General features: G+C 42.9%; 1 protein-coding gene across 1 annotated transcript; it reads left to right on the plus strand.

Moving 5' to 3' along the window:
- The first annotated feature begins 14,172 nt into the window (after positions 1-14,172).
- On the plus strand, positions 14,173-48,236 carry LOC126428149 (constitutive coactivator of peroxisome proliferator-activated receptor gamma-like). The gene is made up of 2 exons (XM_050090059.1): positions 14,173-14,334; positions 46,277-48,236. Exon 2 carries the CDS (start codon positions 46,299-46,301, stop codon positions 48,075-48,077), a length of 1,779 nt encoding a protein of 592 aa, XP_049946016.1. The 5' UTR covers positions 14,173-14,334; positions 46,277-46,298; the 3' UTR covers positions 48,078-48,236.
- Positions 48,237-72,089: the final 23,853 nt, after the last annotated feature.

The following is a 72,089-nucleotide window of genomic DNA, read 5'->3' on the forward strand; positions in this document are numbered from 1 at the left end:
GGATGAGTTCTGAGGGGCTGTATGGGTTTGACAGGTACTGATTCTTGTGCAACATGTCTTCAAAATATTTCACAAGACTGGAGAATTCAGATTGTTCGAAATGTTTCATCATTATGATGCCATGTTTTACTCTGTCTTGTGTAGCTTGAGACCAATATGCTGAGAGGAAGGCATGGTAAAATTCTCCATCACTGTGACAATCGTGAATGACCGATCGCATTCTTACAGCTGGTTCATTCTCTAAGTAGCCACACATAAATTCTAATCTGTGTTCTAATGACCAGTTGGGAGGAAAACAATGAGAGAATTGATGGAGCCACGCTTGTGGATGAATGTCGTTGGCAGAATTCTTAAATGTTTTGAATTTACGTGTAGTAATGAACAGCTTATAGTCAAAGTCCTCATGTCGGCGAGTCGCATATCGGTCATTGTTACGTCGTTTCGGCGGTTCCATTTCAAAATTCGGTGCACCTTGCCAATTTCTTTCATAACTTCCGAAATGCCCTGTGTTATTATTTTGCGGCTTTTCCGTATTTCTAAGTCCCTCGTCCTGTGTTGGAGCACGAGTGTCCTCTGAAATTTGTAATTATTGTATTACTTGTGCCAACTGATCTTGTACTTCCCGGATTTCTCTTTTGTACTGTATATTGATTTGATTTTGATTGAATTTCCTAATTTGTTCGCACTCTTCTGTGTCATTAAAGACTACCGGTTTTGTGTCATTCAGATTATCATCTACCTTCGTAGATAAATTAGTGAATTGATCCGAAAGTTCGGCTACTTTCTCTGATAATGAACTAATTTCCTCAGTGTGTTTTTCTGAACCAAGTTTCAGAGTGTCCATTTGTGTTGAAATCGAATCTACTGTGTCCTTAAAGTTTTCCTGAGTTTTTGCAAGTTGCGTAACCGAATTGGTAGATGCAACTGATTCAGATTTAGCTTGCAAGGTCTCATGATTTTCATGAACAGTAGTTTCCAGTTCTTTTATGGCTGCTTCGTGATTCTGTAGTGCATTTTCATGACGCGAAAAAATAGGTTGGAAATGCTCACAAATTTGTGTTTTTACGTCATTACAGACTTTTTGACATTTCGATTCAATGTTATGTAACTCAGTAGTTAAATCTTTACGCGTTTGTTCAAGAGTTTGTTCCCATGAGTCTAACTTTTGAAGCTGTTGCTGTGTTTGTCTATGATTTTGTTCCATTGTGTCTAACTTTTTAAGATTTTGTTCCACTGTGTCTAACTTTTTAAGATTTTGTCCCATTTGTCTCTGATTTTGTTCCATTTGTTGCATTAATTGCAATAATAATGTATTAGTGTCTGGAATCTGTTTCTCTACGCTTTTCGGCAGTGCATTTGCACCGGCAAAATTCACATTTTGACAAGCAGAAAATGTGTCTTGACTTATTTGAAAAAACGGTGATGACCTCAAACCTGAGTCTGCAGTGTTTGCAATATTGTGTTCTGTCATTCCCGATTCCTGAGACGAGTTGTTGCCGACCGATCGATCGATAACGCTTCCCTGTTCACTAACTGTTTCACTGCCTACGCCAATGTTTTCCGCCCGCTCCATTTCCCTATGCACAATTACCAAGTTACTACTTTGAACATTAGTTAATTCATTACTCTGTGGCGCTAACACACTGCTTTCATTTTCACTGTCATTTCTCAGTTTACTTTGGAGCCTCGTATTACGTTTTTCACACGCCATTATTGTCACAGTATTTCACACGACAACACAGAAAAACACAATTTGAAGATCAAAAATAAGAGAACACATTAAAATAGCACTGAAAATAATATCTAGTTAATTGCAGCTGCGAAATACTTGCTGCAAATCTACATGCATGTCACAACTGTTTTACTGTACAACAATGAAAGACTGCAACTACAAAGGAGATTCTTTCTACAGTTACGCGCTAGCAATAAACAAAATCTACACTAATTACACAAACTACAAGAAAAATCAGAAGATTCCAGTGAGGTATCCTCGGCTAAGGGTCGACATATGAAACGTCCCCTTTGAACAATTTATACACGACTGTGCTTAAACTGACACACAATATTTTTAGCGCAACGCAATCTGACTTTCAAAAATCCCTACAAAAGAATGGCCCTGACTAACATTAAACTATACCTTTCACAAATCACTAAATCACTTACCTCACAATAATCTTCGCTGCTCAAGCTACTGCAATACAGCGAGCGCCACTACTGCCAGCTAAATAAAAGATTCAAACTACTAAAGGCACTAACTACTGATAGGGATAGTTAGCAAATGAAAGATATTAATAGAGAACAAACAATGTATTTACCTTGATATCATCATATATAAATATAGCAGTTCATGACAAATTTCAAAACTCCGCCATCTCTCTCCCCACATCCACCACTGCTGGCGGCTCACCTCCAACTGCGCAACGCTACGCGCTGTTCACATCCAGCTGCCTAACACTACAATGGCGAGTATTACAACAATGCAAAGCAGCCACAGACTGCACACAGCACAGCCAGTGATTTTCATACAGAGGTGGCGTTACCAATAAAAAAACCTAAACAGCCTACTTACACACTGGCAGACGAGGTGTGATACCGGAATTTGATTGCAGTAGGCTACTTACGCGTCTGTCGTTTGAAACTGATAAACAATAGTTTATTCAAAATTACTGTTTATACACTACTGGCCATTAAAATTGCTACACAACGAAGATGACGTGCTACAGACGCGTAATTTAAGCGACAGGAAGAAGATGCTGTGATATGCCAATGATTAGCTTTTCAGAGCGTTCGCACAAGGTTGGCGCCGGTGGTGACACCTACAACGTGCTCACATGAGGAAAGTTTCCAACCGATTTCTCATACAAAAACAGCAGTTGACCGGCGTTGCCTGGTGAAACGTTTTTGTAATGCCTCGTGTAAGGAGGAGAAATGAGTACCATCACGTTTCCGACTTTGATAAAGGTCTTATTGTAGCCTCTCTCGACTGCGGTTTATCGTATCGCGATATCGCTGCTCGCGTTGGTCGAGATCCAATGACTGTTAGCAGAATATGAAATCGGTTGGTTCAGGAGGGTAATACGGATCGCCGTGCTGGATCCCAATGGCCTCGTATATCTAGCAGTCGAGATGACAGACATCTTATCCGCATGGCTGTAACGGATCGTACATCCACGTCTCGATCCCTGAGTCAACAGATGGGGACGTTTGCAAGACAACAACCATCTGCACTAACAGTTCGACGACATTTGCAGCAGCACGGACTATCAGCTGGGAGACCATGGCTGCGGTTACCCTTGATGCTGCATCACAGACAGGAGCACCTGCGATGGTGTACTCAACGACGAACCTGGGTGCACGAATGGCAAAACGTCACTTTTTCGGATGAATCCAAGTTCTGTTTGCAGCATCATGATGGTCGCATTCGTGGTTGGCGACATCGCGGTGAACGTACATTGGAAGCATGTATTCGTCATCGCCATACTGGCGTATCAGCCGGCGTTATGGTATGGGGTGCCATTGGTTACACGTCTCGATCACCTCTTGTTCACATTGACAGCACTTTGAACAGTTGACGTTACATTTGAGATGTGTTACGACCCGTGGCTCTACCCTGCATTCGATCCCTGCGAAATCCGACATTTCAGCAGGATAATGCACGACCCCATGTTGCAGGTCCTGTACGGGCCTTTCTGGATACAGAAAATGTTCGAATGCTGGTCTGGCTAGCACATTCTCCAGATCTACCAATTGAAAACGTCTGGTCAATGGTCGCCGAGCAACTGGCTCGTCACAATACGCAAGTCACTACTCCTGATGAACTGTGGTATCGTGTTGAAGCTGCATGGGCAGCTGTACCTGTACACGCCATGCAAGCTCTGTTTGACTCAATGCCCAGGCGTATCAACGCCGTTATTACGGCCAGAGGTGGTTGTTCTGGGTACTGATTTCTCAGGATCTCTGCACCCAAATTGCGTGGAAATGTAGTCACATGCCAGTTCCAATATAATATATTTGTCCGATGACTACCCGTTTATTATCTGCATTTCTTCTTGGTGTAGCAATTTTAATGGCCAGTAGTGTACATTTGTCCTATTTCTCCGGCTATGAACGCTACGCTAACAAAACAGTTCTTCTGTGGAAGCGAACCAGTTAGCGAGCCATTTCCGTACATTTTCATGCGAACTGAAGCGTTGTTGAGAGAGAGCGCGTCCCCAGTGTTGCAAATAGCTGATAATCGGACGGAGCCAAGTCTGGAGAATAAGCCGCACGTCCTAGTATTTACCAAGTGAACGCCTCGAGCGTTTCCCTGGCTCGTTTTGCTGTGTGTGATGGGACGTTATCGTGGAACAATATGACTTTGTTGCCTTCTTCCATATTCCGGCCGATTTCCCCATAAGTCTCGATTTATATCAATCATTTGCTGTTGGTAGCGATCAGTGTTAACGAGTTCATCGGGTTTTAGCAGCTCGTAATACATGACACCCTTCTGATCCCACGCAACACATTATCTTCTTTCCAAAGCGATTTCGTCTTACGATGTATGTCGATATTTTTCCTGAATTCACCCATGATTTATGACGCTTAGGATTGTCAAAACAATTCATTTTTCATCAGCTGTCGCTATTCGATGGGCAAACGACTTTCTTTTGCATTTGGCAAGCTGCATTTCTAAAGTTTTGTTTCGAACTGCTTGCTGTATTTCATTCAGTTCATGCGGAACCCGTTTCCACACTTTCTGCACCTTTCTCATATCTTTCAACCGAAGATAAACGGCCTTCTGCGTCATATTTAGTTGTTCCATGAGTTCCTGTTGACTATGAGTATCATCTCCATCCAGGCACGCCGGGAATTCGTTCTCTTCGAACTTTATCGGTGGTTTCCCGCGCTCGTCGTTTCTCTCGTCAAAACCTTTTTTCTTTCTTTCCTTTATTGTAATTTCCATTCCCCATCAGGGGCGGGCTGGCGGCAGCACAAGCGCTGCTCTTCAGCCAAGAGACATAAATAGACAGGACGCCATTTAAAAACAATATAAAGGACATAACATGGCGGAATACAGAAACAAAATAGGCGGAACAGACGCAAAGAAGACAGACAAAGCGGTGACCGTAAATTGGAGGCAAAAATCTAAAAATGTATGTTACACAAAAAAACCACACACGACATTGAAAGGCCCCCTGGCAAAGTACGGCTAGAGCATAAAAGTTCGTAGAACGAGTAAAACAGCCACATGACGGACGGCGTAGCAAGGTTCAAATGGTTCAAATGGCTCTGAGCACTATGCGACTTAACTTCGGAGGTCATCAGTCGCCTAGACCTTAGAAGTAATTAAACCTAACTAACCTAAGGACATCACACACGTCCACACCCGAGGCAGGATTCGAACCTGCTACCGTAGCGGTCGCTCGGTTCCAGACTGTAGCGCTAAGAACCGGGCGGCCACTCCGGCCGGCGCGTAGCAAGCAACTGTCATGGAGGATAAGCAGGTCGAGCACATAATTAAAACCCACATCACTACATGACACTGTAGAACGGCACCGAAACACAACACGAACGTAGCACACTGACATTAAAAATCTGGGAGGATCTGCAAACGCCGGGGGGGGGGGGGGGGGGGAGGCAAGGGAAATGGGAAGAAGGGGAAAAAATGTTCAAATGTGTGTGAAATCATAAGGGACTTAACTGTTAAGGTCATCAGTCCGTAAGCTTACACACTAGTTAACCTAAATTATCCTAAGGACAAACACACACACCCACGCCCGAGGCAGGACTCGAACCTCCGCCGGGACCAGCCGCACAGTCCATGACTGCAGCGTCTTGGACCGCTCGGCTAATCCCGCGCGGTGAAGAAGGGGAAAGGAGGCGAGGAGGAGGGGAGAGAAAGGTGGGCGAGCCGAAGGAGGGCTCGGAATGGGACAGGTAAGGAAAACAGCTGAGGACGGAGGGAAAGAGGAAAATCAGCTCTGGGTGAAGGAGGAGACTGGAAAAAGGTGGCCCTGAGGAGGGGGGGGGGGGGACAAGGCCAAGTTTGAGTTTGAAGGAAGTGTATATATCATGGCGAAGTTCATCATCTGGGAGAGGGAGGTGCTGGAAATGGCCCTGATGAAGGAGACGGGGGATGTGGAGGTGGGGAGAGGGAGGTATACACTGATAGAGGCGTGGCTACAGGTGGGGGGTGGAGAGGAAGGAGGAAACCAGGGGGTGGGGGTGATCAAGCCTGTGGACAGTGTAAAGGATGTGGAGATGTTGGAGGAAAAGGAGGAGGTGGGGGAAGGGGATGAGGTCATACAGGAGTCATGTGGGGGAAGGAAGGTGGATATGGAAGGCAGGGCAGAGCGCATGGCGTTCTAGGATGTGATGGGCCTTGTAACTGCGGTTGGGTGCGGAGATCCAGGCAACGCTGGCATAACATAGGACAGGTGAGGGGTTTGTAGGTCTGTAGGATGGTGGAAAGATGCAATCCCCATGTCCAGCCAGACAGGAGTTTCAGGAGGCAGAGGTGCGAATGGGATTTCTCCTGGATGGTCTGGAGGTGAGGGGTCCAGATGTGATGGTCGAGAGTGAGGCCAAGGTATCTCAGGTTGGGGATGAGCTGAATGGGACAACCATAAAGGGTGAGGTAGAAATCATGGAGACGGAAGGAGCGGGTGGTGCGGCCTATGGTGATTGCCTGGGTTTTGGAGGGGTTGAGATGAAGGAACCACTTGTTACACCAAGTGGTGAACTGGTCAAGGTGGGTTTGGAGGGGGCATTGGGATCGTTGAAGGGTAGGATAGATAGCCAGGAAGGTGGTGTCATCAGCATGCTGTAGAAGGTGGCTTGAGAGGAAGATGGACAAAATTGATAGGCAGGGAGTAGATTTGGAGTTTAAAGAGCAGATCAGTGAGCCATGGTAAAAATTGCTGTTTTGAAGAGCGTGCCGCAGCACGTAGTGTGAAGCAGTCGCCCTCCGTTTCCCGCGATGGCGCCGCTGTGGCAGTCGCAGCTTTGGTGTCGCCCTCTGGTGGGAAAAGGGCAAAGTTGCCTATTCACATGCATTTAAGGGCACTATGCGCTCGCCAGTGGGTCAGTCTAGGTCAGTCTCTCGTCCCCAGCTTGCTAGTCTGTCTCTCGTCCGCATTTGTTAGGCAGGTAGTGTGTGTTTGATTTTCGGAATGATAGTATGTCTGTCGTTCGGATCTACCTTAATGCTGGCAAAGTGAGAGTCCTTCCACTCCGCCAGTAAGAGAACTCAGCGAGTGGTCGCCCGGTCGGGGCTTACTTCCTGCATCTGAGTCTGAGCGTTAGGCCGCCAGTCTGCTCGAGTTTTCTCAGGCAATGGTCATTGGCGGTTGGATCCATCGGTTGACGGTCGCGCACTGAGACACAAGATGACTTGTCCGCCTTGAGCGTCGGCGCATGTGAGGTCGCCACGTGAGTCCAGTGGGCCGCGGCGTATAGCGAGGGGTAGTGACTTCGCGGTCGACACGAGAGCAACAGGAGTCAACCCACGACATCGGGCTGGCGGGGGCGAGCTGCGATGCCGTGAGACGGGAGATCGGGGCGCCTTCAGACGGTTCGGGAGAGCGATTTGGGGGTGCTGCGCCAGGTCTTCTCGAGAAATCGCAGTTTATTAGAAGTTAAGTGATTGGTGATATGTTGGTTGATTTACTCTTGTTAAATTCTACTTGATTTGTTGGTGAGGTCACCAGCCGCTCTGCTTGCGGGTCGTCCCACCACTCTTCCCCGTTTACCCACCCGCAGGAAGGTGGTTGTTTATAAATTGGGGGGACCGTTTTTCCCTTGTGGAGTAGGGGCGGGTTAGAGCAACCAGCGGTTCGGGTTGTTCGGATATCTCCCTATCAATCTACTGTACGTTAGTAGCTGCCCCTGTCATGTTTGTCGGATTTGGCGTGTAGCGGCCTAATACCTGAAATTTGATCTTTGGAAACTTTGATATTATTGCCAGTGATCTTGAGAGGCGGTATCTGTGTACTGTAGAGCATCTTAACTATTGTTTGGCCAACCTTGTAGAATTTTATATAAGATTGCATTTCATGGGCTTTTATTTAAATGATCATTTTAGTACATAAAGTTGCCACCGTTTCACCATAAGACTTTTCTTAGAAGTGAAAATCTAGTTGCACCTTCGGTGGCAAGGTTAATATTTTAATTGTTAGTGTTTTGTACCATTTCCATCCCTCGCACGGGGGGTACATAGTTTGTGTGCTTGTGTGAATTGTTAAAACTCTTAAAGTTATCTGGTGTGTTGCAGATTTGCACCAGTGTAGTCTTTCAGAGGCTGTTGTGAGCGGTCGTAATTACGGCTGCGTCAAAAGGGAGCGGCAAGGTTCTCTGCCCGAAAGCTCATACAGTCAAAACTTGTTTCTTTCTGCCTTTGAACAAATTGTAACTTTGATATTTGGAGAGTGCTTTCTGATTACAATTTTAAATCTGTTTCTTCTTAAAAAATGCTTTTAGGCTCTAATGAAGTGTATAAAATTCCCGTTTGTTTAAAGGAATTTGGTTATGATTTCATCAGTTACTCCTTGGCATCTACTTCCATGCTTATATAGTGTGATTAAATGTGTTAATGTTCTTGATGAACCGCTAGTAAATAAAATAAATTGTTAAGAATGTTCTTTGAAAATAAATCACGGTTCAACCGGGATGCCACACAAGGTCATTGGCATTTTGTAGGTCGAGGGAAACAAAAATGGCGGAGCGACGGGAGTTAAGCTGGAGGGAGAGAAGGTGATCGAGGTTAGGAAGTTGGTCTTCAGCGGAGAAGTAGTCGTTAAACTCACCACTTCTGAGGTTTTGAACCATTCGAAACGCTGTGTTTTGCCAAGAGCATGTTCGCCGAAGGCTTCGACAAGCGTTCGAAGCGATCCTGCAGCAGTTATCTTCAAACAATAGCAGGAAACCAATGCTGTACACAAATCGTATTTCGTAGGCACAAAACTCGACAGGTTTACGGGTTTGAAACAGATGGCGACGTGTGGAACTTGTGTTACTGTGTGTTGACGTTCGTCGTCAGCCGTTACAGGAAGCAGATGGCGCTGCAGACGCGGTCTCACGGGCCCTGACAACATGGGGGTGAGAATAGACGGAGACGCCGTGACGTCACAGCTGTGAAGCCATGTGAAGCCGAGGGTAGCCATCTCAATCCGACCAAAACATTGCTGCTGTAAGCTTGTGTGCATAGGCTTGTCGCTCGCTTTTGGAACGATTTTGCGATATTATGGTGACTTGTGTGGTGTTCGGATGTACGAATCGTTCTGATTGTGATGCGAAATCGAAGGGAATAACATTTCATGTTTAAGTTGTCTCGTTAAGTGTGATTTTACAACTTCATTGTGAATGAAAGTGTGCTACATCGGTACTTGTACTATAGCGTGTTTTTCTCCTGTATGATTTTAGATTTCCTAAAAATGAAAGTCGGAAAGCTCTGTGGGAGAATGCCGTGAGGAGGAAGAATTGGCGTGCGTCTAAATGGAGCACTATATGTTCTCAGCATTTCCGAGAAGAGGACATAGACCGAACTTCCCTTTCAACAGTAAGGCTGCATGAAAATGCTGTACCATCAGTTTTCCCTACATACCCAAAACATTTGCAAAAGGTATGTTAATTCAAAGAATTAAATTCTTAGTTTTCAAGTTCACGTTTCAGTATAATACGTACGTATCGTCGATAATCGAAGTGTTGAGTAACTCACTTTGTCTTCATCATGTACCAAATTAAAAGCTAACACTACATTAACTGGCGTAAAGTATAGGCCTAAACAGGACACTGTGTAGATTTGCCATTCTATGTACCGTATTTCAGTAAATATTGGTGGTAATGAACAGTGTTTCCCAGTAATGTAATGTAACTGAAATGTCCCAGTACGTATTACAAACAAGATGTATTTATGGGGCTTTGGAGGGAGGGTATAGCTAACTTAGTTTTCAGTTTCTATTGTTTAGTTTGTGATACACGTTTATTACTGAATTAACAAAATTGTATCGTTTACATTGAAGGCTAGCTATTCGTAATATTACATTAAAAACTATTTTTAATCAGAAGAAACGCGGAATTTCGCCTTTACGAGATTTTATTTTAAACAAAAACTTTGAAACAACCAATCTGATGACGTTAGATGCGTATATGGTGCAATCAGCGACTGTAATACACGCAGCGCTATAGCACACTGGCAATGTTTTGGTCAGTGTGTCATGGCAGCGAGCCACGCCCCCATGGCTTCAAAACGTAGTACGGCTGGGATACGTAGCGCCATCTCCCCTTATTCTTACCTCCATGCCTGACACTGAAGGCTAGCACCATCTGTAGGCAAATTCCGCCTTCATATGTCTACAGCTGGTACAAGGGAGGCGTCGTGCGTAGAAGAGGCTTGTTGCTGTTATTCGGGGACAACACGTTCTCAGAAGAGCCGGGCAACATATTACTTCCTCCCACATACGTCTCCCGACATATTCACAACGAAACATTTCGAGAACTTAGAGCTCATACTGGCGTTTACCCACACTCATTCTTCCCCTGCGCCAACCGCGAATGCAACAGAGGCGAGGAGAAAACAAACAGTGATACCAGAAGCACCCAACACCAAACACTAGCATGTCGCTTTCAGAGTACCAGATTATGGACGGCGGTTATCGCTGAAAGACCCCTTTTCCGGTTATAACGGTTTTATTCCACGGCAGTACAAACCGACTGTTAAAATCACTCAGAACAACCGCTTATCAAACAACCGATTTTCAGCTTTTTATTCCCATTATTTCCTGCAAACTAGCAAAGGCTTTTACTCTCTCACTTTCAAGATACATCGAATCCAAATGCTAAATTAAATAGGGAGACAGAATAGAACTTTTCCGGCCCACCGTTCGCTGCTTTTCTCGAAAAGTGATTAGTGGCTGAATACTACAAATAATCACCAGGATCCTCATATTGATTCTAATTTTTAGGAACTCTGTTCAAAAAACATGTAACTATTTGGGCATTACCAGGAATCTATGCTAAAGGGTGAAAACTGATGTTCAAGGACTCATCTGTCGTGTTCATTTGTCCGTCTCAAGGATTACGAGCAGATGTTGTTGTTACTGTGGCCTCCAGTTCAAAGACTGTTTTGATACAGGTCTCCATGCTACACTATCCTGTGCAAGCCTCTTCATCTCCGAATAACTACTGCAACCTACATCTATCTGAATCTGCTTAGTGTATTCATCTCTTGGTCTTCCTCTACGATTTTTACTCTCCACGCTTCCCTCCAGTACTGAATTGGTGATCCATTGACGCCTCAGAATGTGTCCTACCAACCGATCCCTTCTAGTCAAGTTGTGCCACAAATTTCTCTTCTCGCCAATTCTATTCAGTACCTCCGCATTAGTTACGTGATCTACCCATCTAATCTTCAGCATTAAAGGCATATTACGTAGACACAGGAAGCGGATCAGCTCCTTTCTATGTTTTCTGTACGACTATACTACGAATGAACTGTTCTAAAGTTTTTAATTTATCACTGTTACCACACTTTCCTACCTCTTGTACTCGTATTATTTAATAGACATGGCAAACAAACCTTAAATTAAATTCTTCATTTGTATGGCCATAGTATCCGTAGTTCCTTTATAATTCTTGAGGGCATTTTTGTCCTGTCATTGCAACTAAAAATATGCGCTATTTTTTCACCAGATGCTTTTCGCTTTATTGAGGTAAAGCATCATCAGTAGTCTGTAATAAAGTTATTTACGTTTTGATTTGCTTTTAGATCGAAAAGCAGTTCGTTAAGAATAGGTTGATTTGTACTTACGGTGATTTTTCGGTTGATTTCTCGCTGCACACCGTTGTTTTTCTGTGTTAGACACAATTTTGGTCTAATTTTTTTATGTTCTGCAGCACTATGCATTTCTCCAAAAATAAAAAAAATTCTTCCATTGCTATTCCTTCTCTATTATCACCCAGTACATAAATACATCGAAACATAATTAAATAGAATTACACACAAACAACAATCCAATTAAAAAATAAAAATTGTAGGTCAAAGACAAAGTAGTAAAGGGATTATGTTGGCGACACTACAAAACACAAACCACAACACATACATACAAGCATAAACAGAAACAGAATACAGTGGTGTGCGCAAAAGTGTGTTGTGAGAAATGCATAGTGCTGCAGAACTTCTAATAATTAGACCAAAATTATCTCTGTCTAGCGCAGAAAAACAACGATGTGCTAGCAGACGACAGTTCCCGAATAAGCGACAAATCGGCAGAAAAATCTCCGTAAGTAAAATCAGAACTAGAATGAAATTTTCACTCTACAGCGGAGTGTCCGCTGATATGAAACTTTCTGGCAGATTAAAACTGTGTGCCGGAACGAGACTCGAACTCGGGACCAGTGCCTTTCGCGGGCAAGTGCTCTACCGACTGAGCTACCCAAGCACGACTCACGCCCCGTCCTCACAGCTTTAATTCCGCCAGTACCTCGTCTCCTACCTTCCAAACTTTACAGAAGCTCTCCCGAGTTCGAGTCTCGTTCCGGCACACAGTTTTAATCTGCCAGGAAGTTTCAAAATCAGAACTGTTTTTCGATCTAAAAGCAAATCAAAATATAAATATCTTCATTACAGAACCACTCATGATGCCTTACCTCATTAAAGCGAAACGCACCTGGTGAAAAAATTACGAATTTTTGTAATTCAACGACAGGACAAAAATAGCCTCAAGAGAAAAAAAAAACCTTTAATTTTTTAAAGCAAATGAAGCATCGTGCTTCATTGGAACGTCACTTGGAAAAAATATTTCCAAGCTATTGTTGGTGCCATTCTGCTCAAGAACGAATGCCGACAGCGGGAAATTGCCTCATAGACTGGGTGGGGGCATGTTCTGCACATTGCACATGGCCACGTACGTTAAGCCACGACACATGTCAACAGGAACATTGTGATATTTTGGTGTTTTAATCTGTTATTACTAAATAATGGAAAACAACTGTTATAACAGACACAAAAGAAATGCAGAAAAATACCGGTTATTCAGAAGTAGAAAAACGGTATCGATTTTAACTGGTGGTTTTTTTCCATCCTTAGAACAGACGTCCAACGGCCTTGTCACAGTGTTACCACCGGTTCCCGTCAGATCACCGAAGTCAAGCGCTGTCGAGCGGGGCTAGCACTTGGATGGGTGACCATCCGGTCTGCCGAGCGCTATTTGCAAGCTGGGTGCTCTCAGCCCTTGTGAGGCAAACCTGAGGAGCTACTTGTTTGAGAAGTAGCGGCTCCGCCGGCCGGAGTGGCCGAGCGGTTCTAGGCGCTACAGTCTGGAACCGCGCGACAGCTACGGTCGCAGGTTCGAATCCTGCCTCGGGCATGGGTGTGTGTGATGTCCTTAGTTTAGTTAGGTTTAAGTGGTTCTCAGTTCTAGGGGACTGATGACCTCAGAAGTGTTAAGTCCCATAGTGCTCAGAGCCATTTGAACCATTTTGAAGTAGCGGCTCCGGTCTCGTAAACTGACATACGGCCGGGAGAGTGGTGTGCTGACCACATGCCCCTCCATTTGACGCCTGCGTGAGGATGACACGGCGATCGGTCGGTACCGTTGGGTCTTCCAAGGCCTGTTCGGCAGGAGAAGTACTGACATCGCGGTAGTAATTCTGAGAAACACTAAAGATTTTTGTACTTTGAGATATGTTTGTTTCATTCTTTTTGTAATAACGGTAATGGCCGCTCTCGAAATATGTTTAGAAGTGGGATTAACATTAGCTGCAAATATTGTGTCGATCGCTACTGCTGCCCTACTTGATTTCTTCCCAGACGTTAGCCGAGGGCCACGTAACGCCGACAATATGACGTCACCGCTAGCGTGTCTTGCTGCGCCGCCTGCACAGTGGGTGATACGGGCGGAGAAGCGGGTAGGGAATTCACCGTGCAGTGCTGCCAACCGCCGCCCAGTCCGCTCTACGATACAACCATGTTCGCTTTTTTAGAGTACGCGAGGAGAACGCGGACGACCTGCACACATTATTCTCTATGCTAATCTACTGCTCTTTTAGATTTGCGTTATGTTTACTACCGAAGTTAAGGAAGTGACTATTAGAGAAGATATCGATTGTGCTGGTGCGCGATATGCAGTATGTAGTGGCAACAGTGCAACCACTTCGTGTAACAAGACAGTTCACTCTTAGATAGCGCGGAGAACAGTCGACGATAGCCCAGGGGAAAGGATTCCAGGTGACGCCTCATTATCGCTGTAAACCTCCAAGAACGTACTTGTACCTAAGTACTTGAAGTTTCATACAGACATCGGAAACCAACAAAACAAGTGCGCGGTGACGAATCGGAACCAGTCGCTTCTGTATTAGGTAAGCGTGACATCGCTCATTTTATGTTAACATGTGCGATTACATGTGAGCTTTCCTATTTAGCTGTTGCAGTAGATAAACAGATTGCAAAATAGTAGTACGTCCGCAAGAAAGCGAAAACCTTAGTGTCTTTTCCATCTTAAAAGTATTAAATACTAGTAAACTGCCAGAAACCTTTTAATGATCATTTCTTGCACACTGCCTGACGTGTTTCGGAGGTGAAACCCAGTTTTCGAAGACTGCATTAGTAAAAATTTGCTACACATTTATGACAAATAATTGCTTGATGAACATTTTCATATGGGATAGGCTGTAAAATAAGAATTTGTTATCTTTAGCAATGGATACCGCAATGTCGATAAGCGATGTCTAAATTACGTAGATTTCGTAGTGCATCTTAATACTGCACATGTAATCCAAACCAAAAACATTCTGTAAGGTGAAAATTTTATGCTTACGAGTTTTTGTTCGCAACAATAATCAAGAATGCTTGCAAATTCACAGTTAATGTTCACGCTCATTCACGCCATTAGACAAATTATTCGCCAGTTTTCTCGGGAAGATTAACATAACAGTTACTACGTATTTTTCACGGACCATAGTCACACGCGCACGATACCATTCTACTCAATACGGGAAATACAAGTGCTCCAAATTGGTTTCCGTATTAGGCACTGTAGCAGCATATGAGTTTCTAATCCACGCTAGTGTACTTTGCAATTTGTACAAGAGGTAGATTCGTACATATACCTTCTGGGTGTTCACAAATTTTTTAATTCAGGTAAATATAAGGGTGGGAAATTAATAGAATATGCTGTATAAGAGTTACGCTTATAAAGGAATTTATGCCGGCTGCTGTGGCCGAGCGGTTCTAGGCGCTTCAGTCTGGAATCGCGCTGCTGCCGCTGCGGTCGCAGGTTCGAATCCCGCCTCGCGCATGTATACACGTGATGTCCTTAGGTTAGTTAGATTTAAGTAGTTGTAAGTCTAGGGGACTGATGACCTCAGATGTTAAGTCCCATAGTGCTTCGAGCGATTTGAACCAGTTTTTGAAGGTATTTATTGTACGCCTTCAGCCCCTGTCAATAATAATAATAATAATAAAATGCGTAACTTGTCTGAAAAAAGATAGAATTGTTTCTGTATAATTTTGTTGTTTTGTTCGTAATTAAGTATAGTTTATGGCAAGAACTAAATGTTTAAGCTTTCACTACTCTCCGTCTCGTATTTTTCTGTAAGTGGAAATTTTCGTGCTTCTTTTTCGAAAAAAATGTACAAGACCCCTAATTCGTGTATTAGTTAACGAATTAACTTCCGGGCTGAATATCCACCAACATAGCGTCTGACGCATATTATACACTTCTTTGTTAAATATTCGCATGTAGTCACGCTTATTTGATTTCGTCACTCTCTCAGACAACGGATCAGGTCTGGGACACTTTGCGACCAACTTTTCCTAGTATTTTCCGTCTGTGTTAGCCTTTAATACAGGTCCAACGAAGTTCATGTTGACACTCCATATGGAAGCCTATTCCTGCACACTAAACAACCAACTCCAAACAAAAAAATGTTCAAATGTGTGTGAAATCTTATGGGACTTAACTGCTAAGGTCATCATTCCCTAAGCTTACACACTACTTAACCTAAATTATCCTAAGGACAAAGACACACACCCATGCCCGAGGGAGCAACTCCAAACACAGTCTGCCGTCTACGGTAATCATCAAATTCAAGTAATACTAGGAGGATAATCCCAAAAGTGAGGTCTCCTATTTTTTTATAGGTACATAGACCTGTTTATTTTTACGATGGTTTGCATTAGTTTACAGCTTGAATGTTTAGCTATTTTTCGAAATAATCACCATTTTTGTCGATGCATTTTTGTAGACGCTGTGGCAGTTTTTGTACGCCCGTGTCATACCAGCTCGCCGCCATGCTGTTCAGAAAGTTATGAACCTCTTCTTTTACCTCGCCGTCGGAGCTGAATCGCTTTCCGGCCAAATGTTCTTTTAACCTAGGGAACAGGTGATAGTCACTGGGCGCCAGGTCAGGATCATAGGGTGGGTGGGTGGTTATGCTCCACTGAAACTGTTGCAAGAGAGCAACGGTTTGGCGAGAGATATGTGGGCGAGCGTTGTCATGGAGAATGTGTACGCCCTTGCTCAACATTCCTCTTCTCCGGTTGTGCATTGCCCGTTTGAGTTTTTTCAGAGTCTCAGTCAGGGTTAATTGTGGTCCCAGCGATTCAGCTGCGACGATGACGCGAAAGAAGAGGTTCTAGCTTTCTTAACAGCATGGCGGCGAGCTGGTATGACATGGGCATACAAAAACTGCCACAGCGTCTACAAAAATGCGTCGACAGAAATGCTGATTATATCGAAAAATAGCTAAATGTTTAAGCTGTAAACTGATGTAAACCATTGTAGAAATAAACAGGTCTATGCACTTATAAAAAAATAGGAGACCTTGCTTTTGAGATTACCCTCATATCTACCAACACGGTCACTCAACTAGAATACAAATTAGGCGTTGAGAGCCACAAGGGCCTAAACCACACCAACCCCCCTCCCCCCCCCCTCTCACCCACCGTCTCATATTTAAGTGAATATGAGAGAAACCAGTGAGACAACCTTTCATGAATGTTCAGATACACGTACAATGTGGGCCTACAGTATAGATATACCCCACCCTCCATAAGATGAACAGATGTCAGAACCACGAATAAATGCTACCGTCTCACAATCGACGATGATGTGCTTTATGGTTCTCAGCGCTGAAGTACCATATGATAAAATCCAAAATTTGATGTACTATCATTGAGTAACACAAATAACAGCTTTTCCTATCGGTATTACTATAACATTTACTGATGTCCTATCTAATTTCACTATACAGGGTGTTACAAAAAGGTACGGCCAAACTTTCAGGAAACATTCCTCACACACAAATAAAGAAAAGATGTTATGTGGACATGTGTCCGGAAACGCTTAATTTCCATGTTAGAGCTCATTTTAGTTTCGTCAGTATGTACTGTACTTCATCGATTCACCGCCAGTTGGCCCAATTGAAGGAAGGTAATGTTGATTTCGGTGCTTGTGTTGACATGCGACTCATTGCTCTACAGCACTAACATCAAGCACATCAGTACGTAGCATCAACAGGTTAGTGTTCATCACGAACGTGGTTTTGCAAAAAATTTCAAATGGCTCTAAGCACTATGGGACTTGACATCCATGGTCATCAGTCCCCTAGAGCTTAGAACTACTTAAACCTAACTAACCTAAGGACATCACACAACACCCAGTCATCACGAGGCAGAGAAAATCCCTGACCCCGCCGGGAAGCGGTTTTGCAGTCAGTGCAATGTTTACAAATGCGGAGTTGGCAGATGCCCATTTGATGTATGGATTAGCACGGGGCAACAGCCGTGGCGCGGTACGTTTGTATCGAGACAGATTTCCAGAACGAAAGTGTCCCGACAGGAAGACGTTCGAAGCAATTGATTGGCGTCTTAGGGAGCACGGAACATTTCAGCCTATGACTCGCGACTCGCGACTGGGGAAGACCTAGAACGACGAGGACACCTGCAATGGACGAGGCAATTGTTCGTGCAGTTGACGATAACCCTAATGTCAGCGTCAGAGAAGTTGCTGCTGTACAAGGTAACGTTGACCACGTCACTGTATGGAGAGTGCTACGGGAGAACCAGTTGTTTCCGTACCATGTACAGCGTGTGCAGGCACTATCAGCAGCTGATTGGCCTCCACGGGTACACTTCTGCGAATGGTTCATCCAACAATGTGTCAATCCTCATTTCAGTACAAATGTTCTCTTTACAGATGAGGCTTCATTCCAACGTGATCAAAGTGTAAATTTTCACAATCAACATGTGTGGGCTGACGAGAATCCACACGCAATTTTGCAATCACGTCATCAACACTGATTTTCTGTGAACGTTTGGGCAGGCATTGTTGGTGATGTCTTGATTGGACCCCATGTTCTTCCACCTACGGTCAATGGAGCACGTTATCATGATTTCATACGGGATACTCTACCTGTGCTGCTAAAACATGTGCCTTTACAAGTACGACACAACATGTGGTTCGTGCACGATGGAGCTCCTGCACATATCAGTCGAAGTGTTCGTACGATTCTCAACAACAGATTCGGTGACCGATGGATTGGTAGAGGCGGACCAATTCCGTGGCCTTCACGCTCTCCTGACCTCAACCCTCTTTACTTTCATTTATGGGGGCATCTGAAAGCTCTTGTCTACGCAACCCCGGTACCAAATGTAGAGACTCTTCGTGCTCGTATTGTGGACGGCTTTGATACAATACGCCATTCTCCAGGGCTGCATCAGCGCATCAGGGATTCTATGCGACGGAGGGTGGATGCATGTATCCTCGCTAACGGAGGACATTTTGAACATTTCCTGTAACAAAGTGTTTGAAGTCACGCTGGTACGTTCTGTTGCTGTGTGTTTCCATTCCATGATTAATGTGATTTGAAGAGAAGTAATAAAATGAGCTGTAACATGGAAAGTAAGCGTTCCCGGACACATGACCATATAACATATTTTCCTTCATTGTGTTGTGAGGAATGTTTCCTGAAAGTTTGGCCGTACCTTTTTGTAACACCCTGTATAGTGAGTGAATTGGCGTATCTGTGGATTGTACTAATGCCTAGAGGGATTTATGCCACGTGAACGTGAGATAAAACTCTGCTGCAGTATGCTACCACCTGATGACACCGACGTAAACTTGTAACTCACTTAAACTTGTAGTTGAGTGGTAATGGCTTCACTCCGTTCTTCATAAGAATAAACTTGATGAGTGGTCAGCAACCGTAAGCGCGTGAGGCGCGACGCAGCGCAGCGCGTGTTTTTGTAACATCACAGGTTCAAATGGGGCCGCGGAAACTGCGACGCGACGCGACTGGGACGCGACACGCGTCTGCGCCAGGTCGCGCGGCGTTGTGGTTGAGGCACAGTTTCTCGCGCCGCGCGTGCCTCGCTAGCACCGTGGGAAATTTGAGGCGGGGAGCGGAAAAGTAGCCCGGCCATATGCTCACATCGCAATGGCGCATATGAGCAATGGTAGTATTGCCCATGCGATATATTTTGCCTTATTGTGTACTAAATTTTATTGCCTTTGGGTAGTGTTTCGTTTTTCGCCATTTAAACGCTCCAGCTTTCTTCGTTAGTACATTATACTTTTCTGTTATTTATATCTGTATAGTTTTGTTTTGTTTTTCTTCTGTCAAGAAAAATGCATACTTCAGTAACTGGTGAGCCATTGAATGCTGGAGTTGTATCATATGCCTCCTCGATGTCTCCAGATCGCAAGAAGGGACAGAGGGTAGTGAATAAGGAAGCAAGGAATATTATAAAATCATGTGATTAAGAATCAAGGTAGAAAAGTAAAACAAGGTTATCTTCTCACTGCGTAGTATGCTGGCATATCTGTACAATCTGTTACAAAAATTTATAATGGGATAATCTCCACAGGTGTGATCCCTTTGTGCTTCTGCTAAAAAGCGTCCAAGATCTGAAGTATAGAAGTTTCACAGTGATTACTCTGATATGGATGTAATAATGTAATACGACACACTGTACTACATGCATGTGAACATCACATTTCCACTGCAAGCTTGAAACAGTAGAAAAGCAGTCACAAATAACAATGTTTTAATCGCCTCGCCGTGATGAGAAAAAGCATTTCAATTGTTGCATGCACATTATCAGCATCAATGAACTATAGTTCAATTCTTTTATCTTGGCGGCTCGCGCATGCCCGCCCAGACGTGGGAGATTGCTGCGTTGCCAGTTGCACACGACGCACGCGCCAATAGAAGCAGCGCCATAGTATAGCATAGTTCGCAAGCTTACGTTTAGGGGGGAGCGCGCAGTTCATGAAGTAAAGCCACCACGGCCGCATTAACCCTTTCGCTGCTACAGAGACGTGCTCCCCGCATTCCGCGATGTGCGCGATTTTGTCACTGCACTGCTCGCCTGTGCAGACACATTGTGTTCCGACTGCTTTGACACTTTTTATCATTCGATTCCACAAAAACTATTTGGCTCAAAAATTAGATTTTTACCTATCTTCTTGACTGATACCTTCCCCCCATAAATGACTTAATTTTGTTTCGATGTTCAACGCAGTTATTATGCAGCATTAAATACAGTAAACCATTGCACGAAATTTTGAAGTTTGCAGAGGTAAAAGTCCATAGAGTATACTTTCCGTATGGTCGATTTTAGTTGCCACAATGTTGAGAATGAAATGTGGACAAGATACCTATATATTTCATTTAATTTAAGTACCACATAAGTGTCGTATGTAATATTGAGAAATATTCCACCTTTCGCGACTGTAACAGAAGTTTTACTTACACTGGGCACGTTTGGCTTTATTTTAAAGCACTTAAATCAATCAAAACGAAGTAGACAAAATACATTAAACAAAACTGTGGACTTACAAAAACATTAGGACTTGAATATACCGTCTGTCAGTGAAGTGCTCAGAGCTATGTCAAATATAATTTTGTGTCTGGCACACACAAACAGCATTTATTTGCTAAAACACTGATGAGCCAACACAAACGTTGAATATTGTGCTACCGCAGCACAAAACTACGAAAGGTGACTTGGCAATGGAGGACACAAAATACAGTCCTCTTATGATGCTTCAAAAGAGAGAAGCGCGTCTGGTCTAAATAAGTCGCTTATTACAGTTGCAGAAGAGGGATATATTTCAATACCACTGGTAAAACTGCGACTGTGGAACAAAAACAAGAAATAGAACATGAATACCATTGTGTATGTGCCATACCTTTCACCGATGGAAGTGCTTTAAAATAAAGCCAAACGAGCCCTGTGTAAATAAAACTTTTATTACAGTCGCGAAAGACGGAATGTTTCTCAATATTATATACGACACCCATGTGGTACTTAAATTAAATGAGATATTGTTATACAGTAAATATTATATGAAATTTAGGTATCTTGTCCACATTTCATTCTCAACATTGTGACAACTAAAATCGACCATACAGAAAGTTTACGCTATGGACTTTTACCTCTGCAAACTGTTCAAAATTTCGTGCTATGGTTTACTACATTTAATGCTGCACATCAAAACAAAATTAAATCATGTATGGGGGGAAGGTATCAGTCAAGAAGACGTGTAAAAATCAAATTTTTTGGCCAAATAGTTTTTGTGAAATCGAATGATAAGTGTGGCAAAGCAGTGGGAACACCATGTGTCTGCACAGGCGAGAAGTGCAGTGATGATAAAATCGCGCACAGCGCGAAATGCGGGGAGCACGTGTCTGCAGCAGTGGAAAAGTTAATGAAGAGGCAAAGCACTAGAAATTTCATTCAAACGAATAAAATTCTTGAAGTAAGGCACTCCAATATTGTTTTTAAATAAAGAAAATATCAAACACCGCACAAGGTTTGAACTCATAACCTTTCACATGGAAGCCCAACACCTTAAACATTCCGCTACCTCAGCTCATCGAACAGTGTAACTCCATAAGGACTCTAACACCTCACGCAACTACTTATAAACATTGTTGGTATGACTATGAATTACTCACGTTTCGTCGAAGTACAATAGGAAATAAACAATTACCGCTGTTCTTCATTGCGGAAAAGCAGTTCGTGAGATTGAAACAAATACCTTTCCTTGCTATCGCCTGAATTAGGAGTCTTATTGCTTGTTTGGTTTAATTAATTAATAGAATATGAAGCAACTGGTATAAAGAATGCTTTTTCCAAACTTTCTGTAAAAGAAAGTCTGCTATCAAGACATTGCTTTTGTTCTATTACTTTATTTATGACTGAACGTTTCCAAAACTGAAGACACTCGTCCGTGCTCTGCTCTGCAGTCGAGATCTGGCAACGTCGTTCTCTGTTCATTGGCTGACTGTGTTTTGTGACGTCAGATGCGCAGAACGAACCTAAACTCAGCCGCCAAGATATATGACGCGCACTTTAATTGTGCAACAGGCTACAGAAATGAAAAGAATGTTCGGTATTATTACGAAAGTAGGAATATCCTAAAAGTGTGTGGTGATGAGATATATTTAATCTGTTGAAATGTACTGCTTACAAGTGCAGATCTACTTACGAGACAATGTTTCTCTAACTCCAGCTCACAAGCACATACATCGCTAGCTTGTGCATTCCTGTCACGCGCATTATCCTCCGCTGCTGACAATACACTGACCATCCTGTTGTGCGACAGATCAGTTGTTTATTTGTCTCAGTAACAACTATTTTGCGCGCGGAATTAGCCGAGCGGTCTGGGGTGCTTCAGTCATGGACTGTGCAGCTGGTCCCGGCGGAGGTTCGAGTCCTCCCTCGGGCATGGGTGTGTGTGTTTGTCCTTAGGATAATTTAGGTTAAGCAGCGTGTAAGCTTAGGGACTGATGACCTTAGCAGTTAAGTCGCATAAGATTTCACACACATTTGAACAACTATTTTATTCGTGTTCACACATTGTCAGTTCGATTCCCGGCGGGGTCAGGGATTTTCTCTGCCTCGTGATGACTGGGTGTTGTGTGCTGTCCTTAGGTTAGTTAGGTTTAAGTAGTTCTAAGTTCTAGGGGACTGATGACCATAGATGTTAAGTCCCATAGTGCTCAGAGCCATTTGAACCTTTTTTTTTTTTTTTTTTTTTTTTTTTTGAACTCTGTCAGTTTGGCAAGCCGTAAGTGAGTAACCAGCATCTGGCATGTGCCTATCATTCCGCCTGAAGGAACGCTCATCGTTATTTTAATACCGCTCAGATAAAGAGAAGCAACAAAATCCTTTGGTAAGTTTTCAGTCCATTCGCTCAGTGTTAGAAATACGGGGGGGGGGGGGGGGGGGGTAACGGGGATTCAACAGAACTGGCAATTTGTTTTTGTGTGAATTGTTAACCTTTTCTCATTCGAAGAAGCATCACCATTTATGAGTAACAGCCACATCCATCTTGTTGGCACGTTTAATTGATCTTCCTTTGCCAAAAAACACTATAATTTGCACGTACTCATCTTAGCTATTACGACACAATTCCGAAACGGAGTTCCTCATTAAACAAATAACTGGCAATCACAGAGCTCAATAGCTTACGGAAATCCTCATAGAGCTGGTTTGCAGTAACATAAAAGAAGAAATTTCAAGTTCATTTTCATACTAGGTAACTCTTGTTTCGCTACCTGTCGATGACTCTTAAAAAATTACCGTCACTGGAGTGAAAAAAATAAAACGGGAAGTATAAGTACTGATATATCGCCATAGTTAAGAAAGTTCCGTGTGATTAAGAATTGGCAAAACACTCTCCTCCTTGTGTGCTATCATGCGCCAGACTTTCGTTTCGATGTCTCGAGCAGTGTAGGAGGTATGAGAGATGTTGCGAGTATTTCATTCTCGCGGGTGTGAGATCGGAAAGAGAGCGCGCTACATAGGATCCATTTTCTCGAGATCGGTGGCAGATAGAGAACCCTTCCCAAGTGTAAGCAAAAATTCAACGTGTTAGCTAAATTTCATACGCAGCAACATATGGTGTATTACGCACCAAACGCAAAATCATAGCGACCCCCATTTTCCATTGCAAACGTTTCGAAATTTTGCGTAGCGTCTTACTAAATTGTGTATACCGCTATAGGTATGACCGTTAGCGCGATAATGGACACTTCGGCACAAGGCCGGCATATGACGCGACAAGCAAGGTCAAAATGGAATATTTATACTGAATAGTTTCTGCAAAATCGTTTGAGAAAGATTACAGTGCGCGCGCGCTTCGTTTCTGTCAGCGCAGAGATCTCTCGTTCACTGGAGGTGTTCTTGGAAGTAGGCCCAACTTATGTATTACATGTCTTAATACTATGCCGCTCTAAATGAAACTCTAAGGCATTCTGATGTATTAACAGCGATGAACGTTTTTCTTAATCATACTTTAGCTGCATAATTTTATTTCAAAAGTCGTGTACAGTAACAGTATCCGTAAGCGCTTCTTGTGCTCCGATACGTAGCATGAAAATCGTTAACACTACTTTCTCCTGGGTAGTGAAACTCGCGCGCGGATCATTGTTAATCGCTAAAAACCGGTTATTCTTAATGTTTTTTCATAACATTACAGAGAAAAATCTGCGTTGACGTTTTTCGGAAAACATTGCGTAATAAATATAAAACATTTACGAGTCAAATGTGTGTGACTTCTTATGGGACTTAACTGCTAAGGTCATCAGCCCAAAGCTTACACACTACTTAACCAAAATTATCCTAAGGACAAACAGACGTACCCATGCACAAGGGAGGACTCGAAACTCCGCTGGTACCAGCTGCACAGTCCATGACTGCAGCGCCTGAGACCGCTCGGCTAATCCCGCGCGGCTCACATTTTCGATTTACACTTGTATCGTAATCGGTAGTGCTTTTCGTAACAGCGTGAACAGGTGGGCGGCGGTTCGAAACCCGGACGATATAATTTTTTTTTATTCCGTTTGAATATCTAACTCATTTAATTAGATGATAATTATATCAACACCCTAGCTGCAAACAGGGGTTGACTTACATCGACGGGGACTCGAGACTCTGGACTCGAACCCGGGATCTCCTGCTTACAAAGCAGACGCTCTATCCATCTTTTCTTTTTCCTTTTTTAAAATTTTATTCTACGGTAATGGCGATTAAAATTTCTACACCACGAAGATGACGTGCTACAGGCGCGAAATTTAACCAACAGGAAGAAGATGCTGTGATATGCAAATGATTAGCTTTTCAGAGCATTCACACAAGGTTGGCGCCGGTGGCGACACCTACAACGTGCTGACTTGAGGAAAGTTTCGAACAGATTTCTCATACACAAACAGCAGTTGACCGGCGTTGCCTGGGTGATGGTATGGTGTGCCATTGGTTACACGTCTCGGTCGCCTCTTGTCCGCATTGACGGCACTTTAAACAGTGTGCGTTCTTCGACTGCTGCCCTAGCCAGCACATTCTCCAGATCTCTCACCAATTGAAAACGGCTGGTCAATGGTGGCCGAGCAACTGGCTCGTCACAATACGCCAGTCACTAATCTTGATGAACTGTGGTATCATGTTGAAGCCGCATGGGCAGCTGTACCTGTACACTCCATCCAAGCTCTTCTTGACTCAATGCCGAGGGGTATCAAGGCCGTGGGACTTATCCCTTGCACGCTCCCTGTGAGACTCACATTCCCAACTTAATTTCCACACCACTACATTCGTGGTGCGCCTAATAGATGTAGATTAATCTGTCACGAGTAATGAGTGTGATCGGCAGACTTCTATTAGGCGCACTACGAATGTAGTGGTGTGGACATGTTGGGAATGTGGGCCTCACGAGGAGCGTGCAAGGCATATGTCCCTGAAGACGCACTGACATCTACATCTACATTTACATGGGTACTCTGCAAATCACAGTTAAGTGCCTGGCAGAGGGTTCATCGAGCACAATCCTTTATTATCCCAATCTGGTATTGTGCGCGGAAAGAATGAACACCTATATCTTTCGCTACGAGCTCTGATTTCCCTTACTTTATCGTGTCTGTAACAAACAGCTGAGTCGCTGGTTACAAAATACAACCCCAAGTCACATTCACCTATTTTTAAAGAATGTGAGAAAAACGATATAAGTACTACATAAATCATTAGAATAAGGTGAAACTTAAGCTGAAGATCAAGTAGCACTCAACAGGTTTATTGTCAACATCTCACACCTACATGCTAAGCCGTTTGCATTACAAAAAACTGATTATGCTCTGCATTTAGGTTTTTTTATAATCAATGATTCTGATAATAAAATAATTCAAAAAACATAAAAACAAATTAACTAATTTTATTTAGAATACAGTAAACTGTTCTTATGTTTGTCTCGGAGCTGTGATACGACATATTTGAAAGTTTTCGCTAATTAACACTGTTTGCAAAATGAAAAACAAGTAACAAAACAAAATAGTATTCAGTGCTTACAGTAGAGAAGTCCACCCATTGTTTCTTGCATATTTTCTGTAGGCCAAGTTACTATTTCATTCCAGACGGATGAGACACTTTCACCGTCAGGAATAAATCGTACACACTGTTTGATGTCTTTCATTTTATTCTCCCTACAAGGTACTTTCTTATCATTGTGACACTTTTCATCTGGCAACTGTGGTTTCTTCCTTTCGTCATACTTCAAAAACGAGAGCTTTCCGAAGCCCATTAATGAATTCCACTGCTTCCAGAAATCCTGGAATTGATGATTTATAACGGGAATGATAAACCTTTGAAATATTTAGTAGTACCTAGTCAGCCCATGGAATATTACATTTCGACGTTTCAGTAGAAAAGCAAGTCTTCTTATAAACTGATGGCCACCACTTTTTGAAGTCTACTGTTTCATCACCATCCACCAAATGCATGATGAAACTACAGTTTGCCGTTACTATAAGCTCTATTGATTCATCGATTGCGCACATTCTCTCTACTTTCTTGAGAGCTCTCTTTATTACCACAAGTACCCTATCACATGGCAGAAATGAACGATCGTGGATAGGATAAAAATGTTCAAGCTTTTCAAACCTGTCTACCTCCACAAGAGCTAAATGTAGGCGCATCATTGTGTTGTTTTTGTGTGTGTTCTGTCCGGGGAAGTTATCGGAAAACAGAAGTAAGTTTTCCACATCTTGGGCTACATATTCATTGATGTAGCTTAATAGGAAGGTGCAAACTACATCGGGTCCTTTCTTCGCATTCCCTTCGGGATAAGAGATAAAAAAACAGGTGACGCTATATGTAGACGATGTATACAAAACACTGCAACAGTCAACTGGTGCAACTTCAAATGGTTCAAATGGCTCTGAGCACTATGGGACTTAACATCTAAGGTCATCAGTCCCCTAGAACTTAGAACCACTTAAATCTAAGGACATCACACACATCCATGCCCGAGGCAGGATTCAAACCTGCGACCGTAGCGGTCGCGCGGTTCCAGACTGTGGCGCCTAGAACCACACGGACACTCCGGCCGGCAACTGGCGCAACTGTCGGGCCCCGATAGCTGAGTGGTCCTGCCGGCACGGCAACTCAGCGTGTTCGCTCAGAGATCCGGTTCGCCTCTGTAATAAAAAAAAATTGAGTGGAAGGATCAACAAAACGAACTTGAACGCATGTCGTGTGACGTCCGCAACGACCAAACACAACAATCGAACAAAATGAAAAAAATAAAAAAGTGGCCAGCGTGACGGATTGTCGTCCAACGGGCAAGGGTTCGATTCCCGGCTGGGTCGGAGATTTTTGTTCGCTCAGGGACTTGGTGTTGTGTTGTCTTGATCATCATTTGATCCCCATCCGGCGCGCAGGTCGCCCAGTGCGGCGTCGAATGTAATGAGACCTCCACCAAGGCGGCCGAACCTGCCCCGCAGAGGGAGTCCCCGCCAATGACGCCAAACGCTCATTTCCATTCCACTGGTGCAAGTAGAACAGCTCTTGCACCTGGACACGAGGAAAATGGTTCAAATGGCTTTGAGCACTATGGGACTTAACTTCAGAGGTCATCAGTCCCCTAGAACTTAGAACTACTTAAACCTAACTTACCTTAGGACATCACAGACATCCACGTCCGAGGCAGGACTAGAACCTGCGACGGTAGCGGTCGCGCGGTGCCAGATTGTAGGGACACGAGGGTGTAGAACATTTTGGGTGTAGTCGAAACATAAGCAGTAGTTCTAGGATTAGGCTCAGACTGTCTTTTCCCATCGTGCAGATCATCATAAAACTTCTTAGAGCTTCGGATATGGACAATCTTCTCAGCTACTGCTACTACCTATCTCATTGAGGGTTTTTGACTTCATCTGAAACGTCAACTATTCACAGGTGCTGCAAGTTTCTACTTTTGTTGTTGTAGTGGTCTTCAGTCCTGAGACTGGTTTGATGCAGCTCTCCATGCTACTCTATCCTGTGCAAGCTTCGTCATCTCTCAGTACCTACTGCAACCTACATCCTTCTGAATCCGCTTATTGTATTCATTTCTTGCCTCCCTCAACGATTTTTACCCTCCACGCTGCCCTCCAATGCTAAATTTGTGATCCCCTGATGCCTCAGAACATATCCTACAAACCGGTCCCTTCTTCTTGTCAGGTTGTGCCACAAACTCCTCTTCTCCCCAGTTCTACTCAAAACCTCCTCATTAGTTGTGTGATCTACCCATCTAATCTTCAGCATTCTTCTGTAACACCACATTTCGAAAGCTTCTATTCTCTTCCTCCTCAAACTATTTATCGTTCACGTTTCACTTCCATACATGGTTACACTCCATACAAATACTTTCAGAAACGACTTCCTGACACTTAAATCTATACTCGATGTTAACAAATTTCTCTTCTTCAGAAACGCTTTCCTTGCCATTTCAAGTCCACATTTTATATCCTCTCTACTTCGACCATCATCAGTTATTTTGCTCACCAAATAGCAAAACTTCTTTACTACTAGAAGTGTCTCATTTCCTAATCTAATTCCCTCAGCATCACCCGACTTCATTCGATTACATTCCATTATCCTCGTTTTGCTTTCGTTGATGTTCATCTTACATCCGCCTTTAAAGCCACTGTCCATTCCGTTCAACTACTCTTCAAAGTCCTTTGCTGTCTCTGACAGATTTACAATGTCATCGGCGAACCTCAAAGTTTTTATTTCTTCTCCATGGATTTTAATACGTACTCCGAATTTTTCTTTTGTTTCCTTTACTGCTTGCTCAATATGCAGATTGAATAACATCGGGGAGAGGCTACAACCCTGTCTCACTTCCTTTCCAACCACTGCGTCCCTTTCATGCCCCTCGACTCTTATAACTGCCATCTGGTTTCTGTACAAATTGTAAATAGCCTTTCGCTCCCTGTATTTTACCCCTGCCACCTTCAGAATTTGAAACAGAGTATTCCAGTTAACATTGTCAAAAGCTTTCTCTAAGTCTACAAATGCTAGAAACGTAGGTTTGCCTTTTCTTAATCTTCCTTCTAAGAGAAGTCGTAAGGTCAGTGTTGCCTCACGTATTCCAACATTTCTACGGAATCCAAACTGATCTTCCCCAATGTCGGCTTCTACCAGTTTTTCCATTCGTCTCTATAGAATTTGCGTTAGTATTTTGCAGCTGTGGCTTATTAAACTGATAGTTCGGTAATTTTCACATCTGTTAACACCTGCTTTCTTTGGGATTTGAATTATTTTATTTTTCTTGAAGTGTGAGGGTATTTCGCCTGTGAAATACATCTTGCTCACCAGATGGTAGAGTTTTGTCAGGACTGGCTCTCCCAAGGCCGTCAATACTTCTAATGGAATGTTGTCTACTCCCGGGGCATTGTTTCGACTCAGGTCTTTCTGTGCTCTGTCAAACTCTTCGCGCAGTATAATATGTGCCATTTCATCTTCATCTACATCCTCTTCCATTTCCATAATATTGTCCTACATTAGGTCTTCCGAAAGCAAGTGAAAAGTTTTCACGAAAAATCTTAATTTAGTACTCATATTTCACTGGTTATTTGGTGCATTTTTTTCTCACAGATAGTTCACAGTCAAGATAGTGCATAGTGCACCTAACCATAATGACATTTCTTAACGGAGAATGATCTGTAATTTAGACAGTTTCCTCTGACGGCATAGCATTAACACTCTTACATTTCCTCTTCCATCTTTCAGTGTCTGTCCACTACACAGCTGTTTGCGAATTCTTATAACTCTCGCACCATTTATTGCATAAATACTTAGAAACGTTTTTCTACATACCTCAATTCGTTTGTCTGCCACGAGGACACGGTAGCTAAGAGATTTCTCACCGCCTGCACCCCTTCTCATTACTTGGGCGGTATCTTTTAACATCACTTGCTGTGATCACTCCTTGCGAGAAAATGCCCTGGACGTTCGAGCATTCAATGTTCAGAAACTGTGCTAAAGCTTGAGTTCTGTTGTCTTCTGCATTAGCACTAAAACGACTTCTTCGATACTTACAGTCTGCTCCTGTCACCTTATCAGAATTGCTTTCCCTCTATAATTCACAAGTTCCTCTCCATGAATTTTAGCTTTTTTCTTTATTTCACATTCCGAAGAATGTTTCACCCTTTCCTTCTCGTAACTGCTGGTACACGCGACTTCATCCATTTTCACAAGAATGCTAAAATCAACAATGCCAGTTTCTTCCGTACAGTTCCACCCCACTTTACTGTGGCGCCAACAGTTGAAAAGAAAAATAAGAAGAAGCTCTGGACTTCAGACGTTTCTGCACTCAGCTCAAACTTCGTACCTCTGCTTGAACGAACAAACGACGACTTTGGCTGTTTTCGTGCACAGTCAGGCGTAGCTACATGCAGAGTATGCATTTTTGCCTCTAAGTCAGTTTTCACCAAAAGTGGACTTAAGAGGTATTTGCAATCAGCGATTCTTACTAAAACCTGTACTCTCTTTTACAGTCACCTCATGTATCAGGAGATATGACGTATTAAACTGGCCTTTACTTAAACCGGAGCGCAGACTATACTGATACGATGTTTGACAATGAGAGCCATTAATGTCTTACAACAAATTTCTAACATAATTTCAAATCTTTTCCAAACTTCAGCTCATTTATTTGCTGAACATCAGATATCTAACGTAATAAGGTAATTGGATGTTTGGAGCTACACTACTGGCCATTAAAACTGCTACACCACAAAGAAGATGTGCTACAGACGCGAAATTTAGCCGACGGGAAGAAGATGCTGTGATATGTAAATGATTAGCTTTTCAGAGCATTCACACAAGGTTGGCGCCGGTGGCGACACCTACAACGTGTTGACATGAGGGAAGTTTCCAACAGATTTCTCATACACAAACAGCAGTTGACCGGCGTTGCCTGGTGAAACGTTGTTGTGATGCCTCGTGTAAGGAGGAGAAATGCGCACCATCGCATTTCCGACTTTGATAAAGGTCGGATTGTAGCCTATCGCGATTGCGGTTTATCGTATCGCGACATTGCTGCTCGCGTTGGTCGAGATCCAATGACTGTTAGCAGAATATGGAATCGGTGGGTCCAGGAGTTTAATACGGAACGCCGTGCTGGATCCCAACGACCTCGTATCACTAGCAGTCGAGATGACAGGCATGTTATCCGCATGGCTGTAACGGATCGTGCAGCCACGTCTCGATGTCTGAGTCAACAGATGGGGACGTTTGCAAGACAACAACCATCTGCACAAAGAGTTCGAGGACGTTTGCAGCAGCATGGACTATCAGCTCGGATACCACGGCTGCGGTTACCCTTGACGCTGCATCACAGACAGGAGCGCCTACGATGGTATAGTCAACGCCGAACCTGAGTGCACTAATGGCAAAACGTAATTTTTTCGGTTGAATCCAGTTTCTGTTTGCAGCGTCATGATGGTCGCATCCGCGTTTGGTGACATCGTGGTGAAAGCACATTGGAAGCGTGTATTCCTCATACCCCGTGTGATGGTATAGGGTGTCATTGGTTACACGTCTCGGGCACCTCTTGTTCGTATTGGCAGCACTTTGAACAGTGGACGTTACATTTCAGATGTGTTACGACCCGTGGGTCTACTCTTCATTCGATCTCTGCGAAACTCTACATTTCCGCAGGATAATGCACGACCGTATGTTGCAGGTCCTGTACGGGCTTTCCGGATATAGAAAATGTTCGACTGCTGCCCTGGCCAACACATTTTCCAGATCTCTCAACAACTGAAAACGTCTGGTCAATGGTGGCCGAGCAACTGGGTCGTCACGATACGCCAGTGACTACTCTCTATGAACTGTGGTATCGTGTTGAAGCTGCGTGGGCAGCTGTACCTGTACACGCCATGCAAGCTCTGTTTGACTCAATGCCCAGGCGTATCAAGGCCGTTATTACGGCCAGAGGTGGTTGTTCTGGGTACTTTTTTCTCGGGATCTATGCACCCAAACTGCGTGAAAATGTAATCACATGTCATTTCTAGTATAATGTATTTGTCCAATGAATACCCGATTTATCATCTGCATTTTTTCTTGGTGTAGCAGATTTTAATGGTTAGTAGTGTATTTTATACCTGAGAGTTCGATTCCGTAAAGAACCGGGAAGAAGGAGTGAGGAAGTTGAAGGTACAAGGTATGCTATTAAATAAAAATAGGGAAGCGGATAAATAAATCATATTGATACGAAAAGTAGACCCAGGAAAAACGAGATGGGTGCATTGCTTTGACTGCTAAGTTAGTGCATCGTGTAGAAGAGCCCGTAATTTTTGTAAAGCTAACGTACGAGTCATTTCAGTACGGATAATAAGACAGGGAAAATAGTTCGGCACGCAACGCTCGACAATAGACATTTAAGCGATCCCTAATTTAATAGATTCGAACGTGGTGAATGTGACGAGATGGTTGAAATGGCTCTGAGCACTATGGGACTTAACATCTGAGGTCATCAGAACCTTTGAAGTTAGAACTTTAAAAACCTAAGTAACCTAGGGACATCACACACATCCATGCCCGAGGTAGGATTCGAACGTGCGACCGTAGCGGTAGTGCGGTCCCAGACTGAAGTGCCTAGATCCGGTCGGCCACACCGGCCGGCGTGACGAGGTGAAGAGAAAATTCAAACACGGAACTATAAATATAACACTAGACATTTAAGCGATCCCGAATTTAATACATTCGAACGTGGTGAATGAGACGATATGAAGAGAAAATTCTAACACATCAGTGAACTCCAAATATTCGTTTGTGCACATCCACGGTACTTACAATCATAATTATTCGAACGTACTTTAAAAAGTTGAGTGACTGCTTAAAAACTGTCGCTGATTTTTTCTGTATTTGTTTATTGTTTCGGGTTTGACCCATCATTTGATGACCTGTTATAAACAGGCAAAATAATAGATGTTATGTTAAAGAATTTTTTTACATAATCGCTCACGTATTATAAATGAACAATATTAGAAAACAAACCACTATTGGATAAAGGAAAACGAGACACTTCCATGTAGAAATCAAAATATTAAATTACTATATTAATCTACTTGTCTAGAAGAAAATTCATTCCATCCACTGTTCGCTGCTGTTCTTGGAAAGTGATAAGTGGTTGAATACTACAATAAATCACCACTACTTCCCTATTGATCATAATTTTTTGAAACTTTGCTCAGAAATCACGTTGTAATCGCGATCATAACGTTATTTGCGCATTACGAATAGCCACTGCTAAAGGGAAAAAAATGTGGTTAAAGAATGTGTTTCTCCTGTTAATTTGTCCGTTTTAGAGAGCGGCAATGAGATAAAGGCATATTACGCAGACAAAGGCAGCAGATCAACTGCTTGCAATTTTTATACTATGAATGAACTACTAAGTTTTTAATTTATTACTGTTATCATAATCTCCTTCCTCCTTTAGCACTTCATAGAAGCGGCAGAGAAATCGTTAATGTTTTAAAACAAATGAAGCATTGCTCTTCATTGATACGTCGCTTTGTAAAAGTATTTCCATACTAGGATTGGTGCCATTCTGCAACGCCTAATGTTCGTTACCCGTTTGCGTTCGCATTGTTATTAAAATAACACTGGATTCGGATCACAACGTGATATAAAGTAAATGTTGTTATTGTGGTCTTCAGTCCAGAGACTGGTTTGATGCAGCTCTCCATGCTACTCTATCCTGTGCTAGCTTCTTCATCTTCGAGTAACTCCTTGAAACGCGTGGTTAAATCCATAGGACTGAACACGTACTTGGAGTTATGGCAAGGGGCCAAAAATGGACGGCTGTCAGTTACACTGGAACACATGTTACTTTATTTAGTTGCCCAAACATTACAGTGCAAATTTGCTAGCTTAACTATCGACTGAATATGTCACACAATCTTATGGCTTAAGGGCAGTGAAGGAAACAAAAGAAAAATTCGGAGTAGGTATTAAAATCCATGGAGAAGAAATAAATACTTTGAGGTTCGCCGATGACATTGTAATTCTGTCAGAGACAGCAAAGGACTTGGAAGAGCAGTTCAACGGAATGGATAGTGTCTTGAAAGGAGGATATAAGATGAACATCAACAGAAGCAAAACGAGGATAACGGAATGTAGTCGAATTAAGTCGGGTGATGCTGAGGGAATTGGATTAGGAAATGAGACACTTAAAGTAGTAAAGGAGTTTTGCTATTTGGGGAGCAAAATAATTGATGATGCTCAAAGTAGAGAGGATATAAAATGTAGACTGGCAATGGCAAAGAAAGCATTTCTGAAGAAGAGAAATTTGTTAACATCGAGTATAGATTTAAGTGTCAGGAAGTCGTTTCTGAAAGTATTTGTATGGAGTGTAGCAACGTATGGAAGTGAAATATGGACGATAAATAGTTTGGACAAGAAGAGAATAGAAGCTTTTGAAATGTTGTGCTACAGAAGAATGCTGAAGATTAGATGGGTAGATCACATAACTAATGAGGAGGTACTGAATAGGATTGGGGAGAAGAGAAGTTTGTAGCACAACTTGACTAGAAGAAGGGATCGGTTGGTAGGACATGTTCTGAGGCATCAAGGGATCACCAATTTAGTATTGGAGGGCAGCGTGGAGGGTAAAAATCGTACAGGGAGACCAAGAGATGAATATACTAAGCAGATTCAGAAGGATGTAGGTTGCGGTAGGTACTGGGAGATGAAGAAGCTTGCACAGGATAGAGTAGCATGGAGAGCTGCATCAAACCAGTCTCAGGACTGAAGACCACAACAACAACAACTAGGGCACAACCTCTTTAATTTTTTAAAACGGCTGAAAGCCCATGATGTAAAACAAAACTACAAGCATACAAATTCAAACCAGCGCTATGAGCCATTAAAACACACAATCAAACACCAATAAGAAAAGGCAGTACAGCCAGCGACGCTCAGAAGTTTCCGGGGGTCGGTCTGCACGTGAAATATTAACGTTCGCTTAGGAGAGACAGGTAGTTGGCCCAACTATATCCGATCCGCCTGCAACCCAACCAAGAGACAGTCACCGGCCCCCCCGAAAAGGCGACTTGCTTTCCAGCCGACCAGTACACAAGGAACTCCAAAGCCAAAACGAAAAAGGAGTAGCAGCCCACAACCAAGTACGCATAAGCTGTCAAAACTGCGCACACGTGTTGGACAGCGACAACAGGGTGAGGAAAGGACACAGCCTGAATATTACGTCGGCGGCCAGGGCAGGTAACCAGAACGCTAACGGCCACAAGGCAGAAAATTCCTCTGGGGCACTTTGACTTCTAATAACCAAAATACAGTTAAACCACCGTATGTATGGTGGCCAAACTTTCGCTGACTTGAACACTCACTGTTGCTCACGGGAATACCCCCCAACAGCCAACCATGAAAACCAACGGTACAATGTGAACAGACTGGCTTCAGTAATTAAATTACCACTCATCTTTGATGTCCTGGGTCGGTGAGCCACGAACCTCGTAGCAATCGGAACAGCTCCCACACACTCCGTAGAGACAACACCGACTCAAAGGAAGGCCTCAGCGCTTGTTCGTGACGTCACGTCAGCTAGGCACGGCGAACGCCAGGTCTGTTGCAGGCATACTCATAATGGTGGTGTCTCCGACACAAGAAAATGTGAAACTATTGGCGGTAGTTGGCCAACACACATTGTTCTGAGAGATTTCTGCAGTCAATTAATTGTGCAATTCATTACACTTCTTAACAAATAGTGTACTCCTGAACTTAAATTTCCACCTGTTTTAAGGATTGACATACAAAAACAACTTCATGGTCCAGCAGCAACAGAATTCGTGCTTCTTTACCTTATTTGTAAACCCGAGGAAGTTACGTTTGTACTGGGTTGCTTTTACAAGAAACTGTGAACATATTGTTGCTCTTCTTTAGGTATCTTGGTTAACTATGAGGTGAGCAGCACTCAATGTTAATGAAATATCTTGCGATTGTACACGTTGGGGGAGGGGGTGGGGGACAGAAGAAGAGGCAAAAGAGAGATACTTGTTCAATGAAATAAAATTTTTTATCTTATAAAATTTTTTATCTTATAAAATTTCTCCTTTCAGTTGCAAGAGGAGATTATTTATCTTTCCTAATGTGCATGTTTAAAAAAGTTTAAGCTCAGCAGTATTTTCGATGTATGAAGCTATTTTGTTTCCTGTTTAGAATTCCTTTCGTTGAAAACGACTGTAATCTAATGACTGGCTACAGTTGGACATTTACACATGTAAATTAGTTCACATTTCCAGTGACGATGTCAAACGAAAATAAATAAATAAAAGAAACGAGATCATTGTAAGGGGGTTTGGGTAAGTTTCTATAACAAAATGGATCAAGTAAATATAGTTACTTGAATGTAAAATTTCCGAAGCTTGCAATGGGGCAAAGCATCTTCTCATATTGATCTACGTTTGTTTATACAGGATTCAGTAATACAGAACTATGATCTTCATTTGTAGCTTTACGATAGTAAGAAAATCTTTCATCTAAATAAAACTGTAGAATCCAAAACAATACCAAACGTTTTGTCCAAAAATAAGAGATTTATAGTGATAAGCACGCCCAGGCGTTTCTGCCTGCAACACACCTGGCGTTCGCCGTGCCTAGCTGACGTGACGTCACCAACAAGCGCCGAGGCCTTCCTTTGAGTCGGTGATGGTTGAGACCGCCAGCGGGCCCGGTCCACTGCGCCGCGTGGAGGTTTTCTCCTTGATCCAAACGAACCGACCGACTGCCGCACACCGGCTAGCCAGAAACTATAAGCACCGGACCAAAGATAGTACAAGGTGCGAATATCGATATACACTGCTGCTGCCACACGTAGAAAGAGGAATAACCACGACATAACCGCAATAACCGCGGGAAACCAAACAGACATGGTTTAAACCAACGCATAACATGGGGCCAGCACAGCTCAGTATTGCAAACTACATCCTTCCGAATCTGTTTAGTGTATTCGTCTCTTGGTCTCCTCTTACGATTTTTATCATCCATGCTTCTCTCCAGTACTAAGCGGGGTATCCCTTGATGCCTCAGAACATGTCCTACCCACTGATTCCTAGTCAAGTTGTTCCACAAATTTCTCTTCTCTCCAGTTCTGTTCAATACCTCCTCATTAGTTAGGTGATCTACCCATCTAATCTTCAGCATTCTTACGTAGCACCACAATTCGAAAGCTATTATTCTCTTCTTTACACTAGTTATCGTCCGTGTTTCACTTCCATACATGGCTGCACTCCAAACTAATACTTTCAGAAAAGACTTCCTGACACTTAAATCTATACTCGATGTTAACAAATTTTTCTTATTCAGAAACGCATTCCTTGCCATTGCCAGTCTACATTTTATATTCTCTCTACTTCGACCATCATCAGTTATTTTGGTTCCCAAATAGCAAAACTCCTTTACTACTTTAAGTGTCCCATTTCCTAATCTAATTCCCTCAGCATCACCTGATTTAATTCGACCACATACCATTATCCTCCTTTTGCTTTTGTTGATGTTCATCTTATATCCTCCCTTCAAGACACTGTCCATTCGATTCAGCTTCTCTTCCAGGTCCTTTGCTATCTTACAATGTCATCAGCAAAGCTCAAAGTTTTTATTTCTTCTCCATGGATTTTAATTCCTAATCCCAATTTTTCTTTTGTTTCCTTTACTGGTTGCTCAATATACAGATTGAATAATATCGGGATAGGCTACAGCCCTGTCTCACTCCTTTCTCAACCACTGGTTCCCTTTCATGCCCCTCCGGTCTTATAACTACCATCTGGTTTCCGCGCAAATTGTAAATAGCCAGTATTTTATCCCTGCTATCTTCGGAAACTGAAAGAGAATATTCCAGTCAACATTGTCAAAGCTTTCTCTAAGTCTACAAATGATAGAAACGTAGGTTTGCCTTTCCTTAATCTAAGATAAGTCGTAGGGTCAATATTGTCTCACATTTCTTCGAAAGCCAAACTGATCTTCCCAGAGTTCGGTTTCTACCAGTTTTTCCATTCGTAGGGAGAATTCGTGTATTTTGCACGCGTGACTTATTAAACTGATAGTTCGGTATTTATCACACCCGTCAACACCTGCTTTCTTTGGGATTGAAGTTATTATGTTCTTCTTGAAGTCTGACGGTATTTCACCTGTCGCATACATCTTGCTCATCAGATGGTAGAGTTTTGTCATGGCTGGCCCTTCCAAGGCGATCAGTAGTTCTGGTGGAATGTTGTCTATTTGCGGATGAAAAAAGACCCCCATTAGCGCACCAGATCCTCATATCGATGTTGTGTGTTGTGGTCTTCAGTCCTGAGACTGGTTTGATGCAGCTCTCCATGCTACTCTATCCTGTGCAAGCTTCTTCATCTCCCAGTACTTACTGCAACCTACATCCTTCTGAATCTACTTAGTGTATTCATCTCTTGGTCTCCGTCTACGATTTTTACCCTCCACGCTGCCCTTCAATACTAAATTGGTGACCCCTCGATGTCTCAGAACATGTCCTACCAACCGATCCCTTCTTCTAGTCAAGTTGTGCCACAAGCTCCTCTTCTCCCCAATTCTATTCAGCACCTCCTCATTAGTTACGTGATCTACCCATCTAATCTTCAGCATTCTTCTGTAGCACCACATTCAAAAGCTTCTATTCTCTTCCCGTCCAAACTATTTATCGTCCATGTTTCACTTCCACACATGGCTACACTACATACAAATACTTTCAGAAACGACTTCCTGACATTTAAATCTGTACTCGATGTTAACAAATTTTTGTTCTTCAGAAACGCTTCCCTTGCCATTGCCAGTCTACATTTTATATCCTTTCGGGGAGAGGCTACAACCCCGTCTCACTCCCTTCCCAACCACTGCTTCCCTTTCATGTCCCTCGACTCTTATAACTGCCATCTGGTTTCTGTACAAATTGTAAATAGCCTTTCGCCGTCTGTATTTTAAAGCGCACCAGATCCCCATATCGATAGCAGTTGAAAATAGGGACGACCTTGTGCGATGTTTATGAGACTCTTTCGTATGGAAAGTGTTGGGGTTGGGTTGTTTGGGGGAGGAGACCAAACAGCGAGGTCATCGGTCTCATAGGATTATTGAAGGATGTCGACCGTGCCCTTTCAAAGGAACCATCCCAGCATTTGCCTGGAGCGATCTAGGGACGACGGAAAACCTGAATCAGGATTGCCGGACCCGGGATTGAACCGTCGTCCTCCCGAATGCGTTTCCAGTGCGCTAACCGCTGCTCCACCTCGCTCGGTGCATTGTACATGCATCGCACAACTTACGCCGATGTGTGCTGCTCAAACGCCTCGTGTTCCGACTGGTCGCCACCGATCACGGTCTTAAGCGTCACCGGAAGACAGTGCTACACATTCACGTCTGACAAACATGCATCGCGTGACGAGATAATTCGATGCGTACGCCGACTTTCAGATACCAGCAAGCGACTAAAGGGACGTGTGCTGCAGGCCTGCGCTTCATGAAAATGCGCCCCTTGCGAAACGGCTGTTATGCGGCCCTTACTGCATTTTATCTCGAGTTATCAGCAGTTCGTCATTACTTATATTTGCGGTCATGGCTTTCTACAGTGGTTTATCTTATCAGGAGGCTGTCTAAGAATGTCGCTTTGCACAATTGGATTACTTTGAGATACAGTTTACCCTTAACTTCTGCTTTGCTTTCTTCAACATTTCCGTGACTGAAATTTCCTTAATAGTTTGCTGTGATTTGAGTGTCAGAGTCATTAAATAGTAAAACGTCACCAATAGGAATTTTCTGTAACTTTTCCAAAGCATTTGATTGTGTGAACTATGACATTATGTCACAGAAATTACAGTTATACGGTATAAATGGAATAGCACATGCGTGGTTTAAGTCATAACTACAGGAAACAAAAAGTTTCCTGATATGGGTCAAGTGATTTAAATAAGTTTGCTACTTCATCTGACTCGGGTGAAATTACATTAGGTGCTCCACAGGGTTCAATCATGGGTCCTCTTCTGTTCTTGATGAATGTGAACGACCTCCCTTCCTATCTGAAACAGGAATCTAAACTGACACTGTTTGCTGATGATAAAAGCATCATTATTAATCCGATAAAAGGAACTCCAATTGAAAATGATACAAAAAAGGTCTCTGGAAAAGTCATTAATTCGTTTTCTGCAAATGGGCTTGCTCTAAACTTTGAAAAACAACACAGTACATCCAATTTTCTGCTGCAAAAAGTACAGTTCCTTCAGTAAATATAACACATCAATGGAAGTCAGTAGACAGGGTAGAGCATACTAAGTTTTGAGTGTACACATAGATGAGAATCTTAATTGTAAAATTCATATTTTTGATCTTCTAAAGCGACTAGGTTCAGCAACTTTTCCACTCAGAATAATTGCCAATCGTACCTACAGAAGAGGAAACAAAACGTTTCCTGATATGGGTCAAGTGATTTAAATAAGTTTGCTGCTTCATCTGACTCGGGTGAAATTACATTAGGTGCTCCACAGGGTTCAATCATGGGTCCTCTTCTGTTCTTGATGAATGTGAACGACTTCCCTTCCTATCTGAAACAGGAATCTGAACTGACACTGTTTGCTGATGATAAAAGCATCATTATTAATCCGATAAAAGGAACTCCAATTGAAAATGATACAAAAAAGGTCTTTGTAAAAGTCATTAATTAGTTTTCTGCAAATGGGCTTGCTCTAAACTTTGAAAAAAAACACAGTACATCCAATTTTCTGCTGCAAAAAGTACAGTTCCTTCAATAAATATAATACATCAATGGAAGTCAGTAGACAGGGTAGAGCATACTAAGTTTTTGGGTGTATACATAGATGAAAATTTTAATTGTAAAATTCATATTTTGGATCTTCTAAAGCGACTAGGTTCAGCAACTTTTGCTATCAGAATAATTGCCAATCTTGAGGATATAGAAATTAGTAAGCTAACATACTTTGCATACTTTCACTCTCTGATGTCATATGGAACAATATTTTGGGGTAACTCAACATTTAGACAAAAAGTATTCACTGCTCCAAAGAAACTGGTTAGAATAATGTGTGGTGTTCATAGTTGCACATCTTGTAGGCATTTTTTTTTTATAAGATTGGCAATTCTTACAACAGCCTCACAGTACGTTTACTCACTAATGAAATTTGTTCTCAACAACATGGACCAATTTAAAAACAATAGTGACATTCGTGATTATGATAGCAGATAAAAGAAAGACTTAAACTATCCTATCTTTGGCACAGAAAGGGGTAAAACATGCTGCCTTAAAATTTTTCTATAAATTACCAGATGAAATAAAATTTCTGATAGACAGCAGTAATTGCTTCAGAAATAATATCATATCTTCTTGACTACTCCTTCTACACCATAGATGAATTCTTGAATAGGAATAAATAAATCTATAAATATAGTATATGCATTTTGTGCCATTTAAGGGAATGGGTTAAATAATATAAATATTAATCCTAAACTCTGTAATATATTTCTCAGGATCTATGCATCCAAATTGCGTGAAAATGTCAGTTCTAGTATAATATATTTGTCCAATGACTACCCGTTTATCATCTCCATTTCTTCTTGGTGAAGCTATTTTAATGGCGAGTAGTGTCTGATACGCTACTACCGACTCATTTGTCACGATCGCTTCGCAACTGCTTGAATGTTTTAAAACTTCTCGTTCATTTTACAGTCTGTGTTCCACAGTATACGAGGGAAGTCTAGTAAGTAATGCATCACTATTCGTTTTCCTCAGCAATCTTTGGCTGAAAAAATTCGAACTTTGTTGTGGGATACCGTGAAATATTCTCGCTTCAGCCCCTATGGCTTCATGAAGTTCCGATGTGTGACGGCGTTATAAGTAGCCTTCAAAATTACTATGGAGGTGCGTTCCAAGCAAGTAGCTGTCACCGAGTTTATTGTGGCGGAAAACAAGAACATCACAGATATTTCACAGCCGCTTGCTGAATCTCTACGGAGACCTGGCGGTGAGTCGCTGGGTGAGGCGTCTGTCTTCTTCGCAAGAATGTCGGCCAAACCTGTCCGGTATCCCGTGTGTTGGCTGGTCGCGCACAGTTCTGACTGTTGGAACGTGCGGATCCTCTCGTTTGAGGTGATCCACCGATCACAATCATACACCTCGCTGCTCAACTGGATGTCTCTGTGGGCAGTGCTGTAACACCTGTCGGGGTACTCAAAGATGCGTTCTTCCTCGTCCACACTATAACTCTGATCTCACACCATCCGACTTCTATCTGTTAGGAGCAATGCAGGATGAGTACATGGACGATGGGGATGTTACTCATGTAGTAAGGTCATCCGAAGACCAGAATCAGTTGCAAAGCAATTTAGAAAAGATTGCTGTATGGTGTGGCAGGTGCCAGTTGACGCCAAATAACGAAAAGTGTGAGGTGATCCACATGAGTTCCAAAAAGAAATCCGCTGGAATTCGATTACTCTATAAATAGTACAATTCCCAAGGCTGTCAATTCAACTAAGTACCTGGATGTTAAAATTACGAACAACTTCAGTTGGAAAGACCACATAGATAATATTGTGGGGAAGGCGAGCCAAAGGTTGCGTTTCATTGGCAGGACACTTAGAAGATGCAACAAGTCTACTAAAGAGACAGCTTACACTACACTCGTTCGTCTTCTGTTAGAATATTGCTGCGCGGTGTGGGATCCTTACCAGGTGGGATTGACGGAGGACATCGAAAGGGTGCAAAAAAGGGCAGCTCGTTTTGTATTATCACGTAATAGGGGAGAGAGTGTGGCAGATATGATACGCGAGTTGGGATGGAAGTCGTTAAAGCAAAGACGTTTTTCGTCGCGGCGAGATCTATTTACGAAATTTCAGTCACCAACTTTCTCTTCCGAATGCGAAAATATTTTGTTGAGCCCAACCTGCATAGGTAGGAATGATCATCAAAATAAAATAAAAGAAATCAGAGCTTGAACAGAAAGGTTTAGGTGTTCGTTTTTCCCGCGCGCTGTTCGGAAGTGGAAAGGTAGAGAGATAGTATGATTGTGTTTCGATGAACCCTCTGCCAAGCACTTAAATGTGAATTGCAAAATAATCATGTAGATGTAGATGTAGATCTAGCAAGAGGTTGGCTCCGACGTCGAGCAGTAGTGTGGTACGGTGCGGGCATACAGGACCTCCTAGTAAGGTGGCGTAAGGCCGCCGCATTGAACGAAGTTTGTATTGAGAAGCAGGGTTTGTAGCGAAACTGTGGGGAATAATACGCTCTATTGAAATCCCGAATAAAACCAATCATCTTTCAAAAAATTTACTTCTTCAACGCCTCTCGTATTTGTGGTATTACTTGATTCGATCAAAGCTCGTTATCTGAGGACCATAAAATAAAATAAAAAAGTAACAAAGTATCTAATTTCCATCGCACATCCCAATATAGTGTTTTACAACTGGGTGTTGTTGTTGTTGTTGTGTTCAGTCCTGAGACTGGTTTGATGCAGCTCTCCATGCTACTCTATCCTGTGCAAGCTTCTTCATCTCCCAGTACTTACTGCTACCTACATCCTTCTGAATCTGCTTAGTGTATTCATCTCTTGGTCTCCCTCTACGATTTTTATCGTCCACGCTGTCCTCCAATGCTAAATTTGTGATCCCTTGATGCCTCAGAACATGCCCTACCAACCGATCCCTTCTTCTTGTCAAGTTGTGCCATAAACTTATCTTCTCCCCAATTCTATTCAATACCTCCTCGTCAGTTATGTGATCTACCCATCTAATCTTCAGCATTCTTCTGTAGCACCACATTTCGAAAGCTTCTATTCTGTTCTTGTCCAAACTATTTATCGTCCATGTTTCTCTTCCATACATGGCTACACTCCGTACAAATACTTTCACAAACGACTTCCTGACACTTAAATCTATACTCGATGTTCACAAATTTCCTTTCTTCAGAAACGCTTCCCTGCCATTGCCAGTCTACATTTTATATCCTCTCTACTTCGACCATCATCAGTTATTTACAACTGGGTAATGTTGCATGAAAAGATACCCAGTGGATGGCAGAATGGAATGGGTAAGGGGGGTAGTGAGGGGGAAATAAAGGTGGGGGAGTGGAAGGGAGTACCCTGCTCTCATGTCACCCATTCTATTCCTTCTCCTTATCGCCTCTATCCAAGTCCGCCTCACCCCACTGTTTTGAACCCCTCCACTACTTCACCCTTTCCCACCTCCCTCCTCCCCCACCACATCCATCCAGCCATCCACCAGCTACCTATTTCTGTCCACAGTTGCAAACCACACATCAAACTGGCTTGCAGTTCCTTGAAAATACGATGGGTGCTTGGCAACAACAAATGTAAAAGCTTTCCTGCATTCTCTACCTATAGTATAGTATAACAGACACTTTATACACACACCGAGAAAAGTTTTGCATTCGCAGAACTCCTGAAGATAGACGTTGGCTGTGGATATTGAATCACAGACACAGTACCTTTGATTGTTCAGAGATGTCACAAAACCCACCCACAGATGTAAACAATCATGCATCAGCAGCGACTATTGGACGGAGGGTGTCCGACAGCCGATCATTTCCAGTCATTCCATCAGGAAGGAGGTACGCAGCTCGTGTTGTCTATAGGTTAACCAAGCCTAGACGGTCAATACCGCTGTTCGGTCGCGGCCGCATTGTTCCTGTGTGCCAGGAAGTACTCTCAACAACGGAAGTGTTCAGGCATCTCGGAGTGAACCAATGCAAAGTTGTTCGGACATGGAGGAGCTACACAGAGACAGAAACTGTCGGTGACTTGCATCGCTCAGGCCGCCCAAGGGCAACTACTGCAGTGTATGACCGCTACCTACGGATTATGGCTGTGCTTTGTGCAGCCACAGGACGTCGTATTTCGACTCAAACTGGGCACAGTAGGCTGCATGATGCGCGACTTCACTCCCGACGTCCATAGCGACGTCCATCTTTGCATCCACAACACCTTGCAGTGCCGTACAGATGGGCCAAACAACATGCCGTATGGATCGTTCAGGATTGGCATCACGTTCTCTTCACTGATGAGGTCGCATGTGCTTTCAACCAATTGTCGGAGACGTGTTCGGAGGCAACCCGGTCAGGCTGAACGCCTTAGACACACTGTCCAGCGAGTGCAGCAAGGTGGAGGTTCCCTGCTGTTTTGGGGCGGCATTATGGGGGAAGACGTACGCCAGTGGTGGTCATGGAAGGCGTCGTTACGGCTGTACGATACGTGAGTGCCATTCTTCGACCAAGTGTGCTACCATATTGGCGAGAGATGCGTCTTGATGGGCAACAATTCGCACCCACATCTTGTGAATGACTTCCTTCAGGATAACGAGATCGCTCGACTAGAGTGGCCGGCGTGTTCTCGAGACATGAACCCTATACGATGTACCTGGGACCGATTGAAAAGGGCTGTTTATGAAGAACGTGACCCACCAACCACTCTGAGGGATCTACACCGAATCGCCGTTGAGGAGCGGGACAATCTGGACCAAAAGTGCCTTGATGAACTTGTGGATAGTATGTCACGACAAATACAGGCATGCTACTGGGTGTTAGAGGTGCTGGTGTGTAGATCAATCTGGACCACCACATGTGATGGTCTCGCTGTATGGTGGGAAAACAAGCAACGTGTGGTTTTCATGAGCAACAAAAAGGGCGGAAATGATTTTTATGGTACTCTATGTTCCAATTTTTTGTACAGGTTCCGAAACTCTCGGAACCGAGGTGATGCAAAACTTTTTTTGATGTGTGTACTTAGTTTCTTACAATGTTTATCATTCATTTTTAGATCTGATGACGATTATGCAGCGATTTTATAAAAAGTGTAGAACACATACGGTAAAATACGAGTAAACAATAAATTTTAGAAGCTGTGGTATTCACGTTCTCCACATCTTTTTGCATGTATTGTACAGTCCTATCTTTATGTGTCATGGTATAATGTTCTCAATTTCTGTTTACAGGGAGACAGAACGAATCTGAAACATGGGTTGCAAGTGGATTATGCGTTATGTCAGAATTAAAAAGCTGCACAAAGAAGTGTCTTTGATGGAGATTGCAGACGAACACAGAAGGAAGACTGGCCAGGTTCCGGTGATAGCAGTGGATGGACCCAGGTGTGTGTGGTATCTGTACGAGAACTGTGACTTCTGCTGTGGTGGGCAGTACAAGGAGTTCCGGGAGGCGTGCAGAAACTTTGTGCGGCAATTCAGAAACTGCGGCGTGCGTCTCGTGTTCTTCTTCCACGGACTCAGACCCGCTGAAAAATACGAGAAATGGATGCAAGTGGCCAAGGACAACGTGGGGAAAATTAATCAGGGGTTGCAAAATCTACACTTAAGAGGTGCTAAAGCGCTGGATCGTGTCCGGCTCCCAGAAGGGGTGGTACCATGTGCCAGGGTAATCTTCAGGGATGAACCATCGACAGAGGTGCGTCTCTGTATGGGAGATTACAACGGTGAGACTGCCGAGTATGCAGCGAGTTGCGAAAATTGCTTGGGAGTCATGTCCAGCAATGGGAATTTTCTGGTATACAAGAACATACCAAACCTGTTCACATTCGACAGAAGGCTGCAGTTAAACAATGGGGTGAGGATGTTATGCTTTTGCCCGTCAGACATCGCCTCAGACATTGGCGTCAAGCGTGAAGACATGCCAGCATTTGCGACGTTCTTAGGAAATGATACAATCGAGACAGACGAGTTGCAAAACGTGCATAAGCGGCTAGGTTGTAGTTATGAGAACTTACAGGAACTCGTCTGTGCTGTAGCGAAGCTGGTGAAGGGTAAAACAATAGAGGAAATGTGCCAGAGCGCATTTGGTGACAGGTGGCAAGAGTTATTCGAGAGCGTGTTGGCGGGAATTGGCCAGTATGACTACAAGCCAAAAGTATCTGAGGCAGCTGCTGTGAAGGAATCCAGGTGGTCGGAGGTGCTCCGGAGCATTGAAGCGAAACACAGATCAGGTGAGATACCTGCAGTTATACTGTCTGTGGCTCTGCATCGGACTTTCAGATTAGGAGAGGTTCTCGAAGACTTGGCACATGCCAAGTACAGTAGCATGACGACAGCAGAAGTCCTCCAGCCTATGAGGCACAGAATGTACACTGTGCTGCTGTGGGAAAGTGGAGATGGCCCATTCCGCGTGGAGGAACAGATGACCAGCAGCACAGACCGATACCAGTTGCAGGTGGACGTCGACAAACGGCTGCCACGCAGTGTGGTTCACCCGGGCCTGCTGAAACTGTGGACTGGAGATCCAGAAACGCGCTGGCGGCTCTTCAGCTGGGTAGTGGGGGCCCCAGATCCAGACGGGTCCACTCTGAGGTCGCTGGAGCCCCAGTCTCTGGTGGTGCCAGCCGTCGCCCTGCACTTCCTCCGGCACGAGGCCCGTCTTCTGAGTCACCACGAGGCTGAAGTCTTTGCCGTGGTCGCTGTCACAGTGGGCACTTTAACACCTGAGCAGTTGTCCAAGAAGAGGATCCCTACACCAGACCCACGTGCCATTTACCTGTCGACGCTGTTCGTTCGCACTGCCCTGCACGTGTTGGATGTGGCCGCCGTGTGCGGACTGTTCTTCCCACGGGAAGCCGACTGCCAGTTGGACGCCTACTTTGATGGGAAGTTCTTCCACGAACTCTACCTCAAGGCTAAGGCCCAGTCGTTTGCAAGGGTTGGGACTGACGCTCCTTGGGACCCTACCTACCTGGACCCGATCCACAAGTTTCTAGATGTAATAGAAGGCAGCCACACTGATCGACTGTGAGGAATGCACTGTTTGATTATAACCAAATAGACGGTATTCTGAGTGCTGGCCTGTGGTCTGCATATATCACAGGATGCTGAAACGTGCTTTAGTGCCCTCTGATGACTGCAGCACTCAGGATATCGCCATATTAATTGTTACCACTTGGTATTATTGGACCCTGAGTAAAACACTCTTGCAGTCTGTAGTTACTGGATGTAATTTTTTTTTCAACAAAGTTTCAAAGCTGTTCGATAATTTGTTGCTGCGCGTATATTGTAAAATGTTTTTTTTTTTTAACTCATCTTACAGTTGCAGATATGAAGTCTGACAACTAGTTGTCAAACTTGTATTTCTGCAACAGATAGTAAAGAACATGTTATAAGTGCAACAAAAATTATCGACACCTTTAAAATATTGCTGAAAAACAATATTACATCCAGTAACTACAGATAGTTATAATATTACACTCAAAGTTGATATCATCTACAATCTCAGGCTCTGTACTGATGAAGGCAATAAAGCTGACATAAGCTTATGTACTAATATAAAATATCAAACAGCATACTGTCATCGAGTTCTCTACATAATGTCCTAATGTGCCACAATATATGTTGCAGTTCCCCCAGTAAAGAAACTTTCCACTTTTCCCGATTCAGTGTTGACTGAATCGAAGCAATAACTCGTCCTTCACACACAAGTGCTGATGTTTTGTGGTACATCCAGCAGTTGATTGTACATCTGATGACACAATTACATGTTGCTACTATCATTTCAACCATCCTAATCCAGTAGAGATTCAATCGAAGGCAGTGATATTGTCCAGCAGTTGATTACACACCTAATGACACCATTAGATGTTATTAGTATCCTTTCAAACTTCCTAGTTCAGTGGTGACTGAATCGAATAGAAACAACGGTATTCCTTTAATTTCTCCACCCCAACATTGGGGGTAGTCGCTATAACGGTGACAATGTTATCGAAATTACGTCAGAAACAAAATAAGAGGTGGCTCAAACTCCCTCATTGCCAACAACGCACTAAAATCGAACTGGACCTCCTTGTCGTGAATTCTTTCCTAATACAGAACTGTTGTTTGCCAACGTTTTCATTACGGCATGGAAACTGAATAACGCTGAAGTCGAATCTCGATGCAGGTGTCTGTTGCCATGTTCCATTAAATTATCGTACAAAGTTATATTTTCAGACATTTATCTACCAATTACAGTCAAAAAATGTACACATAAGGTATTACAGGTTACATCCAGACGTGAGTAGATTTTGGATATTTATTTCTAATTTCATCTGTTAGAAGGCGTGGACGACTTCATTGTAATGCAATTTCTAAGTAACTATGTGTCCAGGAGGAGACAAGAAAATAATTTCTTTGAAATGAATAACTTTCCAAGTAATTTTGTTTACCATAATTTTAGAAGAATGATGACAAATAAGAAAATTAAAGATTCATATTGTGTAATAACAGTGTAATAACAGATATAAAGATATCATATTGTATCCTTTTATGGACGACATTCTAGCTGTGTAGTGATTCACATTATCCAGAAGGAGACAAGACAGTTATTTCTTTGATGTAAATAACTTTCCAAGTCTTTATGTTACCATAATTTTAAGAGAACGATGACTAATTAAAATATTAAAGATTCGCATCTTGTCATAACAGTGTATTTATTCAAAGATATAAAGATAACACATTGTATACTTGTATGGATGACATTCCATCACTGTAGTCATTCAGATTGTCCAGAAGAAGACAAGACAATAATTCCACCGACTTGAATAATTTTCAAAGTAATTATGATTAACATAATTTTAGAAGCATGGTGACTAATTAGAACATTAAAGATTCATATTTTGATGTAACAGTGTACTTATGCAAAGACATAAAGATAACACATTGTATACTTGAATAGATGACATTCCAGCATGGTAGTCATTCTGATTGTCCAGAAGGAGACAAGACAATAATTCCACTGCCATGAATAATTTTCAGTGTAATTATGATTAAAATAATTTTAGAAGCATGGTGACTAATTAGAACATTAAAGATTCATATTTTGATGTAACAGTGTATTTATTCAAAGACACAAAGATAACACATTGCATACTTGAATAGATGACATTCTAGCACTGTAGTCATTCAGATTGTCCAGAAGGAGACAAGACAATAATTCCACTGACATGAATAATTTTCAATGTAATTATGATTAAAATAATTTTAGAAGCATGGTGAGTAATTAGAACATTAAAGATTCATATTTTAATGTATTTATTCAAAGACACAAAGATAACACATTGTATACTTTTATGGATGACATTCCAACACTGTAGTGATTCAGATTGTCCAGAAGGAGGGAAGGCAATTGTTTCTTTTATATAAATAACTTTCCAAGTAATAATGATTACCGTAATTTTTGAAGCATGGTGACTAATTAAAACATTAGAGATTTATATTCTGATGTAACAGTGAATTCATTCAAAAACATAAAGATAACGCACTGACGACATTCCAGTACTGCAGTGATTCTGATTCAGATGACAAACTGACAAGCTATTACAACCACAATAAAATGATTCCCTAATCGTTTTTGAAGTTACTATTAATTTCATTCTGCATAAAGAACATAAGAATGCATGGTTTCACGGCGATATGTACTGACAAAATTCTCTTGAGCTTCCAGCCACGTTAAGTGGTTGTCAGCACCTGACAATGGCCGAGGAGTTCTCGGGTGAAAGCTCGTGGTTTTTTAACCACTTGTCGTGGCTCGAAGATCGAGATAATATTAATTGCATACAAGGAAGTTGCCTAACTTAAAATAATACAAATCCATTAGACAAGGTAAACAGCAGCACAGAAAGCAACAAATGGTAAGTATTTTGAATAAATTTTCCCTCTGCAATGGAGTGTGCGTTAATCTAAAATTTCGTGTCAGATTAAAACTGTTAGTCACATCTGGACTCGAACATGGGAATTCTTCGAGTTTCTTCCAGCAGTGTTAGTCCTGCAGGATTTCAGGGAAACGTCTTTCAGCCTTAAGGACGAGCCGTGGGTCGTGTTCGAATGGCTCAGTTACTGTAGCACTTGCCCAAGAAACACACAGGTCTCCAGTTCGGGTCCCAGTTGCGCATCCGGTTTTAATAAGCCAGGAGGTCTCAAAGGTAGGCGTTCTTAAGAGAGTTCTGGTGTTGTCTCAGAAGAGGAGAGATTTACATTACTAAATGGCTAAACCAATTCATCGTTCAAGGTATGTGGCCATAGTTTTATCTGCAGTTTGCCTACCTAATGAATTTTAGAGATAAGAAAAATTTATTTTTCAACATTTCGTATACAATTCAGGGTGACAATTATTGAACTATAGGTGGCTATACGGGTAGCAGGGGCTGTGTGGCGTGGACTGGGCGGTTTTTTAGGTTAGCGGGTCTTGGGAATACACAAGAAGGGCATTAGTCACAAAGAGTGTAGGCCGAACGCAGGAAGAACGTAGATATAGGAACCATTCGTATAACTGTTGTAGCCGAGAGGTCTCAGGCGCTGCAGTCATGGACTGTGCGGCTGGTCCCGGCGGAGGTTCGAGTCCTCCCTCGGGCATGGGTGTGTGTGCTTGTCCTTAGGATAATTTAGGATAAGTAGTGTGTAAGCTTAGGGACTGATGACCTTAGCAGTTAAGTCCCATAAGATTTCACACACATTTTTTTTAACTGTTGTAAATTGTCGTAGCTGTGTTGGAAAAGTACCAGAGCTCCAAGCGCTAATAGAAAGCACTGATGCTCAAATCGTTACAGGCACTGAAAACTGGCTAAAGCCGGATATAAGCTCTGCCGAATTTTTTGGGAAGAACCTAACGGTGTTCCGAAAGGATAGGATAAACACGGTTGGCGGTGGCGTGTTTGTTGCTGTCAGAAGTAGCTTAACTTGTCGCGAAATTGAAGTAGATACTTCCTGTGAGTTAGTATGGGCAGAGGTGGTTGTTGGCAACCGGAATAAATTAATAACTGGATCCTTTTACCGACCTTCCAATTCAGATGACACAGTTGCTAAAAGGTTCAAAGAAAACTTGAGTCTGATTTCATACACGTACCCGACTCATACGATAATAGTTGGTGGTGATTTTAATTTACCTCGATATGTTGGCGAAAATACATGTTTAATTCCGGAGGTACGCATAAAATGTTATCCGAAGTTGTGCTAAACGCATTCTCTGAAAATTATTTACAGCAGTTAGTTCATGAGCCCACGCGAATAGTAAACGGTTGTGAAAACACACTTGACCTCTTAGCAACAAATAATCTTGAGTTAATAAAGGGCAATAAAACCGACTCAGGGATTAGTGGACACAGGGTTGTCGTAGTGAGATTGAATACTGTAATCACCCATCCACGAAAAATAAGGGAAAAATATACCTATTCAAAAAAACAGATAAAAATTCACTTGACAACTTCCTGAGAGACAATCTCCACTCATTCCAAATTAATAATATAAGTGTATATCTTAAATAATATAAGTGTAGACCTTAAATTCAAAGAAATAATATCGGTAGCAATTGAGAGATTTATGCCAAATAAATTAACAAACGACAGAGCTGATCCTCCTTGGTACACAAAACGGGTTAGAACACTGGTGCAGAAACAACGAGACAAACATGCCGAATTTAAACAGACGCAAAATCCCCAAGATTGGCGATCTTTTACAGAAGCTGGAAATTTAGGGCGGACTTCAATGTGAGATGCCTATAACAGTTTCCACAACGAAACTTTCACTCGAAACCTGGCAGAAAATCCAAAGAGATTCAGGTCGTATGTGAAGTATGTCAGCGGCAAGAAACAATCAACGGCTTCTCTGCGCGATAGCAATGGAGATACTATCGAAGACAGTGCTGCCAAAGCAGAGTTACTAAACACAGCCTTCCGAAATGCCTTCACAAAAGAAGACGAAGTAAATATTCCAGAATTTGAATCGAGAACAGCTGCCAACACAAGTAACGTAGAAGTAAATATCCTTGGAGTAGTGAAGCAACTTAAATCGCTTAATAAAAGCAAGTCTTGTGGTCCAGACTGTATACCAATTAGGTACCTTTAAAAGTATGCTGATGCATTAGCTCCATACTTAACAGTCATATACAACCATCCGCTCGACGAAAGATCTGTACCCAAAGACTGGAAAGTTGCACAGGTCACACCAATATTCAAGAAATGTAGTAGGAGTAAGTCCTCTAGAACTTAGAACTACTTAAACCTAACTAACCTAATGACATCACACAACACCCAGTCATCACGAGGCAGAGAAAATCCTTGACCCGGCCGGGAATCGAACCCGGGAACCCGGGCGTGGGAAGCGAGAACGCTACCGCACGACCACGAGGGCCCATATCGTTAACGTCGATATGCAGCAGGATTTTAGAACATATATTGTGTTCGAACATAATGAATTACCTCGAAGAAAACGGTCTATTGACACACAGTCAACATGGGTTTAGAAAACACCGTTCCTGTGAAACAACTAGCTCTTTATTCACATGAAGTGCTATTGATAAGGGATTTCAGATCGATTCCGTATTTCTGGATTTCCAGAAGGCTTTAGACACTGTATCACACAAACGGCTCGTAGTGAAATTGCGTGATTATGGAATATCGTCTCAGCTATGTGACTGGATTTGTGATTTTCTGTCAGAGAGTTCACCGTTCGTAGTAATTGACGGAAAGACATCGAGTAAAACAGAAGTAATTTCTGGTGTTCCCAAGGTAGTGTTATATGCCCTTTGCTGTTCCTTACCTAAATTAACGATATTGGAGACAATCTGAACAGCTGTCTTCGGTTGTTTGCAGATGACTCTGTCGTTTATCGACTAAAAAAGTCATCAGAAGATCAAAACAAACTGCAAAACGATTTAGAAAAGATATCTGAATGGTGCGAAAAGTGGCAGCTCACCCTAAATAACGAAAAGTGTGAGGTCATCCACATGAGTGCTAAAAGGAACTCGTTAAACATCGGTTACGCAATAAATCAGTCTAATCTAAAAGCCATAAATTCAACTAAATAGCTGGGTATTACAATTACGAACAACTTAAATTAGAAGGAACACACAGAAAATGTTGCGGGGAAGGATAACAAAAGACTGCGTTTTATTGGCAGGGCGCTTAGAGAATGTAACAGACCTACTAAGGAGACTGCCTACACTACGCTTGTCCGTCCTCTTTCAGAATACTGCTCCGCAGTGTGGGATCCTTACCAGATACGACTGACAGAGTACATCGAAAAAGTTCATAGAAAGGCAGGACATTTTGTATTATCGCGAAATATGGGAGAGAAACGATACAGGGTCTGGGCTGGACATCATTAAAAGAAAGGCGTTTTTCGTTGCGACGGAATCTTCACACGAAATTCCAATCACCAACTTTCTCCTCCGAATGCGAAAATATTTTGCTGAGACCGACCTCCATAGGGAGGAACGACCACCAAGGGAGAATAAGGGAAATCAGAGCTCATACGGAAAGATATTGGTGTTCATTGTTTCCGCGCGCTATACGAGATTGGAATAATGGAGACTTGTGAAGGTTGTTCCGTGAACCCTCTGCCAGGCATTTGAATGTGATTTGTAGAGTATCCATGTAGATGTAGATGTAGATATGAAATACAACCGTCGTAACTTCTGAACAGTTTGAGTTAGGACGTTCAAACTACACGATTTCCCGTGGGGAACGACGGGAATTAGTATGCGTGTGCACGGTTTAGGGGAGCCGGACGTGCCTATGCTGCCCATGTTAAAATCACTAAGTTTGAGGAACATTTATGAATAAACTACCAAAGAGAAAAATACGAATTTTTTTTTACACATAGAGTGATTTAGTATTGCAGTTATGACAGAGGGATTTTGGAGTATCTTTTCTAGTTTCCTTCCTTTTATTTATTAATGACCCAAATTTTTTTACAAATAATTGCTTTATAATTAAACTGAAATGAAACTACTGAACATATTGCCAAATGGCTGTGTTACAATGTAAGTTTGACCACTAGGAGTACTGTATAAAAATGTCATCTCTCTAGCTTGAGTGGATGTTGAGAAAATGTTCCTTATATTCGAAAAATTCTAATTTATGTGAAATGGCTATCAAAGTTTCTCAATACATTCCTGCACTAAGGTGGATTATTAGGGTCTTCTTCTTCATCCTCCAAAAGCTTCCTCTTCTGTCTTCTTTCCTGGCCTGTTGTTCCATCATACTTCACATGCCTTTCTCTTCTTTCTGCTCCTCTTATCCTTTCTCTGTCAATATTTCTTAGTGCTCGCACAGTGTTCACCCCAGCTGTAAATCCTAATGCCTTCAGAATTCACACTTCACACTGTTCCCTTGGTTGTAGGTTGCTATTGAATCATAAATGCCAAAGTGCAGTGTTTTTATGCTTACAAACACCCTTTTAGGAATCACTTTCCAAATCAAATTGTTTACGCTCTCATTAGGATTCTGCGTCTTTCCGTGTAGACATTTGTGTAACAATTCTGGCTGTGCTTAGTCATGAAAAATTGGTTTTATTGTTCCCTCCTGATGCTTGTACATACTGCATATTACCCGCTTTACACAAGAAGTATAATACTACCAACAACAGGCGCAACACTGAACTAATTCTAAACGGTAAACAGCAAAGAGACGTTGTTCCGCGCTCTTATTCATTGTAGTATCGCAACTTGGTATTAGTGTTAATTTTCTTTTCCCCACGTTCTTCCTCTTCTTATATACACGGTTACTAAAACGCGGCATCGTAACCAGAACAAAAGTGTACGACAATATTAAATGGAGCAAGATGTTCGAAATTCTGAGGAAAATAGGAGTAAGCTGTAAGGAAATACGGGTAATATTTGCCGCAGAAAACAATGTAGCCAACCCTTGCACACTCGCTGTATGCGTAACATAAGGCGCTGTGTGCGTAACAGGCCGAGAAAATCCCAAGCAGTACGCCAGGAAGTCACGAGAGGGTGTTAGATGCATTCAGCGGCCGCCCATTTCCTCTGCAGGCGTGGGGGAAAATGGTAATAACTCCACTTCTAGGGCGAGTAGAACAATAATTCAAAGTTTACATTAAAGAGGAATGTTCCAATTAATTTTCGGTAGCAAAAAAAAAAAAAATCGTAATTTTTAGGATTTGACCACTTCCGGCTCCCCTTAGTTTAGCGACGAAGCTCTCTTTCATTTCGATGGTTTCGTCAATAAGGAACATTGGCGCATTTGGGGGACTGCTCAGTGTTCACCGTCACATTCCCTCGTTCAACAGTGCCATCGTCATCTTCAGTGTTCGTGCGTCGTCTCATCAGTTGGCAGTGTGGATTATCGACGAGTGTGTACGGCTCCGTGTTTGTCTCTATGTGTCTCCTGTATTATTGCCCACCGTTCTGTAGCTTCTGTGTCTTCTCCTGTTTTTGCTGCTTGTGTCTTCTATGGCTGAAGAGCAGCGTAGTGTGCTGCTGACAGCCTGCCTGTTGTAAAGGCTTTAAAATAACAATAAAGTAAAAAAAAAAAAAAAATTGGGGACTGAGAATACGCATTTCGCAATCGAGATATCTCTTCACCCTTAGCGGATGACTGTGTGGTGTGAGATTTCCAGTCACGGAATAACCGCTACAATATTCCTTGATAGCACGGTGACTACCGAAAGGTAGATAAAAGTTTTGGAAGACGATTCCATCCTCATTATCCAGAGTGACATTTTGACAAGATGTGGTTCATAAAAGACGCAGCTCGACACCATAAAAACAGGTTAGTATGTGATATCCTGGAAGAGCACTCTGGGGGCCGTGTTCTGGCTCTTGGATGGCATAGATCTCGATTCGCCACCGTATTCTCCGGTTCTGAGCACATGCGACTTCTTTTTGTGGGGCTGTATTAAAGGTAAGGTGTACAGCAATAACCGCAAAACCACTGCTTCGTAGAAAACAGTCATTCATGAGGTCATCGATGTTGCGACACATCAGCGCGTCATGCAGAATTTCGCTATTTTTCTACGCCAGATCATCGCCAGTGATGTCAGCCACTTCGAACTTGTCGTAACCTAAATCAGAATATCTGTAGTGACATTTACGTGTGGAATATAGTGTGCACGCCGTAGTTTCCAACTAATTTACATTTCTTTCATATAATTCAGTAACTGTCCTCCTGTGATTACTGTCAGAATTTAAAAATTCAGAAGTAACCTATTCATTAGAAGGTACAATTTTACTTTGAATGCCAAACACATTAATCCAAATACAGAAGATCTGAACTGTCTCTATGTCTTCTGGTAACACAAGGTACTGCACATCAGTTACCATAATTACACTACTGGCCATTAAAATTGCTACACCACGAAGATGACGTGATACAGACGCGAAATTTAACCGACAGGAAGAAGATGCTATGATATGCAAATGATTAGCTTTTCAGAGCATTCACTCAAGGTTGGCGCCGGTGGCGACACCTACAACTTTCTGACTTGACGAAAGTTTCCAACCGATTTCTCACACACAAACAGCAGTTGACCGGCGTTGCCTGGTGAAACGTTGTTGTGATGTCTCGTGTAAGGAGGAGAAATGCGTACCATCACGTTTCCTCCTTTGGTAAAGGACGGATTGTAGTCTATCGCGATTGCGGTTTATCGTATCGCGACATTGCTGCTCGCGTTGGTCGAGATCCAATGACTGTTAGCAGAATATGGAATCGGTGGGTTCAGGACGGTAATACGGAACGCCGTGCTGGATCCCAACGGCCTCGTATCACTAGCAGTCGAGATGACAGGCATCTTATCCGCATGGCTGTAACGGATCGTGCAGCCACGTCTCGATCCCTGAGTCAACAGATGGGGACGTTTGCAAGACAACAACCGTCTGCACGAACAGTTCGACGTCGTTTGCAGCAGCATGGACTATCAGGTCGGAGACCGTGGCTGCGGTTACCCTCGACGCTGCATCACAGACAGGAGCGCCTGCGATGGTGTACCTAACGACGAACCTGGGTGGGCGAATGGCAAAACGTCATTTTTTTCGGATGAATCCAGGTTCTGTTTACAGCATCATGATGGTCGCACCCGTGTTTGGCGACATCGCGGTGAATGCATATTGGAAGCGTGAATTCGTCATCGCCATACTGGCGTATCACCCGGCGTGATGGTATGGGGTGCCATTGGTTACACGTGTCGGTCACCTCTTGTTCGCATTGACGGCACTTTGAACAGTGGACGTTACATTTCAGATGTGTCACGACCCGTGGCTCTACCCTTTATTTGATCCCTGCGAAACCCCACATTTTAGCTGGATAATGCACGACCGCATGTTGTAGGTCCTGTACGGGCCTTTCTGGATACAGAAAATGTTCGACTGCTGCCCTGGCGAGCACATTAACCAGATCTCTGACCAAATGAAATCGTCTGGTCAATGGTGGCCGAGCAACTGGCTCGTCACAATACGCCAGTCAGTACTCTTGATGAACTGTGGTATCGTGTTGAAGCCGTATGGACCGCTGTACCTGTACACGCCATCCAAGCTCTGTTTGACTCAATGCCCAGGCGTATCAAGGCCGTTATTACGGCCAGAGGTGGTTGTTCTGGGCACTTATTTCTCAGGTTCTATGCACCCAAATTGCGTGAAAATGTAATCACATGTCAGTTCTAGTATAATATATTTGTCCAAGGAATACCCGTTTATCATCTGCATTTTAATGGCCAGTAGTGTATATTTGTCCGGTAGTTGAGAATGAAAGCATTCAGCGACTTGCTCGTTTACACGTAGTTCCAAAACTTTCCGTGGTTACCGCTACTATATGATGAAAGGAGATATGGCTTGTTGCTTGCTACATTTGTGGTGTTCGTGCAGCATAACTACCGCACCAGGCATAACCTGTTAACTTATTACTCGTTTATAACACACTCTACTCGACGCACATTTTGCATTTTGCATTTTCACCGCGCGGACCACCCTGAGATATGCTGGAAGAGAGTCAGCGCGTCAGTTTTGAAATTGATGGCATTTGCATTTTACATGTTGTAATTCTTTTCTGAAATTACAAAAATAACCATGCAAAGTTAGTAGGAAATGTGAAACCATATGTTCTGATTGCAAATTTAACTGCATTGAAGGCACACATTGCGCAACACATTCTGAACGTGACCCCAGAAACACTTCGATCAGTTGTGGGACATGTTGTTTCTCGATTTCAACTTATTACAGAAAACGATGGACAGCATATTGAACATGTTTTGCGCCAGTCACACGGAAATGAATAATCCGAATCGATTTTGGTTGAAGCATTTCCTGCTGTTTTTGGCCTCAAGACAATTAAAAACCGATGTGAGAGGTGCTTTTTATGCGGTTTTTGGCCTCAGGACAATTAAAAACCGATATGAGTGTTGCTTTTTATGCGGTTTTTGGCCTCAGGACAATTAAAAACCGATGTATGTGGTGCTTTTTATGCGGTTTTAGGCCTCAGGACAATTAAAAACCGATGTGAGTGGTGCTTTTTATCTGGTTTTTGGCCTCAGGTCAATTAAAAACCGATATGAGTGTTGCTTTTTATGCGGTTTTTGGCCTCAGGACAATTAAAAACCGATGTGAGTGGTGCTTTTTATGCGGTTTTTGGCCTCAGGACTAATAAAAACCGATGTGCTTTGCATGCGGTTTTTGGCCTCAGGATAATTAAAAACAGATGTGAGTGGTGCTTTTCATGTGGTTTTTGGCCTCAGGACAATTAAAAACCGATGTTAGTGGTGCTTTTTATGCGGTTTTTGGCCTCAGGACAATTAAAAACCGATGTGAATGGTGCTTTTCATGCGGTTTTTTGCTTCAGGACAATTAAAAACCGATGTGAGTGGTGCTTTTTATGCGGTTTTTGGCCTCAAGACAATTAAAAACCGATGTGAGTGGTACTTTTCATGCGGTTTTTGGCCTCAGTACAATTAAAAACCGATGTGAGCGGTGCTTTCATGCTTTTTTTGGCCTCAGGACAATTAAAAACCGATGTGAGTGGTGCTTTTTATGCTTTTTTTGGCCTCAGGACAATTAAAAACCGATGTGAGTGTTGCTTTTTATGCGGTTTTTGGCCTCAGGACAATTAAAAACCGATGTGAGTGGTGCTTTCATGCTTTTTTTGCCCTCAGGACAATTAAAAACCGATGTGAGTGTTGCTTTTTATGCGGTTTTTGGCCTCAGGACAATTAAAAACTGATGTGAGTGGGGCTTTTCATGCGGTTTTTGGCCTCAGGACAATTAAAAACTGATGTGAGTGGTGCTTTTTATGCGGTTTTTGGCCTCAGGACAATTAAAAACCGATGTGAGTGGTGCTTTTTATGCGGTTTTTGGCCTCAGGACAATTAAAAACCGGTTTTTACCATCTGCTGGGACATGCCCTTGCCGTGGTGGATGGGCTTGCGTAATTAACAGTATCACACCTGTACACCCATGCACACTGAGTAGTACAGTTTGTTTATCGTCAAACATACACCTTAAGCATTGTTGTATGATTCGTTTGCCATTTGTAGTCGACCACTATTAAACTATGATGTTTACAGCTCCATATATTGCTACATTTTGTAACTATTTATTTTTCTTCTGCCAGGCGTTTTCCCCCTTCTCGGATAATTTTCCGTTGCATTTTGACGTCATTGTGACCAGTGGTGTTATTTCTAGAGTGGTTTCAACGTTTAACTTTAACTATAATCACCCTGTACAACATAGCGTGACTGCGATGCGGGTATATAAGCACCGTCATTTTGGCACAGGATTGTTGTGGCATTCGTGTTTTTCACAGGTGCATACGGAAAGTGCGGAAACATGAAATATGCCGGCATTGCTACCATATTCTTCTAATTAGGACCAATCTGCTTTTATTCTTTTCTTGGCTGCAGCCCAAACGCCGGTACACATCTGTCTATGAATGAGGAATGTGTATGGGCAGCATATGTGTCGGAATGCACCATCGTGGGAACTGCGATAAGGAATGTTTCTGCTTCATGAGAACACACGTCCGCACAGAGCAAACGAGCGCTCTCCCTATACTACTCACCTCTCTCCATCGGATTATCAACCCTTCGATTCCTTAAAAAAGACCTGGCAGGGTCGATGATTCCTTTCGGACAGACGAGGATGTGCAACAGGAAGTTACGGACTTCTTAATGCAGCAGGATAGGGTGTTACTACCGCATGGTCTTAGGTGCCTTGCCACGCTTCGCACGGCTCCCACTGACTGAGGTTCGAGTCCTCCTTAGCGTAAGTTAGTTGAAGGGGGGAATGGGGTAGGACATCGAAACTTCATGAAATTCGATTTTCCAAAAATATGCCTATTTTGTAGCGCACATCTTCCTGAATAGTTTGATGCATAAAACATATATATGTGAAAGTGTTGTGTACATAGTTCCGTGTAGTCAGTGCATACACAATGTTCCCACTAGAGCGCGCCCCGCTAAGCACAACAGCGCAGGCTCAGCGCTCGTCTGTCTCCGCACTACGAGATGGCGCTGCCTTAGAGACGGACCACGTTTCCACCGATCCGCGTATTAATATGTAATGCAGCCAATGAGATTGCTGCTAACATAGAACCTTTTCTCCCCACGGATCACACTCATGCAGTGATACGTGAATGCACGAGGCATTATAACGAGTGTACAGACCTCCAATTAGTCAGTCTGCATTAGTCTGTACCAGTCTGCATTTGTCTGTACCAGTCTATAGTCAAGTTTCAGTCTGCACCTAATAAGATTATCATATTCCTGTACATAGCCATGAAGATAAATGAATAGACACTTTGTCAAGTATCAGATATATGTGAGAATAAGATTAACGTACCAAGACCAAAGGAACTTCAGATTGTCAATTGCATATAGCATCCAGAATCAAGTTACGTAATGTCTATAGTTTTTTTTATTTTAATAAATGTGTGTGAAAATTAATCAAGTTCTGTTTGAAGTTGGTCACCATCAATCTGCTACTCTAAGCGTGCAAGTGACATTTCTATCGTCTGACCTAATGGCAGAAGATAAACATGCCACAATAAGGCCACGAGACATGTTGCTGACACTCGCCAACTTCGTTAGAGCGACAAGTCAAATAATCTAATGGTGTGTGTACTAAGGGTCTTATAGTACGCACACCACAGAGAGATTATAAGGCGCGTTAGTTACGTGTACCAAGATGCAGCACCACACACCTTTGCACAGCATTCTTCTGTCATATGTAAATACATTTCACCTTGCAGAATTCCCAAATTTATATTTGCGCCAGAGATTGTCATACGTAAAACAAGGACTATTGATATCGATTCTTTCTGTGCTGCATTGTTTTGATCGCTGGTTTTCATTGTTCTCTGGTTTGAAAGGTTTGCAGTATGGTGTTATGACTTTCGAAACGATTTTCATTTGGCTGTGTTGTTTTGTATTGGTTTGTGGCGTATTATTGCACAAGATGCCTAGAATTCGTTGCTTAAACCGTAAACGACGCCACCAGGGTAACTGGTACACGGCAAAGTGTGCTAGAACAATTGTACACCACTGGCTCAAGACTGCAACCTCTCAGAGCCGGTAAACAAACCACAGCCGAGTGTTTCAACAAGGAAACTTGTTTTTGGTGCTAACGGAAATGAAGGCTGTTAATCTGAAGGATTCGTGTGATATAATTGTTGGTGTTAACCTACTGTCACAGTTAATATTGGACAATCTTATGTACAAGCATTGCTTTGGTGTGCAGTTTGTTTCTCTGGTGGAAGATGAGAGTGACAGGAAAGGCCTTGCTACGAACTTGTCTTTGCTTTTGTCCGCCACCAGTAACTGAGTGGTCAGCGCGGCAGACTGTCAGTTCTAAGGGCCCGGGTTCGATTCCCGGCTGGGTTGGAGTTTTTCTCTGCTCAGGGACTGGGTGTTGCGTTGTCCTAATCATTGTCATTTCATCCCCATCGACGCGCAAGTTGCCGAAGTGGCGTCAAATCGAAAGACTTGCACCTGGTGAACGGTCTACCTGACGGGAGGCCCTAGTTTCATGTTTTAATGATGGTGTGCAAAGCATGAAGCATGTTTAGAGAAAATGGCAATTAAGCCCAGAGTGAAATGCATCAAAGCTTTGAATGCATAAGACAGAGAGCATGTAGTGAAAGCTGATAAATCATTTTTGAAGGTGATAAAATCAAAAATAGTGCATCATGGTAATGTGAAAAGGAAGAAAACTGACTTAGAAAATGAAAAAGGACCTGCTTATGGTGTTGAACAGTTCTAAAAGAATCCCATATACAAGCAGAGAGTTCAACAGCCATTTTCTGCAAAACACAAATTTCTGTATTGAGGTACATGTAACATACAAAATAAATATTCTATTACTTTCAAACTTGGTATGCTTATGAAACACAAACTCCTTACTACAAAACTCTAGAATTTTCCAAATCGATTAAAAACTGTGGTAAAAATGAAATGGTCGTATGAAATTGTTGGCCGGGAGGCCCCATGTGGGGAAGTTCGGCCGCGGTATTGCACGTCCTCTTTAGTTGACGCCACTTCGGCGACTTGCGAGTCAATGATGATGACATGATGATGAAGGCCACACAACACCCAGTCATCACGAGCAGAGAAAATCCCTGACCCCGCCGGGAATCGATCCCGGCACCACCTGCGCGGGAAGCGAGAACGCTACCGCAAGACCACGAGCTGTGGTAAAAATTGAGATAACTGAGTAATGAACTTTAAAATGTTGCAGCTCATTCAATTTATTCATAAGTTAAAACAACTCTAGACTTTCGTACTCCTGTAAGTATGGTTTGTATGCTGTGCAAAATTCTTCGAAGAATCTCTTGCTTATGACAAGAAGTGTACCTATACCAACAAATGCAGTAAGTGAAAAAATGATGAAATTTCACACTTGTCTTATTTTTTGAACTTCCACTGCTATGAGTGTGAATCCTGAATCCTTCCAGGTCATGCTGCTGAACTTTTATTAATTTAATTGTAAAAGTATAGACAGTGGAAACTGAGACGTCGTGAGGTGCCTCTCTTACTCCAAGTCGACCCATTTTTACGACCTACCCCCCCCCCCCCCTCTTGAGTTAGATTAAGTAGTGTGTAAGCCTAGGGACCAATGGCCGGCCGGAGTGGCGGAGCGGTTCTAGGCGCTACGGTCTGGAACCGCGAGACTGCTACAGTCGCAGGTTCGAATCCTGCCTCGGGCATGGATGTGTGTGATGTCCTTAGGTTAGTTAGGTTTAAGTACGAGGTGCATTCAAGTTCTAAGGCCTGCGATTTTTTTTCTCCGGAGTGGGAAGAGATAGAAACATGCGCATTGTTTTAAAATGAGGCTGCGTTCATTGTCAATATGTCCCAGAGATGGTAGCACCGTATGGCAGATGGAATTTTATCGCCAGCGGCGAGAATGAGAACTGTTTTAAATACTTAAAATGGCGACGTTCTCATTACTTGAACAGCGTGCAATCATTCGTTTTCTGAATTTGCGTGGTGTGAAACCAACTGAAATACATCAACAGTTGAAGGAGACATGTGATGGAGTTACGGATGTGTCGAAAGTGTGTTCGTGGGTGTGACAATTTAATGAAGGCAGAACATCGTGTGACAACAAACCGAAACAACCTCGGGCTCGCAGAAGCCGGCCTGACGACATGATCGAGAAAGTGGAGAGGATTGTTTTGGGGGATCGCCAAATGACTGTTGAACAGATCGCCAGAGTTGGCATTTCTGTGGGTTCTGTGCACACAATTCTGCATGACGCCCTGAAAATGCGAAAAGTGTCATCCAGGTGGGTGCCACGAATGCTGACGGATGACCACACGGCTGCCCGTGTGGCATGTTGCCAAGCAATGTTGACGCGCAACGACAGCACGAATGGAACTTTCTTTTCGTCGGTTGTGACAATGGATGAGACGTGGATGCCATTTTTCAATCCAGAAACAAAGCGCCAGTCAGCTCAATGGAAGCACACAGATTCACCGCCACCAAAAAAATTTCGGGTAACCGCCAGTGCTGAAAAAATGATGGTGTCCATTTTCTGGGATAGCGAGGGCGTAATCCTTACCCATTGCGTTCCAAAGGGCACTACAGTAACAGGTGCATCCTACGAAAATGTTTTGAAGAACAAATTCCTTCCTGCAGTGCAACAAAAACGTCCGGGAAGGGCTGCGCGTGTGCTGTTTCACCAAGACAACGCACCCGCACATCGAGCTAACGTTACGCAACAGTTTCTTCGTGATAAATACTTTGAAGTGATTCCTCATACTCCCTACTCACCTGACCTGGCTCCTAGTGACTTTTGGCTTTTTCCAACAATGAAAGACACTCTCCGTGGCCGCACATTCACCAGCCGTGCTGCTATTGCCTCACCGATTTTCCAGTGGTCAAAACAGACTCCTAAAGAAGTCTTCGGCGCTGCCATGGAATCATGGCGTCAGCGTTGTGAAAAATGTATACGTCTGCAGGGCGATTACCTCGAGAAGTAACGCCAGTTTCATCGATTTCGGGTGAGTAGTTAATTAGAAAAAAAATTGGAGGCCTTAGAACTTGAATGCACCTCGTAGTTCTACGTTCTAGGGGACTGATGACCTCAGATGTTAAGCCCCATAGTGCTCAGAGCCATTTGAACCAAGCCTAGGGTCCGATGACGTCAGCAGTTTGGTCCCACTGGAACCTAGCAGGACAGTTTGTTTTACCAAACAACTGTCTTCAACCTGGTGTATCGGTAGGATGGTTGCTTCAATGCCCCCGTCGATTTTGCCTGAATGGCCTACTGATTCTGGAGAGTAGAGCATTCACCTGGAAACTTTCTCATCGCCTCTTATAAAACTGTTCATTTAGTGGTATCATATGGCCCATGGCAAAACACTTTCGTCTGTTGCTAGGCACACGAGCGACGAAATATTGCTTAACTTCCCACGTGTAATATAAATTATTGTGTAAATATGTAGCCTTTTATTTCACATAAAATTCTAGAATTAACAGTATATTCCAATTAGTTTCAATACACACTGGCAAACAAAAACTCTATGACTGATGTGTCAGCTACTAAAATGTAGGAAGCTGAATTAGGGCCCCACTAACAAAGTTCTCAGAACTGTGTCGCGGCTAATAAAAAAGTCCTCCATTGAAGAGAGTGTACAGAAGGTCTCTGCAATTCGGTTGCGCTACCACCGAGGCTTTATGGACTGCCCAAAATTCATAAAGAAAATGTGCCGTTAAGACCGATACTAAGTGCCATTGGTTCGCCCACCTACTCGTTAGCCAAGTTTTTGACTACGCTGTTGAAACCACATGTGGGTCGTTCGGACTCTTATATAAAGAATTCGACACATTTCATCAGCAGATTGAATGGCATAGTGGTCCAGCCGGAGGACATATTGGTCAGCTTCGATGTGGTATCGCTGTTTACCATGGTTCCACTTAATGATGTATTGGAACAGCTGGATCGAATTTTTCCTGCCGATATTTTAGAACTGTTTAAGTGTTGTTTGACGACCACATACTTCAAGTGGAATGAACAGTTTTATGAGCAAACGGATGGCGTGGCTATGGGAAGCCCCTTAAGTCCCGTAATTGCAAACTTCTTTATGGAGAAATTCGAAGAACAGGCCTTAGGTACTGCCAGCAAAAAACCAAATGTATGGTTCCGATATGTGGATGAGATGTTTGTGCTGTGGAGACATGGTAGGGAGGAACTAAGCCGGTTCCACGAACATCTAAACAGCATAAATTAGAGAATTCAGTTTACAATGGAGGAGGAAGTAGACGGCAAATCACATTTCTTCGATGTGCTTGTGTTTAGAAACGAAAATGGTAGTTTGGGCCACTCAGTATATCGCAAATCCACGCACACTGACCGTTATTTGCACCGGGATTCGAACCACCACCCACAACAGAAGCGGGGTGTTATCAAGACGTCTGCGGACAGAGCTAGAAATATTTGTGAACCTGAGTTGCTCGACGCTGAGATGGGACATCTCCACAATGCATTAATGAAGAACGGATATTCGTCCGCCGAAATAAAACGTGGGTTGAGGCAGCAACGCAGAGATCATACTGACGTACAGGCTACTGCAAAATCTGAGGTTTTCCTGGCGTTTGTTAAAAATGTAACGGAAAGAATAGGGAGGATCTTGACGAAGCGGAATATTACCGTAATTTACAAGCCCACCAGGAAGATACAGGAATACCTTAAGTCTGGCAAGGACGCTCGCAAACCATTGGAAAAAACTGTAGTGTATAGGATCCCATGCAGCTGTGGTGATGTTTATGTGGGTACAACTAAAAGAACTGTTTCTAAACGTTTGGAAGAGCACAAGGGAAATTGTAGAAGAGGAGAAACGGAACGATCAGCTGTTGCGGAGCATGCTTTCCAGCCAGGGAACCACAATATTCGTTTCGAGGAGACGCAAGTACTAGCGGCTACAAGCGGATATTACGAAAGGCTCTACAGGGAGGCAATCGAAATCGCTAAACACCCAAATAATTTCAACCGAAAGGAGGAGGGCGTCAAATTAAACGGTATATGGATGCCGGTGTTAAAGAAGATGTGTACCACCCGTCCACTGCTGGGTGATGGAAACGGCGATCGACGGCGACGGACAGCGGCCAATTGCACTGACGTTTTCAAAACACGTGACGTCACACCGCGGCGCGGGAGCGCGCGGACACGGAATTTAGCGGCAGTCAGTAGCGAGCCAGTGGGTGTGTTGGACCTTCAATCGACCTTCGGACCCCCTTGAAGGTGTCTCCCGCAGTCGGAGACGAAACGTTGGGAATTGAGACAAAATTCATCAACCGACCACGGCATAACAGCCCGGATAATTACAATGGACATGATGTGTCAGCACAGCATGGAATTCAACTTTTACACAACGACACAGGCTCAGCAAATTAGGCTGTGCGGTGGTAGGATCGGACCAAGTGACACATCAGGCAATCAACATCGACAGTTGCACTGTACATTTATTTGGCACATTTAAACAAGACAAATAACAAATAAGACCGTCAACACATTTTTAAAATTACCATTTAGGTGAGAGCAAGTTACTTCAAAATTTAAACACTCATAAACCACGGCACTTATAGCCTATTACAAATTTAGTGAAATGAGTTAAAATCGTTTACTCAAGACTATGATCAACATGAAGAACAATTTGCTAAAATTCAAGTAGGGAATGCAGTCTTTCGTTACTCCAGTGATTGGAATTACCAAAGTAATTTAGAGTACAGGCAACAACTAATCAGATACCATGGACAAAACCACGTTACGTAAATGGCAGGCACCCTACAATGTAGGATATAAAATATAAAATTTCACGTTACCAAGGAGCCTCGTGGGATTCAACAAACTAAGGCCACAAGCTGATGCCTGCCAACTCAGCTGTTTCGAATACAGGCTCGGAATGGGCCCCCAAACGGGAGCAGCAAGGTCCACGAATAGGAACGAAAAATCGCAGAACTCGTGGGTATCTAAAACATAGTGACATCTGCGTTAAGTAACTAGAAACACAATAATTCATTACAGCACATCATCTGCAGAATTAATCAACCTACTAATGAACATCAACTAAACAGTACAAATCTATTGTATTATGTGCGTAATGCCAATTATACATTAAGCCGCGAGCGAACTGTATACACGGCCAGCCGGCACGCGCGGGCAAAGGGGGCGGAAAATGCACAACATCACAAGCAGGACACAACCCGCTACGAAAACAAACATCAGAAGTCCCCATAAAACGAAGTCAAGTGCAAGTAACTAGCGTGCAGGCTAACGGTATATCGAGACCGCCCCCCTCCCCCCTGGACGCAAAACACAAAGCGACTTACAGTAAATAGCCACACTTAAATTTGTGATTAAATCAGAATTACTTACCATATCCACATACTGTCGTTGAAGGAATGTTTGTATTTTCATTAATAGAATCATTTTCAAACTATTTAAACGAACAATAACAACTGGCCTCTCAGTTACTTGTAAGAATTTATGAAACTACTCATTTACCGAACTATAAGCTTAATAAGTCACATCTGCAAAATACTAACGCGAATTCTTTACAGACGAATGAAAAAACTAGTAGAAGACGACCTCGGGGAAGATCAGTTTGGATTCCGTAGAAATGTTGGAACACGTGAGGCAATACTGACCATACGACTTATCTTAGAAGAAAGATTAAGGAAAGGCAAACCTACGTTTGTAGCATTTGTAGACTTGGAGAAAGCTTTTGAAAATGTTGACTGGAATACTCTCTTTCAAATTCTGAAGGTGGCAGGGGTAAAATACAGGGAGCGAAAGGCCATTTACAATTTGTACAGAAACCAGATCGCCGTTATAAGAGTCGAGGGGCATGGAAGGGAAGCAGTGGTTGGGAAGGGAGTGAGACAGGGTTGTAGCCTATCCCCGATGTTATTCAATCTGTATATTGAGCAAGCAGTAAAGGAAACAAAAGAAAAATCGGAGTAGGTATTAAAATCCATGGAGAAGAAATAAAAACTTTGAGGTTCGCCGATGACATTGTAATTCTGTCAGAGACAGCAAAGGACTTGGAAGACCAGTTGAATGGAATGGACAGTGTCTTGAAAGGAGGATACAAGATTAACATCAACAAAAGCAAAACGAGGATAATGGAATGTAGTCGAATTAAGTCGGGTCATGCTGAGGGAATTAGATTAGGAAACGAGACACTTAAAGTAGTAAAGGAGTTTTGCTATTTGGGGAGCAAAGTAACCGATGATGGTCGAAGCAGAGAGGATATAAAATGTAGACTGGCAATTACAAGGAAAGCGTTTCTGAAGAAGAGAAATTTGTTTACATCGAGTATTGATTTAAGTGTCAGGAAGTTGTTTCTGAAAGTATTTGTATGGAGTGTCGCCATGTATGGAAGTGAAACATGGACGATAAATAGTTTGGACAAGAAGAGAATAGAAGCTTTCTAAATGTGGTGCTACAGAAGAATGCTGAATATTAGATGGGTAGATCACATAACTAATGAGGAGGTTTTGAAGAGAATTGGGGAGAAGAGGAGTTTGTGGCACAACCTGACAAGAAGAAGGGACCGGTTGGTAGGACATGCTCTGAGGCATCAGGGGATCACAAATTTAGCATTGGAGGGCAGTGTGGAGGGTAAAAATCGTAGAGGGAGACCAAGAGATGAATACACTAAGCAAATTCAGAAGGATGTAGGTTGCAGTAGGTACTGGGAGATGAAGAAGCTTGCACAGGATAGAGTAGCATGGAGAGCTGCATCAAACCAGTCTCAGGACCGAAGACCACAACAACAACAACTCATTTAGAACTAGACATGTGTCTCTCAGACACCTCATCACTTCAGATACAAACGTAACAGTAATGTTATTGCAATTCAGAGGAAAATATTGAAACGGTACAGTAGTTTCCGCTCTATAAGCAGCAGGTTTCGCTGCTCGCTCGCACTGGGAAATAGAAACAGAGGCGGCTCCGCAGCCAATTTTATTACACGACGCCGCCGGCCGCGGGTGCAACAGAACCCATGTGGACGGGTGGAAAGAAATGTGTCAGGCTTCATAATACGTATTTATATGTGAAGTGTATTATGCATTTGTACGTGGATGTGAATCTGCACATGAACTTTCCTAATCCTCCTCTCACCTTTCCGTAAAGCGTGGCCAAATCTTTGTTGGGAAGCAGCTCTGTAGTGTAGTAGTGCCAACCTTACTCTTGCGTGGGGATCAGAGAGACAGCACAGGCAGGTAAAAGTCAAAGACTTTCCAGTGTCACAAGGTTTGGGGTGGAGAGGTTGGTCACGGCCAAGTGGTTCGACCATCCCATCCACCGGAGCCCAGAAAGACCTCCGGGTGCCCGCCAGATATTCATGGGGAGTGTTAAGGAAGACGGGTAAGTGAGCAGGCGTGCCCTCAGTGCGTCTGTCTCAATGTTCACGCATGGAAGAGAGGTATTTGAATATTTGTACTAATTCTTTTATTTCCAGCTTCGGATTGTGTAAGGTAATGAATGTGCTCGTTTAATTCCGGAAATTTGTCCCCATGTGCTAAAGTATCTGGTCCCCAGCTCCTCCTCACATAGTGAATGTCCTATGTAAAATATTGGGAGACCTAGGTGGTACACATTTGGCCAACGCAATTCCGTCTTACCCGTAGAAATGTGTGTGCAGATTAGTGTATAATATACCCGAGCTAAAAGTTGTGAAATTGTAATATCTGCAAACTGAAACAATTGCTGTTATCGCTGTAAAGTCGAGTGATAATGCTTAAAATAAATAGGAAATCAACTGTCGTCAATCTTTAACATACCTTAAGAATCACAAAGAAGTGAAGTTAAAGAAATTTATTTAAAATAAAAGCTATAGAATTTTGGTCTTATGTCAAAGCGGTAGGTGGATCAAAACAAAATGACCAGACACTCTGTGACCAAAATGGTACTGAAACAGAGGATGACAGACTAAAGGTCGAAATACTAAACGTCTTTTTCCAAAGCTGTTTCACAGAGGAAGACTGCACTGTAGTTCCTTCTCTAGATTGTCGCACAGATGACAAAATAGTAGATATGGAAATAGACGACAGAGGGATAGAGAAACAATTAAAATCGCTCAAAAGAGGAAAGGCCGCTGGACCTGATGGGATACCAGTTCGATTTTACACAGAGTACGCAAAGGAACTTGCCCCCCTTGTTGCAGCGGTGTACCGTAGGTCTCTAGAAGAGCGTAGCGTTCCAAAGGATTGGAAAAGAGCACGGGTCATCCCCGTTTTCAAGAAGGGACGTCGAACAGATGTGCAGAACTATAGACCTATATCTCTAACGCCGATCAGTTGTAGAATTTTGGAACACATATTATGTTCGAGTATAATGACTTTTCTGGAGACTAGAAATCTACTCTGTAGGAATCAGCATGGGTTTTGAAAAAGACGGTCGTGTGAAACCCAGCTCGCGCTATTCGTCGAGACTCAGTGAGCCATAGACACCGGTTCACAGGGAGATGCGGTGTTTCTTGACTTGCGCAAGGCGTTCGATACAGTTCCCCACAGTCGTTTAATGAACAAAGTAAGAGCATATAGACTATCA

The sequence above is a fragment of the Schistocerca serialis genome, chromosome 12, assembly GCF_023864345.2.
Source record: "Schistocerca serialis cubense isolate TAMUIC-IGC-003099 chromosome 12, iqSchSeri2.2, whole genome shotgun sequence".
Lineage (NCBI taxonomy): Eukaryota > Metazoa > Arthropoda > Insecta > Orthoptera > Acrididae > Schistocerca > Schistocerca serialis.

Bases quoted from the DNA above. Each gene is read 5' to 3' on its own strand.
- LOC126428149 (XM_050090059.1), top strand. From the start codon at position 46,299: ATGGGTTGCAAGTGGATTATGCGTTATGTCAGAATTAAAAAGCTGCAC.